The sequence below is a fragment of the Perognathus longimembris genome, chromosome 19, assembly GCF_023159225.1.
Source record: "Perognathus longimembris pacificus isolate PPM17 chromosome 19, ASM2315922v1, whole genome shotgun sequence".
NCBI lineage: Eukaryota > Metazoa > Chordata > Mammalia > Rodentia > Heteromyidae > Perognathus > Perognathus longimembris.
The window spans coordinates 29,983,700-30,055,788 of NC_063179.1; the positions used below are offsets into that span (position 1 = coordinate 29,983,700).

At 36.8% G+C, this 72,089-nt stretch overlaps 1 protein-coding gene and 1 pseudogene across 1 annotated transcript; one reads left to right on the forward strand and one right to left on the reverse strand.

The window, feature by feature from the left end:
- Positions 1 to 17,121: 17,121 nt before the first annotated feature.
- Positions 17,122 to 17,953, forward strand: LOC125367757 (annotated as a pseudogene).
- A 33,936-nt stretch (positions 17,954 to 51,889) lies between these two features.
- On the reverse strand, positions 51,890 to 52,779 carry LOC125367730 (deleted in azoospermia-like). The gene is given in 2 exon segments (XM_048368426.1): positions 51,890 to 52,158; positions 52,161 to 52,779. Coding segments are annotated over 2 exon segments (888 nt in total).
- Positions 52,780 to 72,089: the final 19,310 nt, after the last annotated feature.

A 72,089-nucleotide genomic window follows, 5' to 3' on the forward strand; every position in this document is an offset into this window, starting at 1 on the left:
TGAAAAGCTAAAGAAATGCCAATAACAAAAATTGTTCCTTTCTATTGTTCAAGTTTAAAAATTCTACTGTAGGCAGTTATGTATACCAAGAAATGCCTCTTCAAATACACACACACACACAATCACACAGACACAGACACACAGACACACACACACACACACACACACACACACACAGACAAAACCAGTGTTAATTTGAATATTGTGGGGCCAAGGAGTTTGGCCCAGTGGTAGAGTGCTTGCCTAGCATGCATGAAGCCCTGGGTTTAAATCCTTGGTACCACATACACACACACAAAAAAAGCTGGAGGTGGTGTTGTGGCTCAAGTGGAAGAGTGCTAGTCTTGAGTAAAAAGAGCTCAAGGACAGTGCCCAGGCCCTGAGTTCAAGCCCTACAACTGGGGAAGAAACAGAAAACAAAAAAAGCTCAGGGACAGTGCTCAGGCCCTGAATTCAAGCCCCACAACTGGGGGAAATTTTTGAATATTGTGAATATTTCAAGGTAGTTTTTGTATTGCCAAAATCATCCTATATAGATATAAGTATCTGTGTGTACATAAATACTGTGTACATATATAGTGATTTTCAGGTTTACTTTTATTTCAATTTACTAAAAGTCACATTTTGTTTCGGTGATGAATCACTAACTGTTAAAATGAAAGCGTTTCTAGTTTGCATGCAATTTTATGTACAATAACTTGTCCTGAATGATGTACCAACCAGAATCTTTCTTTTAGGACGTGATAATGCTCAAGGAGATTTATTTAACATTGCATCTGCAATTAGAGAAAAACTTCAATCAGAAATGGTTCAACCCATGCAATGGACAAAACAAGTGAACTTTGGAAAATCCTTCATAGCAACAGTGAAATACAATACGCTGTTACTTAAGTGAACTCAATATTCTATCTTTAAAGCACATTGAAAATGTATGTGGCAATTTTAAGGAAAAAAATATAATAATTCTCATTCCCCCCTTCAGTGTGTCCTTTTTTACCATCATTTTTATTTGATGCCAGATTTTTTTTCAGTAAACAAAACCAGCAAACATATCTTACAGAGCCCTAAATTTGAAGTTCTCTTGAAACACAAAAATGCTTTGGGGCTCATGGGATCTAACCACGTATAGCTAGAGAGAAAATGACTGACTCAATAAAAATTGATCGCAAAGAATATGTGCAGACAACAGGTTCAAGGACAAGGTTACACTGACCTAGGACAGTTATATTTAATATTAAATCCCCAGGTAGTAAAAGTGTCAACTAATTATAGACACTAAGAAGAAATGAGTCAGAACACATGAATGACTGCAATTGAAAGGGAAGGAGGAGGGTTGGAGAGGGATAAGTGAGAATGTTGTTGAAAGGGGTGACATTGATCAAGATGCATTGTATATATAAACTGGTTTGTTAAATTACAACTCCTTTGTACAACTATTTACAAATAATAATAATAATGTCAGCAGGGTTGATTTCTTTATTTCACCTATCACTGGCCATCTTCTCTCTCAGTCTATACAGGGTCTTATTCATGTTCCAATCTCTTCCCTTTCTAAGGAATGCATATTACATGGAACTAGGGCTCAGGTGACTAATAGAGTATCTCTTTTAAGACCATCTCCAAATACAGTTACATTCTGAAGTACTATAGTTAGGAATTCAATATGTGGATTTGTAAGGGTCAAATAATTCAGTCTATTATAAAATCACAAGTGGTAAATAGGCAAAGTACTAGTATAAATGAAAATTTATCAAAGCTAAATATGTATATAAAATAGGATTTACATATGTATATAAATATGTATGTAATAAAAATCATATATAAATATAGTGTATAAAGTATAAAATGAATATGTATATAATACAGTTTTTTTTTGCCAGTCCTGGGCCTTGGACTCAGGGCCTGAGCACTGTCCCTGGCTTCTTCCCGCTCAAGGCTAGCACTCTGCCACTTGAGCCACAGCGCCGCTTCTGGCCGTTTTCTGTATATGTGGTGCTGGGGAATCGAACCTAGGGCCTCGTGTATCCGAGGCAGGCACTCTTGCCACTAGGCTATATCCCCAGCCCTATAATACAGTTTTAAGCTATTCAAAGTCAGGCTGAGCTTTCATGACCATAATCAGGATGCTGAGATCTGTGGATTGAAACCTGAAGTCAGCCAGGGCAGGAAAATCCATTATTCTGTGATAAAACATAGCAGTAGGGCCTGGGAATATGGCCTAGTGGTAAAGTGCTCACCTTGTATACATAAAGCCCTGGGTTTGATTCCTCAGCATGACATATATAGAAAAAGCGAGAAGTGGTGCTGTGGCTCAAGTGGTAGAACACTAGCCTTGAGCAAAAAGAAGCCAGACACAGTGCTCAGGCCCTAAGTTCAAACCCCATTACTGGAAACAAAACAAAACAAAACAAAACAAAACATAGCAGTAAATTACCACTGAAAAAAATCTTGGAGAAAGGAATGTAGGTAGCATCTGAGGCATTTTAATGGATTCTGGGCAAATATTACAGAGGCAGACAGCAGCAGTCTGTCATACATTTGGGAGAGAAAACAGAAAAATATTACATTATGAGACAAGTAAAAAGGAAATTAAATTCTTGATAAATGTTCCTGAAGAGGCATATGGTTGTATAAGGGGAAATATCATAGAAGATTTGGAACGGCCCTTTGGAAAGAAAAGTGATAAATCAACCTTGTATATGACAAACAAGGGCAGTAGGAAAGGTTTTGTCATAGAGGAAAAGCACATTCAAAGACTTTATGTCCAGCACAGAGACAGAGAATAGGTTGTGATAAATTTAAAGAAGTGGAGAAAAATGAGAAAATAGCAAAGCTATTATACCACTGACCACTTAAATTTTGACCTTACTCCCACTGTGAAGTCTTCAGTCACTATTATTTAAACAGCAACATTTTATTCATCTCTATTCTTAGGGAAATAGCTAGTAAAAATAAACTAAAGTTAAGCTAGTTGTGTGGGAGAGCAACACATACACACACATCAAAGCTCCATTGCTAGAAATGTTTGAACATTGTTTCAGCATAAAAAATCTGTCTCTGTAAGAATATGTTGGATGTAATCCAAATGTGCTGTAATAATATTGTTGATTTTTAGGCTTATTTTGAATCTTTTTTTTGTGGGTGGAGACAGAAAGGAACTGGAAAATTATTCCCTGCTTAACATGCAAAGATAAGATAGTACAGTACTTTGTGCCTTTTAGCTAGTGAAAGCATGTTATTAACTATCATTTAATTCTGATTTGACACACTGTAAAACAATTGATCATTTTAAGACTTCAGAAAGATCTGTCACTTTAAAAAGTTTCTTACTCTAAGGATTTTAATAGCTTTCTACACAAACTTAAATTACACCAATTTTCACTATTCAGTGTGTCATGATATAACAATATAACATTAAGGATCTTTTGACTATGAGAAAATGAGTATATGGGAGATCTAAGAATAAGTACGTTCTCATGCATTTTTAAGCAAAAATAACAATTAATTTGGTTCTATTCTTTAAAGTCTGTAATAGTCTCATTTTGACTACTTCGTTGTTCCAATGGTATTTCTCTAACCTAAACCAAAATCATGTGTGCATAATGAGAATTCAAATAAACACCACAAAACTTTTAATAATGGTTACAAAAATCATGTGTATTTAATCTTTACCGCTGCCTCCCTCACTTTTTACTCACTAGATGCATTAGAGGAGCTCTACACCTTTTATTAAAATATGGTGTTTAGAACCCCACTTTAGTGCTGTAAACCTAGGTTATAGTGGAGCTGTGTCATTTATATCTCAATATGTGAAGCTGAAAATGAATACTGTATAAGACTTCATCTACAGTAGTAAAATGTAAACATATGCAGTTAGCACCTTGGCAACAGAGATTAGGATTTAAAATTTATTGCATTCCTATTATTACTGTGGTGCTCCTTTTTATTGAAAAGATGCTCTGCTTACACAGGGAAAAGAAAATCTAACAAATTACAAGAATTAGCACTGGAAAATAAACCTTTACTTGGTGACTAATTTTAAGTTATAGATAAACTACACAGAAATTCTTGATCGACATAGAACCACTCAAGCATATACACATGTGTCTCAATGTCTTTTCTAATAAGGCTTAAGGCATTTCATACCTCACTTCAATGTCTTTAGAAAGAAATAACTTGAAAATACATTGTTGGATCATGATTGACTGGAAAAAGGATTCAACTGGATTCATGTCAACAAAGGAAGCATCCTTTCAGAAGACATATTCTTTTAAATAGTCTCTAGTTCTCTCAAGAAAGGATATCTACTACATCAGTCTTTGATTTTCATCAGGTCAGAAGCTAATTATTTGCAGTTATCATTAGAAAAGGAAAGTGATACTTATAGATTAGAAAAATAATGAAAAATTGTTATTTATATCTAAATAAAAGCCATTGCTAATTAATGTAGCACTGAGAGAGTGATGTTTTCAAACGTTTTAGAAAATGTTGCACATGTATCTGTGATGTTTAGATAGAGACATATATGTGTATATGTGTATAAATATACAACCAAAGAATTTGTTTATTTAAAGATGGTGAACTTTCTGAAGCAATCATTTGCCTTTCAGACAAGTACACAGTCAGAGGAAATGAGACATCTGGAATAATCTATAGGGAAGCATATGAACTTGAAAATTGGAGGGAATTCACAATGGGAAAGAGTAATAAGACAGTCAAATCAAACCATATGTTGATAATAATTTAGCATGTGGGAAAATTTTGTAAATGAAATCTACTACAAAGCTTTAATTTGCTTTCTGATAACCAAAATATTCTATGTATATGACTTCATCTCTTAGAATGATGTACATGTTCTCAACAAGTGCCTCCCATTCCTCTGTTCTTGCACCCCGTGCAATGTCTAACAGACTTATGGCTTTGCTAAAAAAAAATTCCTCTAAAATTTAAAGTTTTATATACTCCCTCTAAACAAATTTTCCATTACAAGGTGAAAGCACTAGAACCTCAGGTTCTGAGAAACTTAGAAACTACAAAATTGATTATCTGAAACACCTTAGAGATTTCTGTAGCAGTCCTTTATCAGACATGGTCACTTGATCTTATTCCTGGAAATCATGACTGGCAAACTAAGGGGGCCCCCAGTCCATGCAACTAAATAAGATCCTCAGACTGTGAATCTGGAATCTACACTTTTATCTCATTCTGTGGGTGATCTTCAGATTCCTTACAATTAAGAGTCTTGTTTCCTTAAAATTAAGGGTTTATTGGTTTATTATAGCCCTTTCCATTGCTAAATGCATGCAGCAATTGAATCCTTAAAATTTGGCTGGTGACATGTTCAAATAGAAAATACTCCAGATACTGAATATGCACCCTAAAATGTAATTAATAATAATTTAACACTAGTTACATATTACATTAAATAAAATGTATTATTAAAATAAGTTTCTCATTTCTTTTTTGCTCTATAAGAGGACTAGTAGAGCATTTAGCATTACACATGCAATCTTCATTATATTTCTTTTGGACAGTTTTATTCTTGACTACAAAAGTTAGTTATAACTCCTTATATTTTTCAGCTTTACACTGAAATATTTTTATTGTCTTAACAATTTTAGAATTATTAAAATGTATTTTTTAGCTTATATCTGTGACACTTAAGTGTACATTTTTTACATAAGGATGAGCTACTGATCACAAGTGACATTACTACCACTAACTCTTAAATTATGCTATTTTACCAGTAATAACAATAGAATGCTATTTGATTGAGAATTAAGATGTTGGAAAGTATGTATGTGTGCAGGTACACACATGCATGTGTGAATAAGAATTTTGCATACATAGGTTCATAAAGTCAATTTCCTATTTTCTCCGAACACACTGAAGTATCTAGCAAATATGTGAAAAGTATGTTAATAACTGATAGATATAAATGATAATAAAATTTTTATATAACAGCAATATAATCCTTCCATTCACAATCCTTCAATGTTTTACTTTTTCAGAAATTTAAATGAAGAAAGCTTCAAGAATCATAAATAAAGTGATATCAGAGATAGAAAATGGAACCAAAACTTCTGAGTGGCTAAGAAAACAGCTCAGAAGAACATTCCAAAAGAGATGAATTCTTTTCAGATTCCTCATGAGTAAAACTTAGTAATAATAATAGTAATCATGTGATAAATTACTTAAAATATTAGTCAATTTAATACCAAACAGATGTATTTGTGTGTCTCTTTTCCCTTTAAAACCCAAATAGGCAATATCTTATACTCACTGTGATCTGGAAGTGAGAGTCATTTTCTAAGGATGATAAACCTCATAACACACTAGCTTCTCAGAATATTGTAAGTCATCTTCAGTATAAAACTTGTTAGTAAAGGCATCATCATTGCATCATCTAAAAGTGTTTGAGTTTAATTGCTTTCATATTTGTATAGATCAAAGTTTAGAATTCTTTCCTTGAAAGTGTTAGTTTGCACGTATTTTTAGCTAGTATGTCTCTATCACCTCTAGTCACTTCTGTTCTGGTAGTACAAAAATATCACAATGGCTACATAGCAGCGTGAGTAAACCTATTATTCAATCAATCTTAGTTTATAAAAGCAGGTTGGAGACTCATAAGCTGTAGTTTGAAGGACGTTGGTATTAATGTTCAATTGCTATATACAAATTTGAAGTTAATAATATACTACTTTACATTTTGCTTGTTAAATATTGTCATTTTTAAATCATGTTGCCCATACTATATTATTGTTTGGATATATGTCCCCTTAAAATGCAAGGGTTATAGACTTGGTGACCAGTGTGTAGCAGGTGGGAGAACCTATAGGAAGTGGGGACTATTGGAAGAAAAATCGTCAACGGGGTGTGTTCTTGAAGAGGATACTAAGGCCTTAGCACTGCCCTGGCTTTGTGTCCCAGCCATCATATGGTGAATAAACACCACTGCCACTTGCTGACTCTCCTATGATCAACTGTCACCACTGTCCCAGAGTAGCCATGCCAGTCGGCTTTGACTGAATCCATGAGCCAAAATGGTCCATTTCATCCTGATGTTTATCTGGTATTTTGTTTCAGTAATAGAAAGCTGAGGAAAATTAGCATGCTTTAGTGTTTCTCACTTAATCTACAATTTTTTGGAGAGTGTTTCCAAAACAAAGAAAGTTTTTTTTCTTCTCTTTTGCTACCATATTTGGCCACTTAGGATGCCAGTTTGGTCTTGTTTTTCTTCACTTATTCTGTTCCTTCTATTTCTTTACCTATTAAAAATATTTTAGGTGCTTGAGTAGGACTAATGGTGCTATTCATGAAAGGTAGAAAAAAAGTAAAATTCATACATAATAACATATTGCATAACATTAATAGCCTACATTTAAACTCTTTTGATTAGAGAAATTCTCTGTCTGGCCTCCCCTTTCCACCTTTTCATAGTTTCATTACTTACTAATTGTTTAGAACTTCTACCTAATTTGTTATTCATTATGTTTCATGTAACCTTGTTTATTTTTACTGAAACCTGATATTTTTATACTTTCTCTACACCAGGAAGACAATTAAAATAAATGCCCCCCAGAGAAATGAAGGTATCCTCCAGAGAAGCAATAAAAATGCCAGAACATGGGGCTGGGGATATGGCCTAGTGGCAAGAGTGCTTGCCTTGTATACATGAGGCCCTGGGTTCGATTCCCCAGCACCACATATACAGAAAATGGCCAGAAGTGGCGCTGTGGCTCAAGTGGCAGAATGCTAGCCTTGAGCAAAAAGAATCCAGGGACAGTGCTCAGGCCCTGAGTTCAAGGCTCAGGACTGGCCAAAAAATAAAATAAATAAAAAAAAATGCCAGAACAGAGTATTTCCTTCCACTTCTTGATTCAGTCTAGAACTTGATCAGACAACAGAGTGCAGGCAAAAGGGTGATAAAATTAGTTTTAATCAACTTTCTTGAAAGGACTGAACTCTAATTTGAAAGAATTTGTTTCTGTCAATTTGACCAAAGCAGAAATGAAGTAAGGAGTCATATCAGTAATATCATTTGCATAACCTTTACTATTAAAATTTGGTGAGATCTTTAATCTTTAATTGAACATGTTCTGTTACATGTCATAAACAAACTTTGGAAAACTAAAGCACTTCATATTTATTTTACACTAAATTCAATTTAATAACTAAGGGTCCTGTGCTAGAATTTTAAGTGAGCTTTTATATTGTGTGATGATAGTTGATCTCACACTTTCTGCCTATGTCAAAAATGAAGAAATCAAAGGGTATCCTATAGTCCACTGGGCTCTAATCATCACTGCAATTGGCGCAGTCACAACTGCATGTCCTTTCCTAGCCATGATGTCCTTGAATGCGATAAGTAATTTCACATGCACCTAATTCAAGAGATGATAGTTAAAGATAGCCTCAAGCAATAGCTCCTAGAGAAAACAATTCCGATATACCATAGTCAGAAGGAGGTCTAGACATTTTTTTTTTTTTTGCCAGTCCTGGGCCTTGGACTCAGGGCCTGAGCACTGTCCCTGGCTTCTTTTTGCTCAAGGCTAGCACTCTGCCACTTGAGCCACAGCACCACTTCTGGCTGTTTTCTGTATATGTGGTGCTGGGGAATTGAACCCAGGGCTTCATGTATACAAGGCGAGCTCTCTTGCCACTAGGCCATATCCCCAGCCCCTGGTCTAGACATTTTTAACCATGCTTTGTAACCATGTACAGGAAACCTAGCAGTTTTAAAATATTAACATCAACGTGTGGAACAATCTTAGCCATTTTTAGAGTCCCACTTTACTTTAACTTTGACAATTTTTACCAAGTAACAATGAAAGTGCTGCTTTCTCTTTCAAAGCACTTTATGTTATCAAGTTAAGAAAAGTCACAACCAACTGAAGAAATGAAAAGTGCTAAGATTTGGAAAAAACTGAGAAATAACGTTGTTTTATTAAGAAACCATCTTATAGCTGGAAGCTGCCACTGGTGGCTCACACCTGTAATCATGGCTACTGAGGAGGCTGAAATCTGAGGATCATAGTTGAAGCCAACCCAGACAGGAAAAGCTCTTCAGACTTTTATCTCCAATTAACAACAAAAAGTCCAGAAGTTGGAAAAGTAGTTTACTCATTAGTCCTGAGCACAAAAATACAGGGGCAACACCCAAGCTTTGAGTTCAAGTCTCAGCAGTTGCATACGCACACACAGGAAAAAGTAGTTATCTCCTTTCTCTTCTTAGGAACAGTTTTGTCTTTGTATGATTAATTCTACTAAACAAAATAGTCAAGATATATCACTATTTACTGGAATTAATTTTAGTATCCACATCCAACTTAACTTTCAACATACATTGGTAACAATGAGAAAAATAATTGGATGAGTAAAATTGAATATTTGGTTTGTAAAGCAGATGAAATTATTCATTTCACTATACTGCAGTGCTTTGTGACAATTTAAGTGTTACATATCTGTTGATCATACAGCACACTGTTTCTACAGACAACCTAGAGGAAAACAAGAGAACACAGATACCCTCAGCCATACTGAAGTATTGACCACAAGAACTGCAAATCTGTCCTGTGTACTGTAACAAAGTTTCACACCTAGAGGATTGAGAATTTTATCATTTAGAATTAAGGCTCATGGATTTCTATTGCAGCAGGAAGATTTTAAGATCAGTTCATACATCATGGATTCCCAAAGCTGCCATGTTGCAGAAGCTCCTGTCCAGAATGACTGATGAGGAGGCTGCTTTGTTCTGTTTTTCCCACCACTCTCCTGCTCCTTCATCCATCTCACACAGACAAGATGAAACGGGCAGGACCCCACAGTTCAGAGTTGAAACCCAGAGTGAGCATACTCGTTTCGGGGAAGAATTTCCCCTTCATTTCAGAATTTTAAAATAAATGATCATATAAATTCTTTATCTCTCTACCATCTCATTTCCAGCTTCACAAATCTCCTTTTTGATTGTCTGTTTCTAGCTTTTACTGGAATATAATTTTCTGTTCTTGCAAGAAGTATCACAGTGTGACAGAGAACTCATTCAAGGCTTTCTGTATAGAAAAATCAGAAACATGCACATAATGCATAGTATCACTACTTTTATTTGCTCTTATGGATTTAAGGTAAGATTTCATTTCCATAAAGTGTTAACTGTACATATTCTAGGAAGTATACTCTAGGAAGACTTACCATCATCAGATAATATGCATATGATCTGAAAGGAATATCCCTCAACATAAATGACTTAATACTCAGAAAAATATTTGGAGTATTTAATCAAGACAGTTATTATTGTTATTCTTCAGGATTATTACACATAAATGACAGAAAAGCAACTCAAGTTAGTTTACTGAACATGAAGTAATTTAATTGGGTCACTGATTTGGGAGGTGACACAGGTGGGGCTGGCCTTAGATCTAGATGGAAAATGTCAGATGATGATCAGCTGCTCTCTCATCTCCCTCCCAATCCTTTCCTATCTCTTCTCCTTTGTAAGCTGACTTCAGTGTCTCTTGCTGCAATTAAGTTTACTCAAAGCAGAAAGAGAATTTGGCCAAAAACAGCTGACATTTCTATCAACTAAGACAGAACCTAAGAGGGAAGGTAGGGCTTCTTTCTGTGAACTTCTGATAATCCAGAGAAGAATTCACGGAATTTCAGATCTAATTGTCTTGTTCTGGATTATACATCTAGATATGGCCAATAATAATATCCCATTTATTTTAAACTAAACATTTCAAATGACTTACAGTAAAAATAATACACAAATCTAGTAAAACATACAGTATTTAACCTGACTTCAATATATTTCACAATATATGCTTATGTCAAAACTTCACATTTTATCTCATTATTGTATATAAATATGCTTTGACTATTAAATAATAAAATGAAAAGTAGATGTTGGAAGGTAAAATTGCCGGGAGCCAAAATAGCTGTCATGCTGTAACAATGAGAAACTATAAGACTCAGCTGATAAAGAATGCCTGATGTTTTCAAAACCTTGCCTGTTAGACCTAACACCCTGTCTGAATTTGATGAACAACCTTGTGAACCTTCTGACTCAGCCCCTGTCCTGGGAAAGAGCATCCAACGGTATTGTAACCTAGCAACCTGACGACCCTGTCTACATGAGTTACCCTTTGCTGATTACTATATAAACTGCCCTGAAAAAATGAAATTTAAGACCTTGATCAGAATACTGTCTTGGTCTCCTTCCTTGTGTCTGGTTTGTCTCTCATTCAGGTCAATTCCCCCTCGGGCTCCTGTTGACAAAATCCCGCGGGCCGGGGCATAAAATAATTATCACCTTTCCCATGGAACCCTCTCATACTGTTACATTCATAATGAGCATTTATATTTACTAAAATACACAATGTTCTGATATTGATAATAATAATAATATCCTTTTCTTTTCTATATAACTTTCCATTGCTAGGCAACATAACTCCTAAAGTACTATCTATTTATCATATGACAGTTCTATGATGTAGAGTCGATCATGGGCCTCATTTTGTATTATTACAAGATTGAAATAGAACTGTTGACAAGATAAAGATCTTATTTTTTTAAGCTTCAGAAGAAAATTTACTTCTAAATCTTATTTATGTTTGGGCTGTAACTAACTTTCTTGGGCTATTGGACCAAATCCCTGATTTTTAGTCAAATCAACATAACCAGGACAAATAATTTCTGAACACAATAAACATGCATTTCCATTCTATTGAAATATAAAATTTAAGCAAATACTTTCCATTTCAAAAAGAGGAGTGTTTAAAAGTATTCTTTTCTTTTGAATATTTCTATTATCTTTAAGTGGTTGTACAAAGTAGTTGACATTCAACAAAAAAGTTTATGATGCAAAGTATCTTTTTTGTCAGTTTAGATAGACATACTTTGCAAGTATAACTTATATTATCTCCATTTATGTTTCATTTTGATATTCTTTACTATATATCTGAATATATTTTAATTAATAGGTTTATCTCACTGGAATTATTCCCCAGAACAATGAACTCTATTTTTCACATAGGATGTCCATAAAAGTTCATTCATTGTTTCTTCATTTGTTAAGTAAATATATATTTAGAAGGTAGAAAATATAAAGAACAAAAGCCTAAAAACCATGACATGTTATTGAGTGTTCATTTTCTTTTAAAAGAAACAAACAATAAGCATGTAAAGAACTTTTAACTAATAACTCCCTATAGTAGTAAGTATGATGAAAGAAATGAATCAGTAGAGTAAGGAGAAAAACAAAGGTATAATCACCTGACTTGAAGGAGAACCTTATAAGAAAATCTAAAGTAGAACATATAGATAGAAGGGAAAGTGCACTTAAAAAGGCAAGTGCAACCACTTTAAAAAGAATGAATTTGTGAAGAGGCTGGAGTAGAGTGAAATTGGTTGGGAAAGTATAAAATAAATAACTGGAATCTGATCAAGTATGTTGAAAGCCATGGTAAGACTTATACAACTTATCACAAGTATAAGTGGAAATGATCAGATCTCTTTCCCCCACGATGTAATTTAACCTGTAAGATCTCATTCACTACATGGAGGAGAAACAGGGGAGGGTTCAGATCAGACATGGAGAGAGCAGCAGGGAGGTGACTGAAGGATGGTGGAAGTCTGATTGCAGTAACAGTGACAGAGAGAAAGTGATAGAGAAGAATTTAATTTGAGTCATCCTGAAAGTAAAAATGAAAGATTTCACAGACAGATATATAGAAGAAATGAGAAAGAAGAAAAGAACAAAGATTTCTGTCTTGAAATGTTGAATACGAGAAGCAACGGAGTTCTGTAGGCAAAATTGGCAGAAATGTTAATATAATTCTAAAGAAAAAGAATTTGCAAAATTATCTTTGAAAGGGTTCTGTTTGGAAATTTCAGAAAAATCCTGTTGTCTCAGGAAATGCTATTGCAGATATAATGCATTGGCGGTATTTTTTGTTTGTAGAAACTTTTGTTCTGCTTTTCCCCATTTGTTCATCTGTGTTTAGTGGGGTTGATCTGATAGGTGGTGATGATTCTTAAGTTTTCAGTAAGCAATGATTATTTTTTCATGCATTTATTTGGCATCATGACAATGCTTTCAATTCCCATTAGACTTCTTTTTTCCTATAAACTTGTTGTAAATTATAAAAATCTCAAAAGTCAACTTATTTACAAGCATTTTGCTTCACAGGAGCCTTTGGGAATTTAACCAGACTACATCTGAAAACAATACTATATATGCTAAATTATCCCTAGCAACGTGCTAAAGAATTTCCAAGATTTCTGTCGCATACCAAATTCTAAGTATAATATTTGTTATAATGTATATATACCATACACACTTAGATATATAGCATATATCTCAATTGCAACTTCTATTATGAAGAAGTATGCTAGTGGAGGACTTCTGGGAAGACGGTGAAGGAGCAGCGGAGCCCCAGCTAAGCTCCTTCCAACATCACAGTTTTACCACTCCAGAGAAACTTTTACTCCTAGAAAGATAGCCCAAGTAAGTTATAACAGTACAGGGATTCTGGCCAGGAAGGAAAAATTGACTCTGCTAGCCTGAAAACACAGATTTGTGCTCCTGGCAGTGTCCCACTGCCACGCCAGTGCTGGAACTGCACCCAACATTCCGCACACCTAAAGCACACAGGGCCAACCAGAAAGGAATCGTCAAAACAGCAGCAGACATACGCAGATCGCAGGCTGCCAACAGACTGGCTGAAATTGCAGAGAAACCGTGAATATCCCACAAAAGATATTCTCACTAGGGCCTACAGAGCAGCTTCTGGAAGGTAGCCCTTCCCCAATGCCAGAGCAAAGCACCATCTTGGACACTGGCATAGGGTCAGACAAGACTGGAACTAAAGCGGGTCTGGGGAAAGCGAGGACAAAGGGGCCATCTTTGAAAAGGGCAAGAGGGACCAACCAGTGAGAGCCAGCTCCACCCAGGAGAACGACCCCTGCCCAGGCGGGAGGCACATCCTGGGCCTCCGCTCACACATGTAGGTGAACTCAGCCAGATGTGCTCTGCCCTGCTCACCGTGATTTCTGAATTAAAACCAAAAGCAGCTAGCAGCAACCGGCAGCACAGAACAACCAGACAGGTGAATAAACAGTTCCGGAGACAGATAAATGGCCCCATCACAGAGGAAGCCCAATTCCCAACTGGAAATGGAGCTGAATTCCATAGCCAGCTCCACCCAGGAGGCCACCCTGCTCAGGAGGGAGGAGCCTCCTCCAGGCAAGCAACTCTGAGCCAGGTAAACCAGGCCAGAGGCACCCTGCCATGCTGAGTCCACAGCCTATTCAGAGCCAGGCATTAAAGGCAGCAGTTCCACAGCAGATAGGAGGAACCACAGTTCCCAAGACTGTTCATGTCTCTCATCTACAGAGGACACCTAAGTCCTTCCTGCAAGCTGTGTGAACCACAGAGCCCCAGGATTTCACTAAACAGGGGAGGAGGATCCACCCCCTGCAAACTGTATGCAAGTCAAACCAGCCAAGCAGCAGGAAAATAGACTGCAGACCCTTGCAAGGAAACCAGAGACTTGAGAAAGCCCACCCAAACATGGAAGAATCCATTGTTGTTGTTGTTGTTGGTTTTTTTTTTTTTAACATTTTAAAAACTTTTTTATGTCCTATTTTTCATTTCTGAGACATTGTTTGTTTTTGTGTTTTCCATTTTTATTTGTTTGTTATTTCGTTTTTTGTTGATTTTCTGTTTTAAAATAATTTTTTTGTGTTTTGTGCATTATTCTTCCAGTATTTTTTTTGTTTCCCTCTTCACATTCTCTTTCTTAAACATTACGTTCCTAGAACTAACACCTTCACTCTTTTCTGCTGATTTTCCATTGTCTATCTTTTTAACCTTGTTCTTTCTACCAATTCTACTCTTCTCTACATTTCCACGTCACTGAAACTAAACCAAAATCATTACCCCCCCATACATTTTACTCTATTCGCTTCACTGCCTCTAACTTACCCTCCTGATTTACGTCCAGGACCTCCAGACTCTATTCACCCTGGTTATTGGATAGAGGGTATTACTGTTCAATCTGAGTGATTCAAAGGGGTTCATAGAGAAATCCAGGCAATCCAAAAAGAACTTAATATAAGAACAAAAATTGCTCATAGGGTTGTAACAGTAAATAAGTAACTTCTAAATACAGGGCTCAGGATTGGTTGTTATATTGAAATTGTATTCTTTAGGAACACCAAATCTAATTTTATATACAGGTATACAAGGTATCTGTATATAATTGTGAATTTCTAAGATTTACACAACAGTACTTGGTAAGGTCTGCTTTGGGTCTTAAACAGTGCTCACAAGTGCATATAGATTGGCATTCCCAATCCAAATGGGCAGAAGAAACATAAGAAATATGGCAAACAATGGAGCCTCATCTCTCACTCAAAACAAGCAGGAAGCAGAGCGGTCAATCAAAGACATAGAAGAGAACCCTCAAAATGCTCTAAAAAGTCTACTGATATAAATGTTAAATGAAAAGTTTGAATCAATATATCAATCCATCCATAAAGTAATAGATGATTTCATTGCCTCAACAAATGGAAAGATAAATGAACTTCAAGAGTCAAATAAAAAGATTGCTAACCAGCTAAAAGATTTGAGAGACTGCACTCAAAACCTAATTAATGAAGTAAAGAAGTCCATGCAGGTCATAAGAGAAAATTATAGCAAAGACGTGGAAATCATCAAGAAAGGTCAGTCAGAAGGAAAAGAGATTCGAAATCAAGTAGCTAGCCTACAGTCTACTAGATGAAGCAGAGGATCAAATCTCAGGAGCTGAAGATTCTCTAGAATCTATGGAGAAAGATTTTAAAAAAACAATGCAATCGACAAAATATATCACTTCAGTAGCTCCAAGACACTATAAGGAAGCCCGATTTAAGGCTAATAGGTATTGAGGAAAACCTAGAGAAAGAAGTTAATGGAATAGGCAACCTATTTAACAGAATACTAGCCAAGAACTTCCCAAATATCAAGAAGGATAGGCCTATACAGATACAAGAAGCATTTAGAACCCCAAAACTACCAGACCAGATTAGGACATCCCACTGACACATTGTGATCAAAACAGGATCAATAAAGTCCAAGAAAGAATCCTTAAAACTGTTACGGAGAAGAAAATAATCACATACCAAGGAAAACCAATCAGAATTTCCCCAGACTTCTCAGCAGAGACCTTGAAAGCAAGGAGAGCCTGGAATGAGGTATAGCAAACCCTAAATAAAAATAACTACCAACTAAGAATACTGTACCCAGCTAAACTCTCATTCATAGCCAAAGGTCAAATAACAGTCTTCAACAGTAAGGAAAGACTGAAACAATATATGGCCACCAAACCAGCTTTACAGAAAATCCTCAAAGATGTACTATACAGGGAAAATAATCAAGATCACAATACAGACAGAAAAATGAACCTTAAATAGAAAACCAGAATATTAGATCAAGAATTGGGAAGACACAGCATTTAGCAAGATAGCTACAATGAAAGAACAAACGATCAGCTCTCAATCCTAACTCTCAACATTAATGAATTCAATTTCCAATCAAACGACATAGGCTCATAAGTTGGATCAAAAATCAAGATCCATCTTTCTGCTGCCTCCAAGATACACACCTATCCAGCAAAAGTAAACATATTCTAAAAGTGAAAGGCTGGAATACAATCTACCAACCAAACAGCCCCCATAAGCAGGCTGGAGTTGCAATCCTAGTAGTAGATAAAATTGACTTCAAATTAAAAATGATAAGAAGAGACAAAGAAGGTTACTATATAGTAATGAAGGGATCCCCCCTCATGATGATATAACCATCCTAAATATGTACACCCCAAATACTGGAGCACCCAACTTCATCAAACAAACACTACTGACTCTAAAAACACTCATAGACCCAAACACATTGATAGTTGGGGACTTTAACACTCCACTGTCACCGCTGGACAGATCAACACGCCAAAAACTGAACAAAGAAACCACAGAATTAAACGACTGCATAGACCAACTAAACTTAACTGACATCTACAGAATATTCTGTCCAGCAACACCAGAATACAGGGGTCCTAAGATGGCAGCCAGGCAGCCGAAGAAAGGATGGTGTGTTGGCTACTGCCTCCTGGCCTAAATGAAAGTGATATTGAGTCCAGTTCTGAAGATGAAGCCATACCTGAGAACTCCAAGTTTAACGTACAAGAAGTTAAGGAGGATGGGACCAGTAGGAAACCAGATGCCTCAGAGTTCCTGGAAGGTTGGCTAGAAACTGAGCCCGGGGTCCAGGCAAATGCATATGAAGAGTGCCGTTCTGGAATTCCCATAAATATGTGGAATAAATTTCAAGAACTGCATAAAAAAACATTCTGAACAGAAAACTTCAGCCTCAAGATTTAGAGGGAGAAAAAGAAAGCTCTCCAGAAAAGATAATTTGAAGAATGAAAAATAATCTCATAGTGAACAGTCCTCAAATGAAGCCCAATGGAAGGAGCTTACTCAGTATTTCGGAGCCAATGATAGGACCTCCTGTGAAGAAGAAAAAGGTTGAAAAGTCAGGTCTCAAAAAGAGGATAGATCAGGCATTGGAGGAGTGGAGTGGGATCTTGAGAAGGTTGAGGACCTCAGCAACCAGCTAGCTATGCGAGAGCTTGGTGTAAAAATTGCCAAAGTAATTGCCTGCCACAAATTTGTAGAAGCCAAAAAGGTAGCTGAAAATTCACAGGCTGCTCAAAAGAAGAAGAACCTGGCATGGGGGTTTTGAAGCAAAGAAGAGATGGGAAACCAAAAGCAACATGGGATATATGTAACATTGCAGAGTTCAGAACACTTAACAGACTCATGTGCTCACATTAACAAGACTTTCCTGCTTAAATGTGTTTGAAATTGATAGATATAAGAAATTGATTGAAGTAGAAAAAAATGTGCATAAAACTCTTAGTAGATTATCAACTGTTGGACTTTTTCTAAGAAGGTTATTCTTGAAATGAATGTTTTTGTAATTTGTGGAAGAAATCTAAGCATATGCAGAGGGAAAAAGTATAGGATTTTTCTAAAATCAATCTGTTTTCCTTTTGCTTGGTATAGTGAATTCCTTGGACCTTCTTATCTAGGTATGACTACACTGTTTCTGGAACTGTGACTTTAAGATTGTGACAGTTTTTACAAATAATGTCATGAAAACAATTATTGATCCCTTATTGGTGGAAATAATATTGGTATTTTTATGGTCTCATAGTAAAATTATTTTTATATACCATCAGGTGAGATAATTAGAAAAGGCGGATAGAATGTAGTATGTATGTGGGGGGCAGTTTACTTTCAACTCGATATAGACATATCCTATCTCAGCTCTGTTCTTTAAATTATTGGATGGTATAGTTACACTAGATGTATATATTATATTAGATGTATAGTTTTATTCAACAGGTAATCATTATTTCAAATAAGAACAACAACAACAACAAAACAACACCAGAATATACATTCTTTTCAGCAGCACATGGAACATTCTCCAAAATAGATTACATCTTAGGGCACAAAGAAAATCTATACAAACAAAGAAAGTCTGTACAAATTCAGAAGTATCAAAATCATTCCTTGCATTCTCTCAGACCACAATGGAATAAAATTAGAGCTCAACTCAAAGAGCCACCACAGAAAATCCTACAATTCATGGAGACTAACGATGCATTGCTGAACCATAATGGGTCATCGAAGAAATTAAAACAGAAATTCAAATGTTTATGGAATTCAACCAAGATGAGTACACGAAGTACCAGCTCCTTTGGGACACAGCAAAGGCAGTACTGACAGGAAAACTTATATCTCTGAGTGCCTACACCAACATACTAGAGAAAGAGCAACTCAACAAATTAAGGAAGCACCTTAGTCTCCTTGAAAGAGAACAATAAGCCAAAAACCAAGTCAATAGATGGAAGCAAATAATTAAAATCAAATTAGAATTCAATGAATTAGAGAAAAAAAACCACCATCAAATGAATTAACAAAACAAAGAGTTGGTTCTTTGAAAAAATCAACAAGATAGACACCCCTAGCAAAGCAGACCAAAAAACGAAGGCAGCACACCCAAATAAACAATATAAGATGAAACAGGTAACATCACCACCGAAACAACCAAAATTCACATGATAACACAATAAAGAACTATTTTGCAAAACTTATTCCGACAAATTTGAGAACCTGGAAGAAATAGATGATTTCCTAGAAAAATAAATATTGCTAAACTCAACCATGAAGATTTAAACCTTCTAAACAGACCCATATACAACATTAAAATAGAAACAGCAATAAGTGATCTCCCATCCAAGAAAAGCCCAGGTCCAGACAGATTCACAGCAGAATTCTACAAGGAATTTAAAACAGAACTCACAGCAATATTTCTCAAACTCTTCAATGAAATTGAAAGAGAAAGTTCACTACCAAACACATTGTATGAAGCCAGTATAACCCTCATCCCAAAACCAGACAGGGACTCATCACGGAAAAAGAACTATAGACCAATTTCCCTGATGAACATTGATGCAAAAATTCTCAAGAAAATTCTGGCCAATTGACTTCAAAACAAAATCTTACACCATGATCAAACTGGATTCATCCCAGGGATGCAAAGTTGTTTCAATATGAGCAAGTCAATTAATGTAATCCACACATCAACTGGAGCAAGGTAAAGAACCACATGGTTATATCTCTGAATGCCGAAAAGCCGTTCGATAAAATCCAGCACCCATTTATGCAAAACGCCCTGGAAAAACTGGGATTCCAGGGAACAGTCTTGAATATAATAAAGGCAGTTTATGACAAACCGACAGCAAGCATAATTGTAAACAGTGAAAAGCAAAAGCCATTCCCTTTAAAATCAGGAGCAAGAGAGGGCTGTCCACTCTCTCCTTCCCTCTTCAACGTAGTACTTAGTTCCTAGCCAGAGAAATTAGGCAAGAACAAAATATAAAGGGGATCCAAGTAGGAAAAGATGAAGGTAAACTTTGTCTCTTACAGATGACATGACCTATACCTAAAGAACCCTATAGACACTACTCCCAAGCTACTAGAGCTGATCTAAAACTTTGGCAAAGTTACGGGAATTAAAATAAATCCTCAAAAAAAAAAAAAAATAAAGCTTTCTATATGCTAATGACCCGAAGACCTAGCCTCAAATCAGGAAAGCAACTCCTTTTGCAATAGCCTAAAAAAAAAAACATGAAATACCTAGGATTAACCTTAACCAAAGAAGTGAAAGACCTCTATGATGAGAAATTTAAAAACATGAAAAACAAAATTAAGGCAGAACTAAGGAAATGGTAAAACCTGCCGTTCTCCTGGATTGGGAGGATTAATATAGTTAAAATGGCAATATTGCCAAAGGTTATCTAGAAATACAATGGAATACCCATTAAGATCCCAATACCATTTTTTAATGAAATAGAGGAAGCAATCCAGAAATTCATATGGAACAATAAAAGACCTTGAATTTCAATACCAATCCTAAGCAGAAAGAACAGTGCTGAGGAATTACAATACCCTACTTCAAGCTGTATTATAAAGCTGTACTAATAAAAAGACCCAGAAATGAACCCACAGATCTATGCCCCCTTAATCTTTGATAAAGGTGCTAAAAAAACAGGATGCAAGAAAGATAGCCTCTTTAACAAAAGGTGATGGCAAAACTGGTTCAACACCTGTAATAAACTAAAACTAGATCCTTATATATTATCCTGCACCAAAATGAATTCCAAATGGATCAAAGACCTCAAATTAAAATAGATACCCTGAAAACACTAAAAGAAGGAGTAGGAGAAACACATGGGCTCCTTGTTACTGGACGGAACTTCCTTAACAAAGACCCAGAAATGCTACAAATTAAAGAAAGGATTGACAAAGAGGACTGCATCAAACTGCAGAGATTCTGCAGGCAAAGGACATAGCTTGCAAGATAAACAGAAAGCCCACAGATTGGATAAAGATCTTTACCAGCCATACAACAGACAGAAGCCTCATATCTAAAATATATGGAGAACTATAAAAATTAAATTCCTCCAAAACAAAACCACAAAAAAGCAACAGCCCCCTCAACAAGTGGGCTAATGACTTAAAAAGAGGCTTCTTTGATGAGGAAATGAGAATGGCCAAGAGACATATGAAAAAGTGCTGTACGTCACTGGTCATTAAATAAATGGAAATCAAAACAACATTGAGATCCACCTCACCCCAGTAAGAATGTCCTACTTCAATAAAACTAACAATAATAAGTGTTGGAGGAAATGTGGGCAAAAAGGAAGTTTACTTCATTGTTGGTGAGAATGCAATCTCGTTCAGCCACCCTGGCAAGCGTTATAGAGATTCCTCAGATGGCTAAACATAGAGCTCTTCCATGACCCAGCAGCCCCACTTTTGGTCATCTACCCAATAGACCACAAACAAGAACATACTAAAGCCACCAGCACAACAATGTTCATCGCAGCACAATTTGTCATAGCTCAAATATGGAACCAACCCAGATGCCCCTCAATAGACGAATGGATCAGGAAAATGTGGTACATATAAACAATGAAATTTTATACCTCTATCAGAATGAATGACATTCCCCATTTGTAAGGAAATGGAAGGAATTGGAAAAAATTATACTAAGTGAAGTGATCCAGACCCAAAGAAACATGGACTGTATGGTTTTCCTCAGAGGGAATAATTAGCACAGGTTTAGGCTGTCACAGCAGAGGATCACAAGAGCCTAATAGCTATGCCCTATGAATGCATAAGATAATGCTAAGTGAAATGAACTCCATGTTAAGGAAATGAGTGATATACCACTGTTGTAATTACTTTCACCATGCCATCTGAAACTGTAGTTTCTATTGTTGATGATCCTCTTTTATGCTCTTCCTGTGGTCGTACCTGCACTATCACTGTATCTTATCTGAGTACATTGGAAACTGTATATAATGGCATTAGAACTAGGGAAGTGAAAGGGAATACTAAAATTGAGAGACACAGGAAAAGAAGGACAAATGACTACAAAAGCAATAACTGCAAAACTGTTTGGTGTAAACACACTGAACCACTCATCGGTGGAGAGAGAAAGGGGGAGGGGGAGGGTTGAATAAGGGAGGAGGTAACAAGCAGTACAAGAAACCTATCCAATGCCTAATGTATGAACCTGTAACCTCTCTGTATATCACTTTAACAGTAACTAAGAAAAAAAAAAGAAATGTGCTAGTTAATGTTATGTGTCAACTTGAGTAGGCTATGATATCAATCTCTTTGGTCAAACCTTGCTCAAGATGTTGCTATGAATATATTTTATATGTGATTAAAAATTTAGATCAGGGCTGGGAATATGGGTTACCAGAGGAGTGCTTGCAGTGAATGCATGGAGCTCTGGGTTTGATTCCTCAGCACCATAGAAACAGAAAGAGCCAGAAGTGGTGCTGTGGGACTCAAGTGGTAGAGTGCTAGCCTTGAGCAAAAAGAAGCCAGGGACATTGGTCAGGCCCTGAGTCCAAACTTCAAGACTGGCAAAAAAAAAAATAATTAATTAATGGAAAAAAGGAAAGAAAAGAAAAGAAAGAAAGAAAGAAAGAAAAAAAAAAACAACAACTAGATCAGTGCCAAAAGGCCATTAAGAACAGTTTCCTAAAGAGAAGGAATTTGGACTTTTGACTGTAACACAGAATATCTAACTGAATTTTCAGCCTGTCCTGTAGAACTTAGTCTGCAGAATAAAACATCTTTTTTTTACCCTTTCAAAATTCCATTTATTTTATTTTTTTAAAGTTTTTATTATCAAACTGATGTACAGAGAGGTTACAGTTTCATACGTTAGGCATTGTATACATATCTTGTACTGTTTGTTACCTTGTCCCTCATATACCCCTCCCCCGCCCCATTACCATTTCCCCCCCCCCCCAAGGTGTTCAGTTTACTTACACCAAACAGTTTTGCAAGTATTGCTTTTGTAGTTGTTTCTCTTTTTTTACCCTGTGTCTCTCAATTTTGATATTCGCTTTCAATTTCCTAGTTCTAATACCAGTATACACTGTTTCCAATATACTCAGATAAGATTACAGAGATAGTATAGATACGAACTCAGGAAGATGATACAAGAACATCATCAATAGTAGAAGCTACAGATACACATGGGACATTGAAAGTAGTTACAACTGTGATATAACAATCATTTCCATAACATGGAGTTCATTTCACTTAGCATCATCATATGTGATCATAAGGGTATAGCTATTGGGCTCTTGTGATCTTCTGCTGTGACTTGCCTAAACCTGTGCTAATTAGTCCCAATAAGGGAGACCATAGAGTCCATGTTCCTTTGGGTCTGGCTCACTTCACTTAGTATAATTTTTTCCAAGTCCTTCTATTTCCTTACAAATGGGGCAACATCATTTTTTCTGATAGAGGCATAAAATTCCATTGTGTATATGTACCACACTTTCCTGATTCATTCGTCTACGGAGGGGCATCTGGGTTGGTTCCAGATTCTAGCTATGACAAATTGCGCTGCAATTAACATTGTTGTGCTGTTGGCTTTACTATGATTTTGTTTGTGGTTTTTTGGATGGATACCCACAAGTGGGGTTGAAGGGCCATAGGGGAGTTCTACATTTAGCCTTCTGAGGAATCTCCATACTGCTTGCCAGAGTGGCTGAACCAGTTTACATTCCCACCAACAATGAAGTAGGGTTCTCTTTTGGCCACATCCCCTCCAACAACTGTTACTGTTAGTTTTCTTGATATATGACATTCTTACTGGGGTGAGATGCAATCTCAATGTGGTTTTGATTTGCATTTCTTTTATGGCCAGTGATGTAGAGCACTTTTTCATATGTCTCTTGGCCATTCTCATTTCCTCATCAGAGAAGTCTCCATGTAAGTCTTTAGCCCACTTGATGATGGGGCTATTGGTTCTTTGCGGTTTTGTTTTGGAGGAAGGTAATTTTTTTAGTTCTGCATATATTTTAAATATGAGGCCTTTGTCCGTTGAATGGCCGGTAAAGAACTTCTCCCAGTCTGTGGGCTTTCTGTTTATCTTGCTAGCTATGTCCTTTGCCGTGCAGAAGCTCTAAAGTTTGACACAGTCCCATTTGTCCAACCTTTCTTTGATTTGCAGCCTTTCTGGGCCATTGTTAAGGAAGTTCCGTCCTGCGCCAAGGAGCCCAAGTGTTTCTCCTACTCCTTCCTTTAGTGTTTTCAGGGTGTCTGTTTTGATTTCGAGGTCTTTAATCCATTTGGAATTGATTTTGTTGCAGGGTGATATAGAAGGATCTAGTTTTAGTTTCTTGCATGTGTTGAGCCAGTTTTTCCAGCACAATTTGTTAAAGAGGCTATCTTTCTTCCAAACTATTGTTTTAGCTCCTTTATCAAAGATTAAGTAGGCGTAGTTCTGTATGTTCATTTCTGGGTCTTCAATTCTGTTCCATTGGTCTTCAGGCCTGTTCCAGTGCGAATACCAAGCTGTTTTTATTACTATAGCTTTATAATACAACTTGAATTTTGGTATTGTAATTCCTCCAGCACTGTTCTTTCTGCTTAGGATTGTTTTTGCTATTCTAGGTCTTTTATTGTTCCATATGAATTTCTGTATTGCTTCCTCTATTTCATCAAAACATGGTGTTGGAATATTAATGGGTATTGCATTGAATGTGTAGATAGCCTTTGGCAACATTGCAATTTTGGTTATATTAATCCTCCCAATCCAGGAGCATGGGAGGATTTTCCATGTCCTTAGTTTTGACTTAATTTCGTTTTTCCAGGTTTTAATGTTCTCCTCAAAGAGGTCTTTCACTTCTTTGGTTAGGTTATTCCTAGGTATTTTATGTTTTGGGGGGCTATTGCAAAGAGAGTTGCTTTCCTGATTTCAGCCTCGGACTTTGGGTCGTTAGCATAGAGAAAGGCCATTGATTTTTGAAGGTTTATTTTATATCCTGGAACTTTGCCAAAGTTTTGGATCAGCTCTAATAGCTTGGGGGTAGAGTCTATGGGATTCTTTAGGTATAGGATCTTGTCATCTGCGAAGAGAGAAAGTTTAACTTCATCTTTTCCTACTTGGATCCCCTTTATATTTTCTTCTTGCCTGATTTCTCTGGCTAGGAATTCTAGTACTGTGTTGAAGAGCAGGGGAGAGAGTGGACATTCCTGCCTTGTTCTTGATTTTAAAGGGAATGGCTTTAGTTTTTCACCATTTAGAGTTATGCTTGCTGTTGGTTTGTCATAAACTGCCTTGATTATATTCAGGAATGTTCCCTGGAATCCCAGTTTTTCCAGGGCTTTTAACATAAATGGGTGCTGGATTTTATCAAATGCATTTTCCGCATCCAGAGATAAAACCATGTGGTTCTTGACCTTGCTGCGGTCGATTTGGTGGATTACGTTAATTGACTTGCGTATATTAACCAACTTTGCATCCCTGGGATGAATCCAGTTTGATCGTGGTGTGTAATTTTTTTTGATGACCTTTTGAAGTCGATTGGCCAGAATTATGTTGAGAATTTTTGCATCTATGTTCATCAGGGAGATCAGTCTATAGTCCTCTTTCAGTGATGAGTCCCTGCCTGGTTTTGGGATGAGGGTTATACTGGCTTCATAAAATGATTCTGGAAGTCAACGTTCTCTTTCAATTTCATTGAAGAGTTTGAGAAATATTGGTGTGAGTTCTGTTTTGAAGGCCTGTAGAATTCTGCAGTGAATCCGTCTGGACCTGGGCTTTTCTTGGATGGAAGATCATTTATTGCTGTTTCTATTTCAATACTGGATATGGGTCTGTTTAGAAGGTTTAAATCTTCATGTTTCAGTTTGGGGATATGAATTTTTTCTAGGAAATCATTCATTTCTTCCAAGTTCTTGAATTTGTTGGCATAAAGGTTTGCAAAATAGTCCCTTATTATTTTCTGAATTTCGGTTATTTCTGTGGTGATGTTACCTTTTTTATCTCTTATCTTGTTTATTTGAGTTTGCTGTCTTTGTTTTTTGGTCAGGTTTGCCAGGGGTCTGTCTATCTTGTTGATTTTTTCAAAGAACCAACTCTTTGATTTATTGATTCTTTCGATGTTTTTTTTTTTTGTCTCTAATTGATTTAATTCTTATTTGATTTTAATTATTTGCTTCCATCTATTGATTTGGAGTTTGGCTTGTTGTTCTCTCTCAAGGAAGTTAAGGTGCTTCCTTAAATTATTGAGTTGCTGTTTCCCAGTTTGTTGATGTATGCACTCAGAGATATAAATTTTCCTCTGAGTACTGCCTTTGCTGTGTCCCAAAGGAGCTGGTACTTTGTGTCCTCAACTTGGTTGAATTCCATAAACATTTGAATTTCCGTTTTAATTTCCTCAATGACCCTCTGATGGTACAGCAGTGTGTTGTTTAGTCTCCATGAATTGTAACAATTTCTGTGGTGGCTGTTTGAGTTGAGCTCTAATTTTATTGCATTGTGGTCTGATAGAATGCAGGGAATGGTTTTGATACTTGTGAATTTGTACAGATTTTCTTTGTGCCCCAAGATGTGATCTATTTTGGAGAATATTCCATGTGCTACCGAAAACAATGTGTATTCTGTCGTTGCTCGGTGGAATATTCTGTAAATGTCGATTAAATCTAGTTTGTCAATGCAATTTTTTACTTCTGTGGTTTCTTTGTTCAGTTTTTGGTGTGTTGATCTGTCCAGAGGTGATACTGGTATGTTAAAGTCCCCAACCATCAATGTGTTTGGGTCGATGTGTGTTTTTACAGTCAGCAGTGTTTGATGAAGTTGGGTGCTCCTGCATTTGGTGTGTAGATATTTAGAATGGTTATATCTTCCTGTAGGAGAGATCCCTTTACTAGTATGTAATAACCTTCTTTGTCTCTTCTTACCTTTTTTAATTTGAAGTCAATTTTGTCTGATACTGGGATTGCAACTCCAGCCTACTTATGGGGGCCATTTGCTTGATAGATTTGTTTCCAGCCTTTCACTTTTAGAAGATGTTTACTTTTGCTGGATAGATGTGTCTCTTGGAGGTAACAGCAAGATGGATCTTGATTTTTGATCCAACTTATGAGCCTATGTCGTTTGATTGGAGAATTAAGCCCACTAATGTTGAGAGTTAGGATTGAGAGATGATCGTTTGTTCCTTTCATTATCACTATGTTGTATAAAGCTGTGTCTTCCCATTTCTTGATCTGATGTTTACTGTTTAGGGTTTATTTCTCTGTCTGTATTGGGATCTTGATTATTATCCCTGTATAGTATATCTTTGAAGACTTCTGTAATGCTGGTTTGGTGGAGATATATTGTTTCTGTTTTTCCTTATTGTGGAAGACTTTTATTTGACCATCAGCTATGAAGGAGAGTTTGGCTGGGTACAGAATTCTTTGTTGATAGTTATTTTTATATAGAGTTTGGTATAGTTCATTCCAGGCTCTCCTTGCTTTCATGGTCTCTGCTGAGAAGTCTGGGGTAATTCTGATTGCTTTTCCTTTATATGTGATTGTTTTCTTTGCCCTAACAGCTTTGAGTATTTTTTCCTTGCACTCTACTGAACCTGTTTTGATCACAATGTGTCGGTGGGATGTCCTATTCTGGTCTGGTCGATTTGAGGTTCTAAATGCTTCTTGTATCTGTATAGGCCTTTCCTTCTGGATATTTGGGAAGTTCTCAGCTAATATTCTGTTAAGTAGGTTGCCTATCCCATTAACCTCTTTCTCCAAGTTTTCCTTAATACCTATTATCCTTAAATTGGGCTTCCCAATCATGTCTTGAATCTCCTGTAGCGATCTGTTTTGTTGATTGGACTGGATTTGTATTGATTTTTGATCTTTCTCCATAGAATCTAAGGAATCTTCAGCACCTGAGATTCGATCCTCTGCTTCAGTTAGTCAGGACTGTAGGCTAGCTACTTGATTTCGAATCTCTTTTGCTTCTGACTGGTCTTTCCTGATAATTTCCATGTCATTTCTTAGGTCTTGTATGGACTTGTTTACTTCATTAACTTCATTACTTTGGTTTTGAGTGTTGTCTCTCAAATCTTTAAGTTGGGTAGCTATCTTTTCATTTGACTCTTGAAGCTCACTTATCTTTCTATTTGTGGATGCCATGAAATTCTCCATTAATTGTTGCTTTGCCTCCTCACGCTCTAGAATAATTGACTGAAGAGATTCAAACTTTTCATTTATCATGTTTATCAGTAAACTTTGTAGAGCATTTTGGGGGTTCTCTTCTATGTCTTTGATTGACTGCTCTGCTTCCTGCTTGTTTTGAGTGGGGGATAAGACTTTATTGTTTGCCATCTTTCTTCTCTTTCTTCTGCCCATTTGAATTGGAGATTCCAGTACCAGCACCTGTGAGCACCGTTTAAGACCCAAAGCAGCCCTTACCAAGCACTGTTGTGTAAATCTTACAAGTTCACAATTATATACAGATAGCCTGTTTACCTGTCTATAAAATTAGATTTGGTGTTCCTAAAGAATACAATTTCAATATAACAACCGATCCTGGGTCCTGTATTCAGTAGTTACTTATTTACTGTTACAACCCTGTATGCAATTCTTGTTTTTATATTAAGTTCTTTTAGGACTGGCTTTCTCTACGAACCCCTTTGATTCACTCTGATTAAGCTGGGATACCCTGTATCCAATAACCAGGAGTCAATGGAACCTGGAGGTCCAGGCAGTAAATCAGAAGGGTAAGTTGGAGGTAGTAAAGAGAATAGAGTAAAATATATTGGGGAGGGGAGGTGGTGTTTTTGTTTTAGTTTCAGTGATGTGGAAATGTGGAGAAGAGTAGAATCAGTAGAGAGAACAAGGTTGAAATGATAGGCAATGGAGAGTTAGCAGAAAAGAGTGCAGGTGTTCTTCATTGGAAAGAAATGTTTAAGGAAAGAAAATGCAAAGAGAGAAATAAAGTAAAAATAGTGGAAGACAGATGCACACAATAGAGAAAAAATATTTTAAAAAGAGAAAAAAAAATAAAAAGGAAAAAAATCAGAAAAGGAACAACCCAAACAAACGGAAAAGAAAAAAAAAACTTGATAAAACAAACAGGTAAAAATAGAAAACTTGAAAGAAAAAAAAAACGACGACTTTTCCAAATTGAAAGAAAAAAAATTTTTTTTTTAAAGTTTAAAAAATGTTGAAAAGAAAAAGAAAAAAAGTGGAGTCTTCCTTGTTTGGGTGGTCTTTCCCCAGTCTCTGGTTTCCTTGTGATGGTCTGCAGTCTATATTCCTGATTGGCTGGGTTTGGCTTGATTTCAGTTTGCTCCTCTGTCTGCTGTGGGGCTGTGGCCTTTAATGCCTGGCTATGAATAGGCTTTGGACTGAGTAGGGCGGGGCGCCTCTGGCTTGGTTTACCCGGCTGAGAGTTGATTGCCTGGGTGAGGCTTCTGCCTCCTTGGTGGGCCAGCCTCCTTGGTGGAAAGCATCTCCGTTTAGGGCTGGGAATTGGGCTTCCTCTGTTATGGGACCGTTTAACTGTCTCAGGAACTATTTGTTCCTCTGTTTGGTGTTTCCATGCGGCTGGGAGCTGCTGGCTGTTTTCCCTTTGAATTTAGAAGTTCTGGTGGGTGGGGTGGGGCACCTCTGGCTAATCCGTGGCCTTGGACATGCCTCCCATCTGGGCAGGGGGCGTTCTCCTGGGCGGAGCTGGCTCTCACTGTTGGGTCCCTCTTGCCCTTTTCAAAGATGGCTACTTTGACCTCGCTTTCCCCAGGTCCACTTTAGTTCCAGTCTGGTCTGACCCTATGCCAGTGGAAAAGATGGCGCTTTGCTCTGGCGGTGGGGAAAGGGCTGCCTTGAAGAAGCTGCTCTGTAGGCATGAGTGAGAATATCTTTTGTGGGTACTCATGCTTTCTCTGCGATTTCAGGTCGTCCATGCTCAGCCGCCGTCTGGAGTATTTCTCACTGGTCTCCGCTGTGTGCTTTATCTGCATGGAGTACAGGTGGCTGTGCTGGGTGCTGTGCTGATGCCGGCACTGGCGTGGCAGTGGGATACCACCCAGAGCTTGAATCTGTGTTTTCAGATGAGCAAAGTCGATTTTTCCTTCCTGGCCAGAATCCCTGTACTGTTACAACTTACTCTGGTTGTTTTTCTAGTAGTAAAAGTTTCTATGGGGTGAGAAAACTGCGATGTCAGAGGGAGCCCAGCTAGTGCACTGCAGCTCCTCCGCTGTCTTCCCGCAAAAAGCTAAAACATCTTTTAACAATAAAGGTTTCTTACTTGATTTACATAAAACTGCCATGTTTACTAAAAACTAAAATGTCAAAACACACAAAGTCAAGCAAATAAATATCTTTGTTTTATATAATTTTCTTAAATTGCAATTAACCCCTCATAGTGCTGACTTCAAATGAGTTTAATTTGGAGCCTTAAAAATAAAGACACAGGTACTTATGTAATGTTGAAACTGTAGATTTAACAGTAGGACTATCATTTAATAAACTTAGAGCTCAAAAGTTCTAAAGACTTAAAGGCACTCTTGTTCTTTGCATGCTTTTGAAGCAAAAATCCCCTAAAATCCCACTTATTCTTTCCAAAACTCAACAAGAATACTTCTCATATTAATTGTACAGACGGCAAAGTGTGCTTTCCTTTATCCTTGCTTCTCCTGCCTGTGTCTTCCTCTAACCCTTCCCTGCCACTTAAAGACCAAATTGCTTCAAGATTTCTGTCTTCCATTAAGAGTAGATTTAGAATCTCAGTTATAACAAAGCACTAATAACTTACAATTGATTGAAGTACCTCTCATTTGTTTTCGTAAAATTTAGAATACATTAAACTTTAATAAAAGGGAATGCTTCCTTATGTTAAGGGGCTAGGAATGTGGCTTCATGGTAGAGTGTTTACCTAACATGCATGAAGCCCTGGGTTGGATTCCTCAGCACCACATAAACAGAAAAAGCCAGAAGTGGCTCTATGGCTCAAGTGGTAGAGTGCTAGCCTTGACCAAAAGAAGCTCAGGGACAGTGTCCAGGCCCTGAGTTCAAGCCCCAGGTCTGGCAAAACAACAACAACAAAACACCAGAAAATAGATTTCAGTCATTATTTATGGATAGGAAGGACATATATTGACAAGACCATGGGTCCACAAATTAATGCACAGAAGGATGCCAGGTAGATATGAATTTTTTTTCTGTTCTATATAATTTTAGACAAAATGATAAGATTAAACTTTGAGATACTAATCACTTGATTTGCAAGTCAGGCTCTCTTTAATAAGAATGTTCAAATTGTTGGCAGATTTCACTTAATAAAGACTGAAAGAATAAAAGAGCATTTTCTCCCCCCTTGGAAAGCTCTTTAACATGATCTTCAGATTATATATATATGTCTATGCTTGATCTTACCTTGTAGGTCAAACCAAAAATTCCAAGACTGGTCAAGGTTATGCTATGTGATAGTCTTTATTAATATGTTAAAACAATTGCATGGGAGCTTAAAGGGGGAAGCTGGGTACATGATTATAATTAGTGAAACAATCTTAATTTCTCTAAAACTTTTTCACCAAACATAAAATGGTTGTAACACCAAAATCCTGTCTTTATGGAACAGCAGTATGTTTCTAAGCACATAGTAGAGGTTAAACTGAGATTTCACTTGGGTAACTGATAGTAAATACGACTTCGGCAACTTAGACAGTCATTCCAAGACTATATGTACTTAATTGAGAAAGTTAGTAATTACAGATTCTACTATGTGGACCTTACTAAGCAATACTTTGGCACTCCTACTAAGTTAATTACTAATTAGAAGTATTAGTAGCATAACCATGACAGACAGGGAATGCACTCTAGGACACAATTTACCTAAGTTTGAGAACACATCAATCTGAGACTTATTTGAGAAAATTGAATGAACTTGGGGTTGAAAATTGATCTTTAAGATAAAAGAAATGCTGTGATTTACAAAAGGAGAAAATAATTGAAGAATTAGACTTTGTTGAATGTTAAAATGTTTGTTCTGTGAAACACAAGATTAACCATTGTGAACATAAACCACAATTCAGCAAAAACATTTTGCAATTATGTGTCTAAGGCCAGGTTTGAGCAAAAATGTGATACCCTATTCAAAAAATAAAGAAAACCAAAATGAGGCAGGGATCTGGTGTTAGTGGTAAACTGTCTGCCTAGCAAATGGGAGGTCTTCAGTTCAAACCCCAGTACTTCTTTAAAAAAAAGGAAAGAAAGAAAAAGAAAGACAGATAGAAAAAACTGGGAAGAGGTGATAAGAAAGAGCAAAGAGGGAGTAACTTGATCAAAGGACATTGCATGCATGTATGGAAACTCTTTTCCAGAATTATTATACATTAATAAACATTTGGAAGACTGAACATTGGTTTGAGGCCAGTCAAGGCAGAAGGGTTCAGAATTTTCCAGGTCAATCTGCACCTAGCTGAAGTAGCCCAACACACCTGACATCCTAAGCTACCTGGGAGACTGAGTTTGAGGATGAGGGAATATAGCCAGCCTGGATAGGTAAGTGTTTCTAGACTATCTCCAAAGAATTAAGATGGATTTGGCAGTGAGTGCCTGTGATCCAGTTTGGAAATTTCTTATAAAATTAAAATATCCTTCGTTTTTTCCTTTATGCTGGTAGTAGGATTTGAGCTCAGGTTTTCAACTTGCTTATCTTGCTCTCTCAATTGGTGTTCTACTCTTGAATGTTTGTGTGAAAAGTACAGAAGTAAAACAAAAACCTGAATAATGTATTTCACATAATTCTCAAGGTAGAACACAAATACTTTTCAGAATATCACATTACAGATTCAGATATTGAAGAAATCTTGTTTCTCCAAAATATCATCTTTGAATGGGTGAGATGTTTCAAGACCTCCAAATGGAAATAGTCACTAATAAATAATATATGAAGCACATGATCACTATAATTAATATAATAACTAGTATACTGAATATCTTTGTAACAACATAGATAATTTAGTGGTAGGCTAGGGATAATTATAAGGTATTGGTGGTTTTCTCTAGTGTGGCTGCTCTGATGTGCTAGAGACATTTATTGGACTTTAGATCTTTGAAGAAGCATTTGAGATAATCTTTCTTAAGTATTGAAACTGAAACTGATTCCTCAAACAGAGGAAACACACACACACACACACACACATACACACACAGTTGGTTAGATTGGTTCGATCATCAACCCTTTCTCCAGTGATTTTTATAAATTTCAGGCAATTAGTAATAAAATGATTAATCCACACTGTGTAGACACTAATACCTGGAAACATCACTGTTAATTATAATTTATGAAACAATAATTTAGGATTATCAGCTCCTCAGGATTCTGGGCATTTTGTAGCTAAATATAGAGCGTGAACCATGAATATATTAGTATTCTAGTGTTTTCTGGGTTTTCAGGAGTTCAAAAGTAGTTCTCCTCATGAGTGACACTTCCCAATGTGTTCTCATACATATTGCAGGGAAAATAGGTGAAAGTTTTGTGCATAACAGAGCTCTGGTAAATAGCAGCTATTTTCTAATCCTATTTATGTTCAAAATCAACATCCTTTACTTTCATCTACTTTGACTATGGGCTGTGCTACCTGGAGCCAGCTGGGCTGTCAAGGCAGAGAAGGGCTCTTCTGGATGGATGGGGCACCCAAGCCGGTAAAGAAATTAAAATGGGAAATGGCGTGATTCTTTCTTACATGTAGCAAAAGCTCATTAGCAAGAAGTTTTGTATAATTTTTAATGGCATAGAAAGATAAAGCCTCCTCCAAATATCCTCGAATAATAATGAATTTATTGTTGAACTGCACTGATTCTATTTTTGGAGATTTTTCTATTTGAGGAGACAGACCAATGAAAATCCTTTTTCCATATAGATAATTCCACTTCTGTACAAAATCGTGCACTTTAAGAATTGGTAGCTTTGTTTTTTTCTCTGATGTCTAACAAGAATGTTTTTTTTTCTTCCATATTTTATAGTTTATGGTGAGAGGGTTAGTCTCATAGAAGCTACTCTTAATGTATGAGGCAGATAGAAGGAAACTCCGACATTGAGAGACTTTAAAGATTTTCATTTCGCTTTGTTTTTCCTAACTGAAAATGAATTACATATAGCTAAACTTTTAAAAATTACATGTGATATTTATAAAAATAAAGATGTACTTGCATGAAGATGGAATAGTCAGAATGAGTGCAGGATCTCAAACTCTAGAGTAAATAACCTTGCAGAACTGAACTATTCTTCCATGTCAAGGGAGATGAAAAAACGATGAGTGTAGTTAAAATTTTAACAAGGAATAAAAATTTAAAGAATATAATGTAGACAGTAGCACTATTGTACAATTCTTAAAGCAATGGTAAGGAAAATGTCTCAAGTGAAAACAAACGAAACAGATTCTGAAGCTCTGAGAGGCAGGCGTTCTCATATATTCCTCCTGAAACTGTGTCAAGTGAACGTTTGGGTTTCAGTCGCTCTCTCCTATTTAAAGAGCACTCTGCTCACTCTGCCTAAGATTCAGGCACATCTTCCAACTTCTTGGCCTAGTGTTGCACCTCTGCCAGCATCTTCTCACTATCTACAGTGATAATTTATCTCTCTTTTAGTTGTTTCCTGTCACTTCTCAGCATCTGAAATTTTACTTTGTGTTAGTTGTCTATTGCAATTGTTGTTGAGTGTTTACTATGTCTGTCACTAAAGCCTCCATATAAATTGATAGTATGTTCTTTTTTTTTTTTGGCCAGTCCTGGAGCTTGGACTCAGGGCCTGAGCACTGTTCCTGGCTTCTTTTTGTTCAAGGCTAGCACTCTGCCACTTGAGCCTTAGCACCACTTCTGGCCATTTTCTATATATGTGGTGCTGGGGAATCGAACCCAGGGCTTCTTGTATATGAGGCAAGCACTCTTGCCACTAGGCCATATTCCCAGCCCATGATAGTATGTTCTTTAACACCGTAAACCCAATGTTTCAAGGAGTGTCTCAAATACAAAATATATATTAAAAGAATTGGTGAATAAATTAATCCATTGAATCTCAGATAGATAGGATGGAGAGAGAGAGAGAGAGAGAGAGAGAGAGAGAGAGAGAGAGAGAGAGAGAGAGAGAGAGAGAGAGATCACCAGTTGCAGATTTGGAAACATAACCAGGTCTCTTTGAATTATATAATCTTTCCACAAAACTGAAATGCTCTTTGTATAGACTTATAAAAATTGTATCACAGTGATATATAGTTTATGTACATTTAAAACTGTCATTCTTATACCTGCTGTAATGATAATCTGATGTTTCAAGTTAGAGGCACTGGGTTTCTCACTGGGGTCCAATGGATTCACTTATATACATACATACATACACATATATGTATGTGTCCATGTGCATATGTATGTATATATATCAATATATATCAATGTGCAATGCACATATCTTTAATGCAGAGCATCACCCTTTCTGGCTTCTGTGATATTGCTGAGCCATGTCTCCAGCTATCTTTTTCATTTGGTGTTTTTAGAGTAGGGTATGACATTGTACTTGAGCATTTACTTGAGCTGAGATGCTATTACTAAGGGCTCCCCAAAATTTCTAGGTTCATAATACATGGCACTGCATATAGCTTCCCTCCATGGAGAAAGAATCCCATTAGCATTTTTTGCTTGGGCTGTCCTAGAATCTTGATCCTCTTGTTCTCTTGTCTCCAAGTAGCTAGGGCTACAATTGTGATTCCCAGGGACCTGGCTAGTTTTATTTTTAAATGTCTCTTTTGTAGTAAGTTATAAGGCATTGAGTTGATAACTGATCACTTGAGTCAATTGCTTTTCAAGAAAAATGAACTCTATCATAGAGAATATCCATAGTTCCCATTACATTTCATGTTTCTGAATCATTTTGCATAACTCAAAAATTTATTAAATATAAGATGAATGTATAAATATGAATCTAATTAAAGAAGATTTAGCAAGGTATTAAGAAAAGTGTGTTGTTGAAACAATAATAGTTTCAGAATCCTAAAATGGCCTAAAATTACTAAATAATGGCTCTCTCAATCACTAAGTATAGTAATCTAATTTGTAAATGCAGCTAATGAAGTACTATTAGTTTATAACTTTTAAGAAATATCATATTTTCTGGTTCATTTTACATAGTACCTGGCCCAGAGACAACATTAATATTACAAGTGCATTTTGTGTTGCCTTTTTCTTAGCTACTTATAAAAGGAACTGACACAATTTTGTTTTAAATAATGAGCTGCTTGGTACAATTACAAATTTAGAAGATTTCTAGCATATTAATTATTAAGATAGCCTATTCAATATTTAAATATTACCATCAAAATAAGGAAGAACAATTGTCACGTGAAAGAATGGCTGTACATTTATTGATATCATTTTATGAAGAGACATGAAATACATTGGCAATGTTTACTTGAGCTCAGACACAGGTAGTGAAAGCTCACTAAGTCATTATTCTTTATTTAACTTAGTAAGGTGCAGTTTGTATGCTTGGGATATGAAGTGCCTCCTACAAAGGCCTGGTTGTTGAAGACCTGGTCCCAATGTGATAGAGTAACTAAGAGACTGTTGAAAGGATGTTGAGAGATGATTGGATCAGAGAGACTAACTTCAGCAATAGATAAGAAGACCCACTGGAGAAAGGTCTGAGGGGGTATGCCTTTGAAGAACACATTTTTGCCTTGAACTCTTCCTCTGCTGCTGTCCCCATCTCCCAGCTGGCATGAGATGATAAGCATTCCTTCTCCATGCCCTTCCACCATGATGTTTCTGTCTTTCCACAGCCCTAAAAGTGTGACCAACTGGCTATGATTTGAAACCAGAGCAGAAAACAATCCTCTACATTTTCTTTTTCTCAGCAATTTTCTCTCAGAAAAAAAATGTAAACCTCAAGTTCATGGCTATTAAAATTCAGTTTTTTCCTGAGCATATCTTTGAATATTATGTTAGTATAATAAATAATTAAAACATTGAGAATTTTAATTTAACTTATATTGGCTGTGTGCTTTCAGGGGAATTTGTATCCAAAATGTTTTTCTGATACTTGTATACAACAAATGCAGGGAATCTGGAAACTATGTAATGAGGGAAGCAATCTAAAAGCATTAAATTTGGAATATAAGTTATTCTCATACAAAGTATCTGATTTACAGTGAGATGAGAATGTGGTCTGCTAGAATTAGCAGTTATACTGAGGGATTTTTCTAGACACTTATTCTGTTCTCATTCTTACCCTCATTCCCACCATCTCAATCAACACAAGAAAGATTTGATCTCGCGGATAAGAACTGTGACTCAATTCTAAAAAGACTGTCCAAATTGAAGAAAGATAAAAGGCCTAACTCTGTAAAGGAAATGGTACAAAAGAAGTCAAGCTGCTCAAAATCAGCAAAGTCCCCTGGGGCCAAGATTGTGTCACTACCTGCAGTTGTGACATGGGGGAATCAGGACGAGACACACACACTCACAGCTGTTATCCAGGACCTTACTTTGGCCCAAATGTTATGCCTTCAACTACACAGACCAAGAACCTTAGAAAATGATGAATTGGTCCAATTGAGCTAAGATGAAGGTGCCCTTGACACAGCTGCTGCCCTGGTTGCAAGCTCTAGCATGCACTTTTTGTATCAGCCGAGATTATGGTCCTTTGCTTCCATCTTCAAACAGTGATGAATTGAGTCACATTAATATGGGATACCTCTGTCCTGCTACCACCTTCCTATCTCCTTTTTGTATTTGGAAAGGTCCTTGTTCTTTGGGTTTGTCTGCAAAACCCATAGCATTTTCCCTCACATTACAGTCAATAGTTTAGTGATGTATTTTAGTTGCCTTTCTAGTAGTTCCCCTCTGCCTTGAAAGATATCTACAATGTCAGTTTTAGAGGATGTGGACATTTTAGAAGGAACAGTCATTGTTATTCTATGACATGCTGATCCATATGCTATAAGTCAGTGTTTGTTGTAGACAATCAGGCTTGAGCTCACAGAAGTTCTACTTGACTCTGCATGGGTAAGGAGAATGATTACAGCAGAATTTTTTCAAAGGGCAAAGAACCAATGTAAATAAATCTTTATTGCCCTTCAATAAGTGTCCATTGGGACTGTGGACTAAGGAATACTACACAGCAAGTGCCAATTAGACAGCTTCAGCTTGGACTCTATGTGATAAATACTTAAAGACTTTAGTTGATACTTTAAGAAGCATGGTAAATCATTTAGGATAATACTGAATTAATGACGATTTCCCTGAAATTATTGAGATTGAATTTTTATCACTGAGTAGAAATTATACTTAAAAATAATAATAAAAAGAATGTAGCTTTAAAGTTTACATTTCCTGAGGACATGGGATAGGCCATGAATACATCCTTGCTGTCTGGGTGTTCATAAAAATTAAAACTAAAAGAAAGTGCCTGCTTATGCCTTTATCAGAAAGAATGGCATTGCCCCATTTGTAAGGAAATGGAAGGACTTGGGAAAAATTATACTAAGTGAAGTGAGCCAGACCCAAAGAAGTATGGACTCTATGGTTTCCCTCATAGGGAATAATTAGCACAGGTTTAGGCTAGTCACACAAGAACCCAATAGCTATGCCCTTATGAGCACATAAGATGATGATAAGTGAAATGACTGTCATATCACTGTTGTAATTAATTTTAACATGCCATGTGAAACCACAGCTTCCTTTGTTGTTGATCCTCTTGTATCCCTTTCCTGTGGTTGTCCCTGCACTATTACTATATCTCATCTGAGTACCCTGGATACTGTATATAATGGTATTAGAACTAGGGAAGTGAAAGGGAATATCAAAATCGAGAGACAATGGATAAAAAGATAAATGACTCAGAAAGCAATACTTGCAAAACCATTTGGTATAAACCAACTGAACAACTCGTGGGAGGAGAGGGAAAACGGGAGGGGAGGGGGAATGAAGGAAGAGGTAACAAATAGTACAAGAAATGTACCCATGGCCTTACGTATGAAACTGTAACTCCTTTGTACATCACTTTGACAATAAATAAGTAATTATTTTTAAAAAAAGAAATGTAAACCTTGGGCTGGGAATATGGCCTAGTGGCAAGAGTGCTTGCCTCATTTACATGAAGCCCTAGGTTTGATTCCTCAGCACCACATATATGGAAAGTGGCCAGAAGTGGCTCAAGTGGTAATGTGCTAGCCTTGAGGAAAAAGAAACCAGGGATAGAGCTCAGGCCCTGAGTCCAAGGACCAGGACTGGCAAAAAAAAAAAAAAAAAAAAAAAAAGAAAAGAAAAAAGAAATGTAAACATCAGTTTTTATTTATTTGGATTTATTTTTTCCACTCATCAAAAGCAATAACCTCGGATTTCGGCGGAAGACGGCGGAGGAGCGGCTGAGCACTGCAGAGCTCCCTCCGATATCGTAGTTTTCTCACCTCATAGAAACTGTTTCTCCGAGAAAGACAGCCAAAGTAAGTTCTAACAGTACAGGGATTCTGTACAGGAAGGAAAAATCGACTTTGCTGGTCTGAAAACACAGTTTTGAGCTCCGGGCGGCGTCCCGCCGCAGCGCCAGCGCTGGCTCCGGCACAGTGCCGGGCACAGCCCCCAGCACTCTGCGCAGCTAAAGCGAGAAATACTCCAGACGGCAGCCGAGCACGGAGGACCTGACATCGCAGAGACAGCGTGAGTACCCCGCAAAAAAAAAAATTATTGTCGCTTGTGCCTACAGTCCAGCTTCTGGAAGGCATCCCTGTCCCCACCGCCAGAGCAAAGCGCCATCTTTGCCACTGGCATAGGGTCAGACCAGACTGGAACTGAAGCGGGCCTGGGGAAAGTGAGGTCAAAAAAGCCATCTTTGAAAAGGGCAGGAGGGGCGGAATCAGTGAGAACCAGCTCCGCCCAGAAGAACGGCCCCTGTCCTGGCGGGAGGCGAGTCCGGGGATTATCCAGATATGCCCCGCCCTGCCCGCCCGAACTTCTAAACTTAAAGCAAAAGCTGCGAGCAGCTACCAGGGGCACGGAAACAACAGAAGGAGGAACCAACAGTTCCGGAGACAGCTAAACGGTCCCCTCACAGAGGAAACTAATTCCCAGCCCAAAACGGAGCTGCATTCCATAGCTACCTATGCCAAAGAGGCCGCCTCCCACAGGCAAGCAACTCTTAGTGGAGCAAAACAGGCCAGAGGCGCCACGCTCTGCTGAGTTCACAGTCTAGTCAAGTCCAGGCATCAATGGCAGCGGCCCCACAGCAGATAGAGGAGCCACAGTTCCTGTGACTGCCTACGTCCCCATCAACAGAGGACGCCCAAAGCCTGCCTGCAAGCTGTGCGAACCTCAGAGACCCACGATTGCACCAACAGGGGAGAAGGTCAGAACAGATCCACCCCTTGCCAACTGAAATCAAGTCAAACCAGCCAATCAGGAAAATAGACTGCAGTCCACTGCAGGGAAACCTGAGACTGGTTTCTTTTTCTTTTCAAACATTTTTTTTAAAACTTTTCTTTTAAATTTTCTTTTTAATTTTTTCACACCTGAAACATCATTGGCTGTTTTTTTTTTTTGTTTGTTTGTTTTCCATTTTTACTGGTTTGTTTTATCAAGTTTTTTTTTGTGTTTGTTTATTTGCTTGGGTGTCCCTTTTCTGTTATTTTCCTTTTTATTTACTTATGCTTCCTTGAAATAATTTTTGTCTGTTTTGTGTATCTGTCTTCCAGTATTTTTACTTCATTTCTCTCGTTGCGTCCTCTTCCTTTAAAAATTACTTTCCTATAAATAACACCTACACCCTTTTCTGCTAACTCTCCAGTGTCTGTCATTTTATCAATGTGCTTTCTACTGATTCTACTCTTCTCCACATTTCCACGTCACTGAAACTAAACCAAAATCACCACCACCCCCCCAATACACTTTACTCTAATCTCTTTACTACCTCCAACTTACCCTCCTGACTTACTGCCTGGACCTCCAGGCTCCATTGACTCCTGGTTATTGGATAGAGGATATCCCAGCTTAAAACGAGTGAATCAAAGGGGTTCATAGAGAAAGCCAGTCCTAAAAGAACTTAATATAAAAACAAGAATTGTGTATAAGGTTGTAACAGGTTGTAAGGTTGTAAATAAGTAACTACTGAATACAGGGCCCAGGATCAGATGTTATATTGAAATTGTATTCTTTAGGAACACCAAATCTAACTTTATAGACAGGTATACAAGTTATCTGTATATAATTGTGAAATTGTAAGATTTACACAACAGTGCTTGGTAAGGGCTGCTTTGGGTCTTAAACAGTGCTCACAGGTGCTGGTAGACTGGCATTCCCAATCCAAATGGGCAGAAGAAACACAAGAAAGATGGCAAATAATGAAGTCTTATCCCCCACCCAAAACAAGCAGGAAGCAGAGCAGTCAATCAAAAACATAGAAGAAAACCCCCAAAATGCTCTACAAAGTTTACTGATAAACATGATAAATGAAAAGTTTCAATCTCTTCAGTCAATTATGTTAGAGCGTGAGGAGGCAAAGCAAAAATTAATGGAGAATTTCATGGCATCCACAAATAGAAAGATAAGTGAGCTTCAAGAGTCAAATGAAAAGATAGCTACCCAACTTAAAGATTTGAGAGACAACACTCAAAACCAAAGTAATGAAGTTAATGAAGTAAAGAAGTCCATACAAGACCTAAGAAATGACATGGAAATCATCAGGAAAGACCAGTCAGAAGGAAAAGAGATTCGAAATCAAGTAGCTAGCCTACAGTCCCGACTAACTGAAGCAGAGGATCGAATCTCAGGAGCTGAAGATTCCTTAGATTCTATGGAGAAAGATCAAAAATCAATACAAATCCAGTCCAAGCAACAAAACAGATCGCTACAGGAGATTCAAGACACAATCAGGAAGCCCAATTTAAGGATAATAGGTATTGAGGAAAACTTGGAGAAAGAGGTTAATGGGATAGGCAACCTATTTAACAGAATATTAGCTGAGAACTTCCCAAACATCCAGAAGGAAAGGCCTATACAGATACAAGAAGCATTTAGAACCCCAAATCGACCAGACCAGAATAGGACTTCCCACCGACACATTGTGATCAAAACAGCTTCAGAAGAGTGCAAGGAAAAAATACTCAAAGCTGTTAGGGCAAAGAAAACAATCACATATAAAGGAAAAGCAATCAGAATTACCCCAGACTTCTCAGCAGAGACCATGAAAGCAAGGAGAGCCTGGAATGAAGTATACCAAACTCTAAATAAAAACAACTACCAACCAAGAATTCTGTACCCCGCCAAACTCTCCTTCATAGCCGAAGGTCAAATAAAAGTCTTCCACAATAAGGAAAAACTGAAACAATATATCTCCACCAAACCAGCTTTACACAAAATCCTTACAGATGTACTATACAGGGAAAATAATCAAGATCCCAACACAGACAGAGAAATGAACCCTAATTAGTAAACACTAGATCAAGAAATGGGAAGACACAGCTTTAAACAAGACAGTGATAATGAAAGGAACAAACGATCACCTCTCAATCCTAACTGTCAACATTAATGGACTTAATTCTCCAATCAAACGACATAGGCTCATAACGGATGAAAAATCAAGATCCATCTTTCTGCTGTCTCCAAGAGACACATCTATCCAGCAAAAGTAAACATCTTCTAAAAGTGAAAGGCTGGAAACAAATCTATCAAGCAAATGGCCCCCATAAGCAGGCTGGAGTTGCAATCCTAGTATCAGACAAAATTGACTTCAAATTAAAAAAGGTAAGAAGAGACAAAGAAGGTTACTACATACTAGTAAAAGGATCTCTCCAACAGGAAGAAATAACCATCCTAAATATCTACACGCCAAATGCAGGAGCACCCAACTTCATCAAACAAACACTACTGGCTCTAAAAACATTCATAGACCCAAACACAATGATAGTGGGGGACTTTAACACTCCACTATCACCTCTGGACAGATCAACACGCCAAAAACTGAACAAAGAAACCACAGAACTAAACAATTGCATAGACCAACTAGACCTAATCGACATCTACAGAATATTCCACCCAGCAAGGACAGAATACACATTCTTTTCGGCAGCACACGGAACATTCTCCAAAATAGATCACATCTTAGGACACAAAGAAAATCTGTACAAATTCAGAAGTATCAAAATCATTCCCTGCATTTTCTCAGACCACAATGGAATAAAATTAGAGCTCAACTCATTCAGCCACCACAGAAAATCCCACAATTCATGGAGACTAAAGAACACACTGCTGAACCATCAGTGGATCATTGAAGAAATTAAAACAGAAATTCAAATGTTTATGGACTTCAACCAAGTTGAGGGCACAAAGTACCAGCTCCTTTGGGACACAGCAAAGGCAGTACTCAGAGGAAAATTTATATCTCTGAGTACATACATCAACAAACTGGAGAAACAGCATCTCAGTAATTTAAGGAAGCACCTTAATTTCCTGGAGAGAGAACAGCAAGCCAAACCCCAAGTCAATAGACGGAAGCAAATAATTAAAATCAAATCAGAATTAAATCAATTAGAGACGAAAAAAACCATCGAAAGAATCAACAAAACAAAGAGTTGGTTCTTTGAAAAAATCAGCAAGATAGACAGACCCCTGGCAAACCTGACCAAAGAACGAAGGCAGCACACTCAAATAAACAAGATAAGAGATGAAACAGGTAGCATCACCACAGAAATAACCGAAATTCAGAAAATAATAAGGGACTATTTTGCAAACCTTTATGCCAACAAATTCGAGAACTTGGAAGAAATGGATGATTTCCTAGAAAAAATTGATACCCCCAAACTCAACTATGAAGACTTAAACCTTCTAAACAGACCCATATCCAGTATTGAAATAGAAACAGCAATAAATGATCTCCCATCCAAGAAAAGCCCAGGTCCAGATGGATTCACCGCAGAATTCCACAAGGCCTTCAAAACAGAACTCACTCCAATATTTCTCAAACTCTTCAATGAAATTGAAAGAGAACGTTCACTGCCAGACTCATTTTATGAAGCCAGTATAACCCTCATCCCAAAACCAGGCAGAGACTCATCACGGAAAGAGGACTACAGACCAATCTCCCTGATGAACATAGATGCAAAAATTCTCAACAAAATTCTGGTCAATCGACTTCAACAGGTCATCAAAAAAATCATACACCACGATCAAACTGGATTCATCCCAGGGATGCAAAGCTGGTTTAATATACGCAAGTCAATTAATGTAATCCACCACATCAACCGGAGCAAGGTAAAGAACCACATGGTTTTATCGCTGGATGCGGAAAAAGCGTTCGATAAAATCCAGCACCCATTTATGCTAAAAGCCCTGGAAAAACTGGGATTCCAGGGAACATTCCTGAATATAATCAAGGCAGTTTATGACAAACCAACAGCAAGCATAACTCTAAATGGTGAAAAACTAAAGCCATTCCCTTTAAAATCAGGAACAAGGCAGGGATGTCCACTCTCTCCCCTGCTCTTCAACATAGTACTAGAATTCCTAGCCAGAGCAATTAGGCAAGAAGAGAATATAAAGGGGATCCAAATAGGAAAAGATGAAGTTAAACTTTCTCTCTTCGCAGATGACATGATCCTATACCTAAAGAATCCCATAGACTCTACCCCCAAGCTACTAGAGCTGATACAAAACTTTGGCAAAGTTGCAGGATATAAAATAAACCTTCAAAAATCAACGGCCTTTCTCTATGCTAACAACCTGAAGACCGAGGCTGAAATCAGGAAAGCAACTCCTTTTGCAATAGCCCCCAAAAACATAAAATACCTAGGAATAACCTTAACCAAAGAAGTGAAAGACCTCTTTGAAGAGAACTTTAAAAGCTTGAAAAATGAAATTAAGTCAGAACTAAGAAAATGGAAAAACCTCCCATGCTCCTGGATTGGGAGGATTAATGTAATCAAAATGGCAATATTGCCAAAGGCTATCTACAAATTCAATGCAATACCCATTAATATCCCAACACCATTCTTTAATGAAATAGAGGAAGCAATCCAGAAATTCATATGGAACAATAAAAGACCTAGAATAGCAAAAACACTCCTAAGTAGAAAGAACAGCGCTGGAGGAATTACAATACCCAACTTCAAGCTGTATTATTAAGCTATAGTAATAAAAACAGCTTGGTATTGGCACCGGAACAGGCCTGAAGACCAATGGAACAGAATTGAAGACCCAGAATTAAACCCACAGAACTATGCCTACTTAATCTTTGATAAAGGAGCTAAAACAATAGTATGGAAGAAAGATAGCCTCTTTAACAAGTGGTGCTGGCAAAACTGGCTCAATACATGCAACAAACTAAAACTAGATCCTTATATATCACCCTGCACCAAAATCAATTCCAAATGGATTAAAGACCTTGAAATCAAAACAGGCACCCTGAAGACACTAAAGGAAGGAGTAGGAGAAACACTTGGGCTCCTTGGCACAGGACAGAACTTCCTTAACAAAGACCCTGAAAGGCTACAAATCAAAGAAAGGTTGGACAAATGGGACTGCATCAAACTCCAGAGCTTCTGCATGGCAAAGGACATAGCTCTCAAGATAAACAGAAAGCCCACAGACTGGGAGAAGATCTTTACCGGACATTCAACAGACAAAGGCCTCATCTCTAAAATATATGCAGAACTAAAAAAATTACCTTCTTCCAAAACAAAACTGCAAAGAACCAATAGCCCCCTCATCAAGTGGGCTAAAGACTTACAAAGAAACTTCTCTGATGAGGAAATGAGAATGGTCAATAGACATATGAAAAAATGCTCTACATCACTGGCCATAAAGGAAATGCAAATCAAAACAACATTGAGATTCCATCTCACCCCAGCAAGAATGTCATATATCAAGAAAACTAATAATAACAATTGTTGGAGGGGATGTGGCCAAAAGGGAACCCTACTTCATTGTTGGTGGAAATGTAAACTGGTTCAGCCACTCTGGCAAGCAGTATGGAGATTCCTCAGAAGGCTCAATATAGAACTCCCCTATGACCCAGCAGCCCCACTGTTGGGTATCTATCCAAAAGCCCACAAACAAAATCACAGTAATGCCACCAGCACAACAATGTTCATCGCAGCACAATTTGTCATAGCGAGAAGCTGGAACCAACCCAGATGCCCCTCCATAGATGAATGGATCAGGAAAATGTGGTACATTTACACAATGGAATTTTATGCCTCTATCAGAAAGAATGACATTGTTCCATTTGTAAGGAAATGGAAGGACTTGGAAAAAGTTATACTAAGTGAAGTGAGCCAGACCCAAAGAAACATGGACTCTATGGCCTCCCTTATTGGGAATAATTAGTACAGGTTTAGGCAAGCCATAGCAGAGCATCACAAGGCCCAATAGCTATACCCTTAGAAACACATAAGATGATGCTAATTGAAATGAACTCCATGTTATGGAAACAAGTGATATATCACAGTTGTAACCGCTTTCAACGTCCTATGTGTATGTGTAGTTTCTATTATAGATAATGTTTTGTATCACCTTCCTATGTTTGTACCTACACTATCTCTGTAATCTTATCTGAGTATATTGGAAACCGTGTTTACTGGTATTGGAAGTAGGAAATTCAAAGGGAATACCAAATTCGAGAGACACAGGGTAAAAAAAGAGAAATAACTTCAAAAGCAATACTTGCAAAACTGTTTGGTGTAAGTGAACTGAACTCCAGGGGGGAGGAGGGAAAGGGGGGGAGGGAGGGGGGAATGAGGGACAAGGCAACAAACAGTACAAGAAATGTATCCAATGCCCAACGTATGATACTGTAACCTCTCTGTACGTCAGTTTGATAATAAAAATTTGAGAAAAAAAAAAAAAAAGAAAAGAAGTAGCTTAAAAAAAAAAAAAAAGCAATAACCTCAATGAACTTTGCTTGGAGATAGATCGATGGAAATATGTTAAATATTAAGTGAAGGCTGGCTCCACTCCAGTAGTCAGGGATCCTGTGCGAAGAGTGAGCAAAACCCAAGTCTTTCTCTGTCTTAGCAGAGGACCGTGGAGGGGTTGTCTGAATGCAGGAAAAAATCCTCCTCCAGGAACCAATTCTCTCACTCCTGAGTTTGAACTGCCTAGCCTTCAGAACCATGAGAAGTCAAATTTATTTTTTCTTTATTTAGACACTCATTATGTGATATTTTGTTATTATGCCTATGCTGAGTAAGAGAGGATTTTATTTCTCTTATTGATACTAGTGTATGAACTTAAGGCTTTAATCTTGCAAAGCTAGTACTCTCATTTGAATGAGATCCCAAGCCCTTTTAGCTTTAGTCATTTTCAGAGAGACTTTATTTCTCCTCAATGCTGGCCTTAGAATATGGTCTTCTTTTTTTTTTTCTTTTTTCTTTTTATGCTAATCCTGGGGTTTGGACTCCGGGCCTGAGCACTGTCCCTGGCTTCCTTTTTTTCACTGCTAGCACTCTACCACTTGAGCCACAGTGCCACTTCTGGCTTTTTCTATATGTGTGATGCTGAGGAATTGAACCAAAGGCTTCATGCATGCTAGGCAAGCACTTTACCACTGAGCCACATTCCCTGCCCTGATCCTCGTATTATGTCTCCAACATATTGTAGATTATAGAAATGTGTCATATCACCCAGGATGCTTCTTTGGAGACATAGACTGACAAACTTTTTTGAATGGGCTGGCAATCTTTCATATTTCAACCTTCTCAGCATTTTGGATTATAGGCATAACTATCATGTGTGATGATTTTACTCTTAAAAATCACAAACTTTGAAAGACTGAAATAAAAATAGTTCTGATTTTTTTTTTTTAAAAATAGGCACTATATTGGCTTAAACATCTGTGCTTACTTGGCAAGATCGGTATGTAAATAGTTTCTAAAAAGCCAGCATACTTTTTCTGCAGCTGTTCAGCATGAGACATACCTATAATCTCAGCTGAGACTGGAATTCATTTCAAGGCTAGCCTGCATTACCTTATGAGTTCTTGATTCTAAACAAGAGAAAAAAAAGAAAGAAGGAAAGAAAATATAGCATATCACAAGAACTTTAAATGGTACTCTCTTAATATTTAAAGCTATCCTTGAGTTTATTATCCCTTTGCAATTAAAAACATTCCAATTCTCCTTTCCATATTCCTTATCTCTACAAAAGGGAAATGTCAAAATAAGATACAAATCAAATTGCAACAAATCTATGTATCTTGAGCAAAAAGGACAGTTACAGACTCTTAACTATTTTTATAAAATCTATCCAGGAAGCTCTCAATATAACATCTATGTATAGCAGCCAAAGAGTAAACGTTGACTAATTTGCCTCAGCAGAAAGGAACACTTATCTAATCATAATTTATAGTTTTGTTTACCTTTCTATTGTGAAAGCTAATTATTTGTCTGAGTAATAGTTTCTGCCCTATTAAGACATTGGTTGAGTTAAAGTGCAATTTAAGTTTTATCTGTTCACAAGCTTTATCAGTTTCATTAGGGAATCAAGTCCTTTCAGGGTTTGGGGGGTAGGATGTAGAGTCTTAAGAGAACTAGGACTGTTCTTCAATTTTAAGTTTTGTCCAGAGGAAACTTCCAAAAAGAAAAAAAAACATAGACGATAAAATCTGAGTCTCTTGGTTTTCAACAACATAATTGTGTGGCTTAGACAGCAAGTTAATAGTCATGTCATGTCACTGAAATAGCTTCATTTGAAATGAATGTAGACAATATATTTCCTTCCTAAGCTGTCTCAGTAATTAAAACAGTCCATGTTTTATTACGAGATCACTAAGGTGTCAGATCAACTCAGCTGCAAGATCAGGAGTAATTTTAAGAAAATTTCAGAAATAGAAAAAAATTCCAAAGCTGAGGGCACCAAATGGCTCCAATGCTTCTCTAAGCCCAGTTTATATAGTGTAATATACTGGATTCAGAGATAAGAGCGTCTCTTTTAATAATGACTCAGCCAACTACTTCTGTAACTCTTATTCTGAGGTGAGCCAGAATAAAATGGTTGCCTTCTAATTAATCAGGCTTTCATTACTCAATAAATACCCAGAAAATGCAACTCAACGTGCATTCCCCAACAAAGTAAACTCCATCTTTAGGAAAAGTACTGGATTAGTAATTTGAAGGTACATTAAAAAAATGTAATTTCACTCATACATTGAAAGTATGTTTCAATGTAGTATTTGTGAATTTTTGTATGTGCAAATGTCTTGGGAAATGTGATTAATGCTAAGAAAGATCTGTGTATGCCGAGTTTAAAGATAATTCATTCAAGTGTATAAGCTCTTTGTAATTGCCAATTGGTATGAGGCAAAAGGAGGTTGATAACTTTCTTTACATTGATTTCTGTGGTTTCAATTATCAGGGGGCTGTGAAAATCAAGGGGAAACAGAAAATATCATCTTTTCCAAGAAGCATTCCAGTGTAGATTCCCCACTCTGAGATAGACCTAACAAGAGATAAGTCATCATCAAACATATTATCAAACACTATTCAGTAATCTCATGACTGGTGTGCAAATTCTCTGAGCAAGATATTTTAGTTTCTTGGCAGTCTAAATTCCCTAAAGACTCTAGAGAGGAGGGAAGATTTATAAATGTCTTAGAAACAGAGAGATGTTATTATTGATTTACAAAATAATATTTAGAACTCTAGGCCACAACTATTTTGGGCTCATATATAGTTTTAAAGAATGAAAAAAAATACAAAGCCATCAATTGATATACATTTATACTGAAATCATAAGCACAATTAGTATCCAGACTATGTTTACATTGAACTTTATAAAATTAATCTGTTTTATTTTATACTGTTTATTTTTTTTAACAAATGATTCTTTATTCATTTACATGAATGAAGACAGTCTCAGCAATACGTAATAAAACATATTCTAAGTTTAAAATTAATCTTCCATTTTGAAAGGTTCAGGACTTTTTGTCTTTTAGTTCTACCTTACTCTTAAATACTTTCTTCCAACAAAATAGACAAATAAGTTTATTTCCTTAAGGTCATATTGGGATAATTAAAATTGGCTCTTCAGAATTTAGGTATCAGAATTTAGAGAAGCTGAAGATTTAATCACAGATTATACTTAGGTAGAAATTTTATAATATGCTCCAAAAGAACAGATACTTTTTAAAAGGACAAATTTTAAGACATGTTCTAATACTGAAGTGTAAGAAAACCTTCTTGAGGAGCTCAACAATATTTTGCTCTTCAGCTCCAGATAGAAAATTACTAATTAAAGACTATAATGGGCACTGGTGATATGACCCATAATGGTTGTTATATTAGGTTAGGGGCAAGTGGAGTCTCCACATTTTAGGGAAGAAAGGCCAACAAAGCTCTTTAAACTCATGTCCATGGCAGATCAATTGATGCTGAAACAACTGTTTCCCTAGAAAGGTATTGTTCCACTAGTAATTTTTCAAGGCTCAACCCTTGAGAACTGCTCATATTGCTACTTGCCTTCTTTATACCACCAGTTCTAGAAGCAAATGTCCCAGAAGAACAGAAGCAGACAGACACTGGGAAAACAAGACTGGGAGTACAAAAGGGTCTCTGGTGCTCTAGGCTGAATGTTACAATGAATGCACGCCAATAAAGAAATATGCTAATCTAGAATCAGATTAACTCTGACTGTAGCATATTCTTGAGATAGGTTTATAAACCAACTTGTGTGGTTTAGAAATTCCAAAACTACCTACCACTGACTTTTATGGACATATTTTACAACATAAGGAAATGATAGGTTAACAAACAAAAATAAAAATAGATTTACTCTTGTTGTTTCTGTTTTTTATTTTTTTTGCCAGTCCTGGGGTTTGAACTCAGGGTCTGAGCACTGTCCCTGGCTCAAGGCAAGCACTCTGCCATGTGAGCCACAGCGCCACTTCTGGCTGTTTTCTATATATGTAGTGCTGGCGAATCGAACCCAGGGCTTCATGCATTTGAGGTGAGCAATCTACCACTAGGCCACATTCCCAGCCCAAAAATTGATTTACTCTTAACTAATATTTTTTAAGTTTTTATAAAAAAACAATTCCTTTCAGTTACTCTGATTAATCTAGTAAGTGACATAAAAAAATTCAGCATGCTTTAATACCAATATTTTTCACAATTTAAGATACAGCCATTGAGTTCAGCATTGCAAGAAAAAAAAAGGAGAATGTTAAAATTCACTAAGAAGGTGGTATATTTAGTAAAGTTTAGTTTGTCTTGGATTCTCTAAACAAAATTAGGCCCAGAATTTTGGTTATCCTAATTACTATCCCAAACAATACATAGGATATATATGTGTGGACTCTACATAAAGGATAAAATATTTTAATGTACCCACTGATTGGACTGTTTAGAATCTTGTCTTACTGGGTTTAGATAAATTAACTCAAAAGCTAACTTATATTAGGTTCCACTGATTATAAATGCAGTTTTAAAATTCTGCTTTGTGGTAAATTTTTAGACAAATAATAAATGCAAGGCACAAAACTGTAATATTGTATTGTTCACAGGAATTTGTTGGACAAGTGAAATGTTTGCATCCAGACTATCAAAATTCTGACCTTTCAAAATAAAAATGTTAAAACAATGTTTGAAAATCAGTTTTTGCTTTTAAACTTCTAAAATGCCAACTTCAATAAAAATCCTTACAGATAAACCTTAAAAGTTATTACTTTCAACTATTTTTCAGTTATTTGAAAATTATTTACTTTCAATTATTTTCCCAACTATATATTAAACACAAATCCAGTTTCTAAATAAACATCTAAGAACAATTTGAATGTAAAATAAAACGAGACAATGTAATGCAACTTGTACAGAAAGTCAGAGTGATTTGTCAAAGCTTAGAGTTAAATTTCTCTACTAGTGAAAACCTTTTAGTCTCTTCTTAATATTCAAAACTAGTAACTTGCACTGAGACTAAAGGCTAGTAGAGAGGATCAAACAGATTTAAGCACTGCCCGGCTTCTTCTGAAGTGATGCACTCTCTTATCCTTGAAGTAGTCATCTTGAGTAACCAGAAAGTTTCTTAGTCTGTTCTCTGGATTAAACAGACAAGATACCACTGTCTGTATGCTTCGATCCACATATTTCTTTTGTGGGCCATTTCCAGAGGATGGAGTAGCTTCATGAACTGAGCATTCATTTGCCAAAACTTCAGTTCCTGGATCAACTTCATTACAGTGGTAGTTAACAGCTGTATAGCCTGAGGTATAACATAACTCCTTTCTTCCCCAGTAGGCCACTGTGGTTGGATCTGGTAATTATAAACAGGCAGTTGATACCCAGTGATGACTTGAACTGGTGAACTTGGGTAAGGAGGATATGCCTGAACATACTGAGTTATAGGATTCATCATAGTTGGAGGTGGCATGTAAGTCTCAGTGTTTGGGTTACTCCAAACACTCTGAAACTGTGGTGGAGGAGGAGGAGGATTAAAAATCAAAGGACGTGGCTGCACATGATAAGCACATAAATTTTGTTTCCTGATTGGAGGGCCCAATTTCAGTTTTTTACCATGGAAATTTATCTGTGATTCGATTATCTTCTGCACATCCACGTCATTATAAAATGACACAAAGCCATAGCCTTTGGACACACCAGTTCGGTCAGTGATTATCTTCACTTCTTTTACTGAACCATATCTAGCAAAGAAGCTTCTAATTTCAGTTTCATCCATCCTAACATCAATTCTACCAACAAAAACAGTGTTCGGCATGATTTTGCCTTCAGGTAAAACATAGCCTTGGTTGGTGGTAGCTGATGAGGACTGAGTGCTGGCCTCTCTGGAGATGGTTGAGTTTGTAGTCTCAGAATTTGCAGCAGACATGATGGTGGCAGGCGGCAGGTCTCGCCTATGTGGACGAGGCTTGAGGGGGAGCCGCAGCCTGGGGGAGTGGTGATGTCCTCTGGTGCGGCTGCCCGGGCTCCAGTGGGTTGGAGGTGGAAGGCGAGCAGAGGGCGGGCAGCGAGGCAGAGAGCCTGGAGGTGAGCGGCTAGGCTGGGGGCACTGAGGCATGGGCCGCGCGCTCTCTGGGGGAAGGCTCTGTGGAACCGTGCACTCTCGCGTCTCAGCCAATGGCTGGCGGCGCTACTGTTTATTTTTATAAAATAGAAATCTAATAGGGATCTAATCTAGGGTAGAAAAGGTCAAGTTAATAATGTACTATTCCTCTTCATAGTAAAATATGATCAATATTTTAAAGAAAATAAGGTATTGTTAAGTCATTTATCAAGTAATCCCTTTGCATACTACAGCATTTATACACTGTAGTACTGTATGGTATTTTACTGATTGTAAATGGTGGTTATATTGTTTACTAGAATACTTAGGTCCCAGTACAGATTTCATCATTTTGAAGTGATGAGCAGAATTCAGAACTAGGGAGTAGTGGAAAAGAAACTGAAATAGAGCTTGCTATACTAAAAGCTATCATGTTCTCCCCCACTTTATGTCTTGAGTAGATATAGCTCTTTTACTCATATTAAATTGAAACTATTTTTTTTTAAAGAATTGCATTAAAGTCTTGGTTTTCACTCTTCTGTTTAATTAATGTAGCCAGGATTAGCTTAATCAAAAGTTCCTTATATTTCCTCAGGCTTTAGCTTTCTAGCTAGAAAGCAATCTGGACATGCATTATTATTGTATGACTGTTTAAGGAGAAGTCTTTTTACTAGTTAGTGGATATATCTAGTGTCAGATCTTGCTCTGCAAGAGAAGTGAAGGCATCTACTGTTCTCATTTGTATTAGAGGGACTTATGGGGAAGAAGATGCCCACAACTTGAGCTGAATGAAAATGAACTGAAGAAAAATGGAGGCCTAACTGCTCTTTGGGCAGTAGTCACGACCAGAGCCAACAGTGGGCACGTTGGGAAAGCTCAATGTTGCTGCTATTAAAGGCAGGAGGAGGAAGAAGAGCTCTGACAAAGGAGATGGTGATGGGGGAAGGGATATGATGGAAGTACTTTATAAGCATGTATGAAAACAGAGTGATGAAACACATTAAAATTATTTGTAGTTTTTAAGGAGAGGTCTTTTTAAAGGATCATTGACTTTTAAATTAAATAATGTGAACTTTTTGCTTCTACTGTCTAAGTTACATTTCTCTTTTTGCTTTGTTCTTGAACTTCCACAAAATCTACTTTTTTATTCTGACTTTGCTTTGACTTTCATCTTTACTCAAGGATAAGAATATCTCTTCTCTAAAACTTTACATTGGCAAAATTGTCATTGAAACTTAGCTTTTTTCATCATCCAGTGTATATATCCATGTTAAGCTTATGTTTCTGCTCTAACTATTGTCAGCTAATATCGGATTTAGCAAGGGTAGACAGACTATACTAAGCAATCTACCATCTTGTTTTGTTTCTGTTCTTTGTTTCTTTCCTTTTCTGCATGGGGAATAGGGCTATAAATCTAGAGTACCTAACATAGGACAAGAATGAAGATTTTTTCCAAGTCCTTCCATTTCCTTACAAATGGGGCAATGTCATTCTTTCTGATAGTGGCACAAAATTTCATTGCGTATATGTACCACATTTTCCTGATCCATTCGTTTACTGAGGGGCAATGGAAGGACTTGGAAAAAATTATACTAAGTGAGCCAGACCCAAAGAAACATGGATTCTATGGTCTCCCTCATAGGGAATAATTAGCACAGGTTTAGGCTAGTCACAGCAGAGGATCACAAGAGCCTAATAGCTATGCCCCCATGAATGCATAAGATAATGCTAAGTGAAATGAGCTCCATGTTATAGAAACGAGTGATATCTCACTGTTGTAATTACTTTCAACATGCCAAGAGAATCCGCAGCTTCTGTTGTTGATGATCCTCTTGTATCCCTTTCCTGTGGTTGTACCTACACTATCACTGTATCTTATCTGAGTACATTGGAAACTGTATATACTGGTATTAGAACTAGGGAAGTGAAAAGGAATACTAAAATCGAAAGACCCAGGATAAAAAGACAATTGACTACAAAAGCAATACTTGCAAAACTTTTTGGTGTAAACCAGCTGAACAACTCATCGGGGGAGAGGGAAAGGGGGAGTGGGGGAATGAGGGAGGAGGTAACAAACAGTACAAGAAATGTATCCACTGCATAGTGTATGAAACTGTAACCTCTCTGTACATCACTTTGACAATAAATAAGAAAAAAATATAAAGGCATTAAATGAGAAAAAAAAAGAATGAAGATTTTTAAGTACAAGTTTAGGGTAGGACTGGTGGCTCCCATCAGCTCTATGGAAGGACTGAGGTTCAAAGACAGCCTGAGAAAAAATACAGAGTCTCATCTGGACAAGTAAGCCTGGCTTGAAAGCACAAATCTATGTGGAAGGTACAAGTAGGAGGACCATGGTCTGAGGTCAACCGGAACAAGAAATGAAATGTAAGTCCTAATTGAAGAAGAAATGAAAAGACTTAAAAGAAATGGCTCTGGTGGTGCTTGTCAAGTGAAAGCAAAGGTCCTGAGTTTTAACTGTAGGAATGAATAAATAAAATAAATTAATGAATTATTATGGTAAATTATGTTATTACTAAATTAAATTATGCTGACAGTGAGTATATGTACAAATTAACCAAAACCTCAAACTCTCTAGGTTTATAAGTCAATAAAGAGCAAATATGTTTCCAGAAAATATTCATCTCATGTTTGCTTCATCTTGGAATTTTATCATGTCTGCTCTGTCTTTGGCTTTTTGCTTTCCTAAATTTAACCCTTAGTTTTTGTTGCCAAACTGCCAATCACCACATCAATAGAAGTTCTTGCTCCTGAATTAGAACCTTACACAGATACAAACACACATCAAGCCATACCACTCAATGTTATTCATCATGTTGTTTCTAGTCTCTAAACAAACAACTAGATATTTCACAATCATTGTTACCCAGTCAAAACCTAAAAAAAGAGTACACAAAAATGTTTATCACATCACTAGCCACTAAACATATGCAAATAAAACCACAATGAGATATCATATAATACCCACTATGATGCATGTAATTGAAAAGACAACACAAGAAGGGCAGTTGAGGACTTGGAAATATGGGAACTGATGGAACCCTGCTAGTAGAAATGGAAAATGCAGTCACTTTGTCAACTACTGGAAATTAAAAGATTAGTCAATGACCCCTAATGAAAGCATCTCCCCACACAACATGTCCACATGAATGGTCATAACTGAGTTTTCAATTACTGTCAAAAAGTTGTAACAATTCAAACATATAATAATTCAATAAATACTGAAATATTATTTGACAAGAAGGTAAATGAAGTACACATAGCTCATGCTAAAACATTAGCAAACAGGTAAACATTAAATGAAAGAAGCAGGATATAAGAAGCACAGATTATGAAATACCATTTATAAGACATCTCCAGGAGAAATTCATGGAGAATGTTGGTTAGTGGTTTTCTAATTACAGGGAAGGTCGATGGGTAGTGGAGAGTGACTACAAATGAGTGCCAGGTTTCTCAGGGAATTTAGCTGTGCAGTGGTTGAAAAACTGCAAGAAAAATCTATTGAATTATGTTCTAATTTTACACAAGAATTGTTTGTCAAGAAAGCTGTTACATGTACAATAAAAGCAAAGTAAAAATATGGAAAAATAAGCATTCTTTTTTTTAATTTGGCCCAACTTAGAGATAATAAAAATTTAGTTCAACCATTTGCATTTTCAATGTCAATATAAAATAAATCTCAGATACTTTGAAAAATCTACAAAAAATAGGGAGAATGAAATAAATAACCTATTGGTTAATTATTACATTTCAGAAAGGCCAATTCACTGAATCCTGACTAAAAAGTAAAATGATCCAATACTCTGCTTATTTTCATTACAGATTCAAAGACTGAAAACAGCTGATCACTAATTGCCTCCAGACTCAAAGAATTGTCAATTTAAACACAACAAAGGACAAAAAATATTGGTAGGGAAACTTTGTGCTTCAGAAAATACTCACAAGGTTGTATAAAGTAAAATTATGCCTCCCAAGACTGACTAACGAGCAATTGGTAAGCAAAATTCTTGCAAGGGAAGAAATTGTTCACACACAATATTTGTGTCATGGTCCAAAGTACTTCAACATATCTGCTTTATCCTCAATCATAACTAGTCAGAATTGGAAAAAATAATCTGCAAAATTTAAGTTAAAGGAAAGTTAATAGCAGTTGGTATTTTTAGAATCTATACTTACCTATAATTTTCATAGCATGCATTTTATTTTTTTTTGCTCCTATAATAGGTATTAACATACTTTGGAATCATTAAAGTATTTTTTCAGAAAAATTACAATTTACCACTGATTTTTATGTGATATGCATCAATTTTTTTTTATTTTAAAGGCATGATAAATCATTCCAAGGTCATCATGAAGACATTAATGGATATTGGCCAAGAAATTTGCAAATCATTTTAAAATGTTTTAGTATTTGACAGCACTAATTTGTAATCATGTAAATACTACTAGAGTGAGTCTCCCAGTTTAGCAGCACCTATTATCTCAAATGCTTTAATCTTAGGACATTAAAAATATACACAGAGAATACAGTTTAGTAAATGCTACCCTATAAGAAATTATAACCAATAAGGCTAAATAATAAGGAAACACCATGCTACTACTCATTCTATCTAAGGTCTAATTCCCTAGTTTAGCTGTGAAGAGTGCCTTTTAAGGGGTGACATTGATCAAGCCATTCATAAACTGCTTTGTTGAATGGCAACTCCTTTTTTCAACTTCTTAAAGATAATAAACAAAATGCAACTTTTTCTGTAATCTGTTGAATGACCTTCTAGCTCATACCCCAGTGCCGCACCCTTTCTACTTGTGTTTGATTAATTTGTTTTCTATTGAAACTCATTATAATCTGTAGTAAGTTATTCATCTTCATAAATTTATTACTGTGAAGATTTATTTCTTTCTAATAAGCTCAGTAAATATTGGTTACCATGTTTATTTGCTGTACCCAAGGAAAAAAGAACAATAATAGCAGTTACAATAATACCTCTTTTGTCAAAAGATATCCTTTCTAATAACTATCAAAATGAAGGCTAAAACCATGAATCTCATGTACTTAAGTATTAAATATTCCCTCAGCTGCAACAGCTCAATGACCACATTTTCAGAATTATTTTATATTAAGTATGGAAGGATTTTATCAATGAATGAAAAATTATCACTCAGTACTTTGTTCAGATGGTTCAACACATAGTTTAGTGCCAACTAAATATAGGTGATAATACTAACTTTAAAAGTACACAAAGGTGGGTATAGCTGGAACACATGGCAGTTCTTTTAGTTTCTTAAGGAAACCCCATACTGATTTCCACAATGTGTGCATTGTACCAGGGCTTCGCTTCAGGCCTCTTGCCTTCTCCAACATTTTTGTCTTTAAAAAAAGTATTACATTTAAGTAGTTATACAAAGGATTGTCATTTAGCAAGGCAATATATGAATACAACACATCTTGAGCTGTGTCAGCCCCTTCAACAGATCTTATCTCCCTTCAGCCTTTCCCCTACCCTAACATTTCTCTCCTCATTTGGCTACTCTCCTCTTCTTTCCCCAACCTGCAAGCATCCAGGTTTTGGTGCATATTTTCTTGGTCTTTCTAAAAAACAAATCATCCTATTCAAGCTCTTTCTGTAGTCCCTAATATAATTCAGATAATTCATTGAAATTGCTTGCAAATGCTGGTGAGGATGCAGCCAAAAGGGAGTTCTATGACACTGTTGGTTGAAATGGAAGTTTGTTCAACCACTCTAGAAAGCAATGTGAAGGTTCCTCAAAACAAATAAACAAAGAAACAAACATAAAACTACCTATAACCCTGGATTCCACTCTTTGCTATTTATCCAATAGGACACAGAGAAGGCTACAGTAAAACCCTTAGCACAACACTGTTCAATGCAGCACCATCCACCATAGCCAAAATCTGGAATCAGCCCAGCTGCCTCTCATGGTCTGAATGGATTAAGAAAATATAGTGTACAGACACAATGAAATTTCTTGAACATGTGAGTCAGATTTGTGAGTCTTTGTCATGTTTAGGTATTAGGTAATCCTGGTTTCATAGATGAAATTTGTGAGCTTTCCTTCCCTTTCTAGTTTATGGAATAGTTTGAGGAACATCATTATTAATTCTTCAAAAGCTTAACAGTGAATTATCAAATCCTGGGCTTTTCATTGCTTCTTTCTAATTGCTTATAATAGACTTCATGTTGCTTTTATCTACTTGGTTCAATGCAAGTAGATTCATCTAGACCCTTATCTATGTCTGCCAGATTTCCAGTTCATTAGAATATAAGTTTTTGAACTATTCCCTATTAATCGTCTTATTTTCATGGGTGTTGGTCCAATTTATCTTTGTCTCCATTTCATTAATTTTTCCCTCATCTTTATTATTTCTTTCCATCTACTGATTTGGGATTTTACTTATTCTTTACCTAAGAATTCAAGGAACATATTAGTTTATATAAAAAGGCTGATTTTTAAGTATAGATACTCATAGCTATTAGCTTTCTTCTTAACACTGCCTTTATTGTGTGCTAAAGGTTCTGATAACTTTGTTTTCATTTTCACTTGATTTTGGTAATTTATTTTTTTCCTTTAGTTCTTCAGTGACTTGCTGATCCTTCAAAGTGTATTGTTTTGTGTCATGGATTTAGATATTGAAATTGTTATTCATTGCTAGTTTTATTTCATTTTGGTCTGATACCAATGAGCCTCTCTCTCTGCCTCCAATGCCTGGTATCATAAAATCGTTTTAAGTAGGCATTATTATTTTTGTTTGAAAATGCTAAAAACAAAGAGGTTACAGATACACAAGTCAGTTAGAGAGTACATTTCCGGGCTGGGAATATGGCCTAGTGGCAAGAGAGTTTGCCTCGTATACATGAAGCCCTGGGTAGAAAATGGCCAGAAGAGGCGCTGTGGCTCAAGTGGCAGAGTGCTAGCCTTGAGCAAAAAGGAAGCCAGGGACAATGCTTAGGCCCTGAGTCCAAGCCCCAGGACTGGCCCCCCACCCCCACCCAAAAAAAAAGAGTACATTTCCCTTTAGATAATGTCACCCCTTCCTTTTCTTTCTAGGTTTTCCATCCCATCCCACCCACAAACTACGTAGTTAATTTTCAACATAGTATCCAGTGAGAATCTTAAGAAGGTATTACTATGAGTTCTACTTTATAGCTTTAGGTTTAGCAAGTTGTAGTAACATATCTTAGATTATACACTTTAAACTTGTGAACCAAGCCCTAGGTGTTTGTTTGACTTGAAGATCTCTCTCATTCTTAACTTTAGTAGAACTTTAGCACTTTAGGCTTATATGCAGTTAATACACATTGTATATATGAATATGTTTACATAAGAATATATGCATATATATTATATATGCATAGAATTTCTAATGATTTATGACTAACAATTTCTCAGTCATACTGAGTATAATTATCCTTCAGATAACAGTTTTTCTTCTAAATAGTATTACTTATGAAGTATTTACAACAGAAACATTTCTGATAAATGAGCTATAACTTTTAGGCATATATACTCCTTACCCTTTTTGTAGGAGAGTGGGCAGTCACTCTTAACTAATTTTGTCACATCAATAAGTTATATTAAATGTACTTTAATTATGTTAACATCATGTGGAATAAGTCAGATTACAAAATGAAATGCCAATTCCTCTAGAAATTTTTACAATCATTTTCACTTTTTCATAAAGTGAAATATTGGAAGCATCTGTGTTCCCCTCTAGAGAATTGTAACTTGGCTTTTTTCCAAAGTGTAGTTTTCATTCACTACTTGAAGTTTTTATGTCATTTGTGATTTCTTTTAACTGTAGCATGTATTGTCAGGAGAAAAAGATGATACCTGAAAAGAGAGAAAAGAAATTGCCAATGTAGTTCAAGCTTCTCTTTAATATATGACCTACAATAAAATTCAAAATTTATGCAACATTTTAAGGTGCATCTACTGAGATGAACAACCTGTAGATCAGGAACTGAGTGGAACAACTTCCTTGTAATATATATGTGTAAGATCATTCTCATTTGATATTTTTAAAGCCATAAAAATCATTCTTCAATGGCCAAATTTTCATACATATACACACATGCATTCATACACACACATCCCCCCACTATATATACATATATATATATATGTACACACATATGTACATATATTGACACATATATATTTGCCATTATCCTTTTTTTTTTCAATTGTGGGGCTTGAACTCAGGGCCTGAACACCATCCCTGAGCCTCTTCTGTGCTGAAGGCTAGTGCTCTAAAATTTAAGGCACACCACCACTTCTGATTTTTGAGTGGTTTATTGCAGGTAAGAGCCTCATGGGTACTTTTCTGCCTGGGCTGTCTTTGAACCATGATCCTCAGATCTCAGCCTCCTGAGTAGTACAGCACCATTATCATCTTTAAATTTAAATTCATAGGTATAATATTATTTATGTCCTCAATTAAGTTATTATCTAAGAACAGATAAAATGTCTTGGAAACAGGAAGAAACATGTCCCCTTTCCCATGTGGCAATGTAGGAAAAGAATGGCCAACTCTTATGTATAGAAACTAAATTGAAATAAAAATAAAAAAAAACCCAAGAACAAAAAACAACTAGCATTTCATCCTAATATGGGCACATACAGTATATACTTATACAGTAGTTGACAAAAGAGATTGATCATAATGACTTATTAGGAAGAAGATTATTTAGTAGAAACCAGATAAAGTCTTACAGATCTCCAAAGGATATTTTTAAGATCACATTCTTATTTTTAAAGTAGTGTCTTATATTATATTCAGGCTGGCCTGGGCTGCAGTCTTGTGCTTCCCCATGTCACTGATAATAACAGCTATATTTCACTTCATCCAGCCTTTGATTGAAATAGAATCTCTCAAATCTGTTTTTTCCAGAGATGGCCTAGAATCATGAGTTCATCATTGACTCCTCTTAACCAGTGAGGATTGCAGGCTTAAGCCACTACCCTCAGCAACCTCTCTTTAGAACTCAGTTATGATCATAAGAGCAGGTGTATATATAGCCAGGCTCAGGTGGCTCACGCTTGTAATCTTTAATCTCAGGATGATGAGATCTGAGGATCCAGATTTAAAGCCATCCCAGGAAGAAAGTTTTAAGAGACTTATCCCCAATTAACCAGCAAAAAGCCAGAAGTGGAGATGTAAGTCTAATGTGCTCAAACTTCCCAATGGCTTTAATATCACTTATTCAAAGGAGAATATTTTAAATGTAAAATAACATTTATTTCATATGATTCTGCAGGTCAGCAATAAACTAGGAAAGAAAGAAAGAACAGGCAAAAACCAGATAAGAATCACCTGACCCAGTCAAAGGAGAATATTTTGACAAGATGATTTTTACCTAAAATTTGTATAGTTAACTTTATTACTGAGCAAATATCTTAACATCAATGCACATAAATACACAAAACAGCCAGTTTTCCAGAACAGGGGCTTCATACAGGGTTCATACAAGGCACCAAAACAGAAGGGTCTATGTTAAGAGCTTTTAATATAAAAAATGATTTTTTCTTTATTTAGTAGCAATAAATAGAAAATAAGAAGTACTAAACCATTTTTTTTTTTGGATTTCACTCATTTTGATTAGACAATATACCTAAAAAACAAATCATCATGTCTGGTGGTAGCTACAAGTGAATGCTTGGCTTGTTATGAAATCTATACCAAATATTGAGGTATTGCAAACTCACTTTGGAGTGATACAAACCAGATTTTAGTCCTGGGTTTACCATATCACGTATTGAATAGAATTAATGAAATTATTTCAGTTTATGGTGTGAAGAGAAAATAAATAATATAATAACTTCTACTGCATAGGTTATTTTCAGGATGGTTGTGTGGACATTTGTAAGGTACATAAAACAATGGCTGACATGTAGTAATTCAAGACATACAAAACTCTTCAGGGTTGCCAATGACCTTTCTGCTTCATGTCTCAGAGGCTTACCACCCTTGACACACTTCATGGATTTGTCAGGATGTATCCTCTACTTCACCAAATAAGACTTACTAACCATAATTTATCAATTTTTAAACAGAATGAGCAGGTTTTAGCCACTCTTAAATATGAGTAATATCATTGAACTGTTTCTATAGTCAATAAGAAATCTAAATATGAAAGATTCATATACTATTTTTATTTGAGCCAACCTGACAGACTTCTGACCATACGATACTTTTAGAACCTAACATGTGAAAAACATAGATTCACTTGGGTCATTTTTCTTCCTTCTTGAACAGCACTGCTTTTTTAGTGTAGTTCATTTTTTACTGAATGTAATGTAATTATGGAGGATAAGTATGAACATGAAATTGTTTACAAAGGTTAATGATTCTCTACCATGTCCTTCTGCTAAGGAAATTTAGTGTAAAATTCACCCCCAGAAATCCGCATAGTCATATTCTATAGCAAACATTCATGAAAGTTAATTTCTCTATGGAGTTGAGAAGTCAAAATGTCCTTTTGAGCAGTGTGTTTTGCAATTTAGGAAGGAGTCGATATCTTTGTGGAAAATCACTTAATTAGGCCTTTTGTAAGTCGACATGTTTCATTCTTCAGAGACATGTGCCGAGGAAAAGGTGGAATCTTGAGGATTGGCTTCTTTTCCTTTCTCTTCATTTATATGGTGTAGGTAACATGTTAGGAAAATAAATTTTAATTAATTCAAATGTTTGTAATAATAAAACTATTCTTAAGGCATAGGAGAAAGTTGACATTGAGATAATAACTGAATGCATAGAACATCAAGTATATTTCAGGATTTTTTTTGAGAGAGAGCAACCCACAGCTGGCCCAAAGACTTCCTTCTGCCCTTTGCCTCCAGTTTAGAGCCATCATGATTAGATGACCTCCCAATTACAAATATTCAAGATTACATCTCTTTGAGACAGAAGTAACTGAGATTAGCTTTGGATGGATTACTTAGTGGCTACTCTAGGGGAAGGGAGAGAGTTGAGTCACACTGACTATGACAAACTGAGGTTGTAGTTTTACACATTTTTAGCACACTGTTCCTCTGACTTATGCAACAACCTGTCATCTGTTGTTGACTAATACTACAATAAGTGTGAAAGGATCTTGATAGTCATTAGGTTTATTTAAATAAGCTTTTAACTACCTTAATTCTTTCCACGAGTCCTGGTTAATTAAACAGTCTCAAATGCCCAATTATACAATTCAATGGGTCAAAATAATCCCTATGTAGAAAACAAAGATGTGCAAGATGATTCAGAGTATAACCAGCATGAGAATATGAACACATTTCCCTGGTCAAATGTTTGAAAGGAGAACATTTCTAAAATTGAACCAAAATAGCAACAGCCATAGGAATTTTCAAGACATGGTATCTCTGCATAAAAATTAATAAAAATAAAAAATTCTAGAAATAATAGCAATAGTCGGTTAATATTATATTTTACTTGCTTATCTTTATTATTAGAAAAGAAATGTATTGTAATTATAAAAAAATTAGAACTCAGAGGAACATTCTTAATAGGAAAATAGGAATCCTACTCACTAGATACAGTTTATTGTCCCATTACAAATGTCATGTGTACTTTAACATAAAAATAATGTTAAAGCTCTCAAAAGGAGGGAGGTAAAATCATTTATATGTTCCCAGATCAATAGCTGACCACAGTGAATTAAATGGTCAAGTGGGATAGTTATTGACGCCTTCAAAACAAAATAATTCTATCAAAACAACCTAAAATCCTGGACAATTAAGCCTCACATGATTCTTGACAAGACAATATAGAGCACATCATGTAATAATTTCACAGTTCAAATATATGTTATAGTTGACTAAATGTCCTCCAAAAGTTCTTACATTGAATTCTAATGACCAAGGCTCCATCATTAGGAAATTGGGTCTAGGGGACATGATTAGATTCTCAGGATGGAATCCTTATGAATTGACTTAATGCCTTTAAAAAGAAGGCTAGGACCTGAGCCTTGCAACACAGTTACAAGCTGGAAACAGATTCCCATCACTGAGAAAACCATTTTTTGATATCTGATTTCTCAGTCACTACAATATGAGAAATCAATGTCTGATGTTTAATATAACACCCAGTTTGTGACGTTTTATCAGCTTAGACAGACAGACATATGCATAAAATGCTGATAGTTGAGGGTTATTATACAGATCATTACACTCATGGACTCACATTTACAATGCATATTTCAATAACAAAAGTAGAAAAACAAAACAGGAAACCAACCACAAAACAACAACAACCCTACTTACCATTGAGAGTCCTCCACATTCAAACAACACCCTACACTAACAAGAATCTCTTTTCCCTCTACTTTGTGACTCAAGCCCACTCAGATCTCGTTGAGAACTAGTCACATCTTATCATGTAAATTTAATTTAAAATATTAATTCAGTCTCTCTGGACAATTGCACTCCAAACCCAATTCAATGATACCTCCCTCTAATCCGGTCTTCTTAGTCATGGACATATTACAAAAATCAAATTCCTTCCAAATGTGGGTAAGGAAAACAATTTATAGGAATGTATTTCAACGTTGTGTTTACCAGTGTCTTATGTAAAATATAGATGAACACAGGATTTCACAATTGCTAGGCAGATGCATGAACTATGCCTCTGGCTCATTAAATGTACATTCCTAAACACTAGACATAAAATTAGTTACAAAATAACAGGAATCAATGTTTGCTGAGATAGATATTATTATAGCTCAAGTTATAACACACGTTCATTTGTCATTGTGGATGTTCCGTTATCATATCAACAGCATGTTTGATAGAAAAGGGGACAAAATCTCACAAATACATTCTCTTCTAGATAGATACATAGATGATAGAGATAGAACTATGCAGATATTGAGGGAGTTTTTTTTTTAAATACTTGCCACAAATCTATCAAAACCCTGAAGGTGGTGGAATTGTTTTAGACTCAGATTGATTTTCCTATTCTAAAACATTTTAATGGATCCAATTTTGACTACCAACTCTTCTCAAATTTAACATGCACAGCTGGGGCAGTTGTAGTGAAAGGCAGGCTTTAAGCAAGTGGCTATGTGGTGAGGCCTGGGACTTTGCCATGTTATCAAACTGTCTGAATGCTGACTGTAGCTTTGACTGCTGTGGATCATGGTGGACCATGCCTGGTGTGTGTAGCATACACCTCTATAGCACTGTCCAGTTGCACTTTCTGTAAGGATGGAGATGTCCTCTGTCTGTTGATGGTGACAGAGCAGTTGAATTATAGTTACTGTGACTAGAAAACTGAATTTTCATTTGAGAACATTTTATTGGGTGAGAATATTGAAAGGAGTGACATTGATCAGGATGTATTCATAAGCTGCTTTGTAAAAGGGAATTTGCTTTGTACAACTATTTAAAGATACTAAAAAGTAATCATCATACATCGCTAATAGCAACCTACTGGACTATCAAGATCTTTATACAATACAAAATTGTAAAACTGTCTATTACATCCAGTCTCTGTCAAGTGTGCCATCTGTGAATGCACTACAATTTATAAGTCTTTTTGAGAGTGCAGGTGCACTGGTTGTGGGATAATGAACTACAATAAATTCCTAAGGTGATATTTATAATTCTGGAAGCCATTCTCTGGAAAAGGAGACTCTAAAATGCTCTAAATTTTAGCTACAGGAGACTTGCAAATAGAAAATGACATAAGAAAATGACTTAAGAAAAATGTGGCACATTAATATGGCTCTTTTAAGAAATAAAACTTTCTTTGTTGTTATTTCTCTTAGAGCTGAATGTAATTCCCCAAAAAAATACATAAGAGAACTAAGATTCTTATACACTTAGAAGCTCATTTTACCAAAATGATTCTAATTTCAGACAAATATTTACTTTAAAATTGTTTCAATTAGAAATATGGGAACGTCAAAGTCATTTCAGAGCCAAGTGACAACATGGTTATGTGTCCTGGGTTTGAAGCTCAGACATGAGAATGATCAGCTAAAACATGGTTTTTCACTTGATATCTTCTTTTTTACAAAAAAATTACATATTTATTGTCAAAATGATGTACAGAGGGGTTACAGTTTCATACATAAGGCAGTGGGTACATTTCTTGTACAATTTGTTACCTGCTCCCTCATTTCCCACCCACCCTCTCCCCTATATTCTCTTGCCCCACGAGTTGTTCAATTGGTTTACACCAAATAGTTTTTTTTTTTTTTAGACTCTTTTTTTTTTTTTTTTTTTTGGCCAGTCCTGGGCCTTGGACTCAGGGCCTGAGCACTGTCCCTGGCTTCTTCCCGCTCAAGGCTAGCACTCCGCCACGTGAGCCACAGCGCCGCTTCTGGCCGTTTTTTCTGTATATGTGGTGCTGGGGAATCGAACCTAGGGCCTCGTGTATCCGAGGCAGGCACTCTTGCCACTAGGCTATATCCCCAGCCCACCAAATCGTTTCTTAAGTATTGCTTTTGGAATCATTTGTCTTTTTAGCCTTTATCTCTCTATTTTGATATTCTCTTTCCCTTCCCTAGTTCTAATACATGTATATACAGTATCCAGGGTACTCAGATGAGAAATCACATGGACAACCACAGGAAGGGGATACAAGAGGGTCATCATCAACAACAACAGAAAAGCTAAAGCTACAGTTTCACATGGCATGTTTAAATTAATTACAACAGTGATATAACATTCGTTTCCATAACATGGATTTCATTTCACTTAACATCATCTTGTGTGTTCATAAGGGCGTAGCTATTGGGCTCTTGTGATCCTCTGATGTGACTAGGCATAGTTCTGCGGGTTCATTTCTGGATCTTCAGTTCTATTCCATTGGTATTCAGGCCTGTTCCTGTAGCATAACAAGCTGGTTCTTTTTTTTTTTTTTATTACTATAGCTTTGTAATACAGCCTGAAGTTTAGTATAGTAATTCCTCCAGCACTCTTCTTTCTTTTGTTTTTGCTATTCAGGGTATTTTATTGTTCCATATGAATTTCTGGATTGCTTTCTCTATTTCATTAAAAATGATGTTGGGCTATTAATGGGTATTGCATTGAATTTGTAGATAGCCTTTGGTAATATTGCCATTTTGACAATATTAATCCTCCCAATCCAGTAGCATGGGAGGTTTTTCCATTTCCTTAGTTCTGCCTTAATTTTGTTTTTCATGTTTTTAAAGTTCTCATCATAAATGCCTTTCATTTCTTTCGTTGAGGTTATTCCTAGGTATTTTATATTTTTGAGGCTATTGCAAAAGGAGTTGCTTTCCGGCTGGGGATATGGCCTAGTGGCTAGAGTGCTTGCCTCCTATACATGAAGCCCTGGGTTCGATTCCCCAGCACCACATATATAGAAAAAAACGGCCGGAAGTGGTCCTGTGGCTCAAGTGGCAGAGTGCTAGCCTTGAGCAAAAAGAAGCCAGGAACAGTGCTCAGGCCCTGAGTCCAAGCCCCAGGACTGCCAAAAAAAAGAAATAAATAAAAGGAGTTGCTTTCCTGATTTCCACTTGATATCTCTTATTCCCTATCCTGGCCTAGTGCTAGTTGCTTCTCAACATAATTGTCAATATGTGCACATAAATTTGAAAAAAATAACAAATGGGAATATGCATATTCATTACCACAATAAGTGTATTTAGAATGCTACCAATAAAAGTGATGAAAATGATACTATTTTATACTTGCATATTACTTTCAAGTTTACAAAGTACTGACATATAATATTCTTATTAGTTTTAAGATAGCAAAGAACATGACTCAGAAAACCAGCTGTCCATGTTTTTGTCTTATGTTTGCTGTATTTTTTCTTAATATGCTTCCAGAGAAGATGTAACAGTGCCAAACTTTTTGGGAAATACATTTTGATGCCTTGAGGCTACCATATTTCTCCATGTTGACTTCATCATCACCACAATATTCATTTCCATGGAAATGCCCCCAAGCTATAATGTAGGACTAGCATCTTTTATCTTCCAAAAAAAAGCCAGTGGTGTTTATATACACAGATGAATATAATCTAAAATGAATGGCATGGTGAAAGCTTGTAATCTTTGCCCCTTGGAGCTGGAAAGAGGGATGATCATGGTTTAAGGTCAGCACAGGCAAAACCTTTGTAAGACTTCATCACAACCAATGTGTAAAGGCTGGGCTAGTGTTACATGTGTCTGTCAGCCATGCAAGGAACATAACGAGAAGGAAGGTGGTCTAGGCCTTTGTGAACAAAGAACAAAATAATTCAACCTAAGAATGTGCTGGGGGAGGTTCTGAGGTGTGTGGCATAAATGGCAGAGTGTTTGCCTGGCAAGCACAAAGCTCTAAATGCACATGCTTATATGACCAAATAGGAAAGAATGAAACTAATCTCCATACTGGCCCATATCGTATATAATTCCTCTTATTCTGGATACAGAGATCAGGAGGATCATCGTTCAAGTTATCCTAGGAAAAAATGTTAGGGAAACATTACTTCAGCAGAGAAGTTGGTTGTAATAGTTCTAGCTATATAGATGGCATAAGAGAAATGCAATCCAAAATCAGCACCAAGCAAGAAGACAAAAACCGTACCTAAAACACAACTAAAACAAAGAAGGGCTGAGAGGTGTGATTCATCAGGTAGCCTGTCTGCTCAGCAAGCATAAGGCTCTCAGTTCAAAATAGTTAGGGCCCAAAGTAGTAGAACCAAAGCACCTGTTAACACAGCTGTCAGGAGAGTTGCCCATGGTGACCAGGAGAACAGTGGCTGATACCAGTTCTCTCCTTTTTGCTTTCTGCTATATTTTTACCAAATGCCAAACTTTCTCTAATGATTCCTGATTGATTGGCATACAAACAGCGCCATTTTCCTAAGGCTACACACGAGGAGCAAATCCAGGCTTCACCTACTTTGCAAGACCATCTCAGCGGGGGAATCAAGCAGTTACAGATATTCACATGAGATCTTTCTGTTTTACATTTAGATGACATCACACAAGTCCCTTAGCCCTGTGGATGCAGGTACAGATAAACATAGTTTCACACCAAAGCCCCCATTCTGACCCTATTTATATTATAGCCAATTTGATTACATACCAACTTTACTCATAAGCTCTAATTTTAAGACATACTGACACAGTTTGCTACATACTCAAACTTTCTAGGGAATGTCTTCCTTTTTCTAATCTAAAGGGAATCACTTGTCTTCCCCAATTCTCTTTCTAAAGTCTTTCCTTATCCCCATTCATGGCCTCTTCTAGTTACTCAGACCATCAGCGACTTACTTGAACATTCTGTGACAATTGACAATTCTCACTTGACATTCTGCAACAATTGACAATCCTTACTTTTCAAATCCCTTTCTTATCCAGAGGAAACCATTTTGTTTCCTCTATCCCTTTCTCCAAGGCTTTCTATACTAACTTTCCTCTTTACATTTCTAGCAGCTTCTTTGCTGCTAGAGTTTTAAACTGTCTACGTTTTCTTTTCCTCTGGTTTGTGGAATCTGGTTTATCTCAACTATATCAAGGCAATTTACTGTGACTTCACCCACAGGCTGTTGGGGAAAACAAAGATGGGGCCAGGGTCAGTCCAATGGGACTGCTGCTCCTAAGAAACCAGTCCAGAGCCAACTATCATAAGTTACTATTTTATAGTGGATTTCTCCAGTTTCCAGCGCCTCTAAATGCCTAAGGTTGGCCAGTGGCATCTGTAAGATCCACCCCCAGGAGGGATCCATGAAGATGCCCCCAGCAGTTTAAATCTCTTTCCAGTTACCTTGGTACCTGGCATGCCTGATGGCAGTTACCTCCCTCTCTTCTCTGAGGTCACACCCTAATCCATCTGGACACACTCTAATACACTTGGACACCTCCCCCCCACCACCCCAGGCTTTGCCTAGAAGTAACCCTCCAGCCTGTCATACATACTTTGGATTTAGCAGCAGGCCATCAGTTCCATGGAATTGTCTACTTGAAGATCTTTTACAATATCCAATTTTCTTAATAGAGTTAGTTAACTACAGTCAACTCAAGAATGTCCCTCCAAAAATTTAGTTTCAGCAGATCCAAAGCACTTTCTAGCAGAAATCAGCTCCGTGTGATAGAGTCCCATCTGTTTGTACCATGGTAGGGGTGCTCAGGCTGAAGATGTAGATTCTTCCAGGTGACTGTTAGGCCATCCTTGATCCTCACTCAGAACGGACAGAGGCCATGGTGGTGTCAGGCAGCAGTGGCTCCCTGTGGCTCCATTAGAATGTCACACCTTCTGCTGAGTTACCTGCAACTTTCTCCATAGACTGGTTAGAGAAGTTTAACCTAAGTTAACCTAAAGCCTAACTTTAGTCAAATCTCCTAGTATTTTCCTGGTTCCTGGTTCCTTCTTAAGCACACTAGCTTTTGTAGGCTGGCACATCACTGAATGTCAAGACAGCTTTAGGCAATGTCCTTTGGCCATAATTTTTTCCAGGGCAATAACTTGCAGTAATCAAATATTTCCAATAAGGCTAAGATTATTATTATTTTTTAATGACTCTGGTTCCTTGATCTTGAAGGGGGAGCTGATGGGCAGAGATCATCCATCTTCTGTAATTTCTTCAGTCTGACTCATGGGCGTTGACCTTACCTAGCCAGGAACCTATAGATCCTTAACCTACTTTACCAAGGGGTTGTCAAGACCAGTTGTTACTAGGAACTTTACTCCAAACTGGAATAAATAGCTAACCTTTTAAGAACTGCACAGACCTCTTCTTGGGATATAACATGGTAGTCTTTTAGAACTCTGGTTTGTAAAAGCATTTCCCTCTCTGGATGGGGAAATTGATAATGTAACAATGCCTAAAGTACCTTTGCAGACCTTAGATCTCAGTAAGGACAAGATCTCAGATCCACCAGTTTTCTTTCCTGAACAGATGTATCAGCCTAAAATTCTCACTGCCAGTCAGGGCTTTGAGTAGATGCAGGGGGTTGGGATTGTTAAACTATCCCCCATTTAACAAACTTAGCTTTACTACCCACTACCACAGATGATTGGCAAGTTCCTGTCCAGTTACAAAGTAGATAGACATGGGCAATAAAAGGCATGCTTATGAACTATTCTTCTAGGACCTCCCAGCTCTGATTAACTTTTGAAAGGCCAAACAG